General features: G+C 38.6%; 2 protein-coding genes and 1 non-coding gene across 7 annotated transcripts; 1 reads left to right on the top strand and 2 right to left on the bottom strand.

Moving 5' to 3' along the window:
* Positions 1-36531: 36531 nt before the first annotated feature.
* TRNAL-AAG (transfer RNA leucine (anticodon AAG)) lies at positions 36532-36612 on the bottom strand. Its single transcript has one exon. It is a non-coding gene; the product is annotated as a tRNA-Leu (tRNA).
* Positions 36613-39652: 3040 nt separating this feature from the next.
* On the top strand, positions 39653-49488 carry LOC148845406 (cysteine-rich receptor-like protein kinase 7). Of its 2 annotated transcripts, XM_088953144.1 has the most exons (10): positions 39653-40569; positions 44008-44128; positions 44240-44481; positions 46332-46364; positions 47527-47652; positions 47928-48067; positions 48162-48372; positions 48490-48727; positions 48832-48982; positions 49066-49488. In XM_088953144.1, exons 1-10 carry the CDS (start codon positions 39891-39893, stop codon positions 49372-49374), a joined length of 2250 nt encoding a protein of 749 aa, XP_088809270.1. In that variant the 5' UTR covers positions 39653-39890; the 3' UTR covers positions 49375-49488. The 2 variants fall into 2 exon arrangements, with proteins under 2 accessions (XP_088809270.1, XP_088809271.1); XM_088953145.1 differs by lacking the exon at positions 46332-46364.
* Positions 49489-58123: 8635 nt separating this feature from the next.
* LOC148845405 (Transcription elongation factor (TFIIS) family protein) lies at positions 58124-63396 on the bottom strand. 4 transcript variants are annotated; one of them, XM_088955218.1, is made up of 10 exons: positions 63048-63383; positions 61933-62547; positions 61163-61231; positions 60883-60965; positions 60064-60116; positions 59819-59937; positions 59664-59691; positions 59255-59565; positions 59078-59168; positions 58124-58963 (listed from the first exon to the last, which is right to left on the bottom strand). In XM_088955218.1, exons 2-10 carry the CDS (start codon positions 62374-62376, stop codon positions 58839-58841), a joined length of 1323 nt encoding a protein of 440 aa, XP_088811344.1. In that variant the 5' UTR covers positions 62377-62547; positions 63048-63383; the 3' UTR covers positions 58124-58838. The 4 variants fall into 4 exon arrangements, with proteins under 4 accessions (XP_088811344.1, XP_088811346.1, XP_088811343.1 ...); XM_088955220.1 differs by having other exon boundaries at positions 59078-59165; positions 63048-63363; XM_088955217.1 differs by having other exon boundaries at positions 61933-63396.
* Between the last annotated feature and the right edge of the window lie 6569 nt (positions 63397-69965).

Here is a 69965-nt window from a genome sequence, read left to right as displayed (position 1 = left end):
TGGATTGAAAAACGTTGGAGAAACATTCCAACAACTTGTAAATAAAATATTTTCTCCTTTGATTCGAAGTAAAATTGAGGCTTATGGTGAAGACCCAATTTGCAAATTCTTTAATTGATGATTTAAATTATGTTTTTCAAATTCTAAGGAAATTTAACATGAACCTTAACTCGAACATATGTCTTTGGGGTCACATTCGGCAAATTCCTTGGCTTTTTAGTGCACCGATGTGTTATTAAGGCCAAATTGGACAAAATCCAAGCAATCTTAGACATGGGACCACTTAGGTCAATTAAAGAGGTGCAAAAATTAATAGGCCGGATTGTTTCCCTGAATTGATTTATATCTAAGTCGGTTTGGCAGTGTCTCCAATTCTTTAAAGCAATAAAAAGAATGAGGAGTTTGAGTGGACCGAGGAGTGCCAGCTCGCATTTGACGAGCTCACACGGTATTTTAGTTCACCTCCATTATTGACACTAGACCAAAATTCGGAGACCTGATGAAAACTCTACCTCTCTGTAAGTGATGAGGTAGTGAACTTTGTACTAATTTGAGAAGTAGACAAGGTGCAACCACCCACCCACTACATAAGTAAAGTTCTGCATGCAACTGAGACTAGGTACCCTGACATAGAGAAGCTGGCCTTCGCCTTAGTCTTTCCAGCTCAGAAGTTGTGCCCTTACTTCCAAGCTCACATCATCATAGTCCTAACTGATCAACCTCTAGGCATGTTATTCAAAAGTCCAAGGTCTCGGGAAGGTTGACAATGTGGGTAATTGAGCTAAGGGGATATGACATCCAATTTGAGCCGCACCCAACAATCAAGGTGCAGGTCCTAGCAGACTTTGTTGTCGAGTGCACATTCATCATGCAGACCCCTAGGGTGGCTGAGTCAGTTAGCACGTTGGCAGTGTCAATCAGCACGATGCCCGTCCCGGCCTGGGATGAGGAGCCCTGGATCCTCCATGTCGACGACTCGTCTAACCAGCATGGAAGCAGAGTTGAACTAATACTTTATGGGCCTAGCGAAGTGAAGCTGGAATATGCCCTATGGTTTGAATTTGATGTGTCAAACAATAAAGCAAAGTGCAAGGCACTGATAGACGGGCTAATTTTGGCAAAAGAGGTCGGTGCTAAGCACGTTGTGGTATGTTAAGACTCTCATCTAGCCATAAACAAGCTGAATGGGTAGTACGAGGCCTGGGAGCCTGCCATGTTAGCCTATTTGGCCAAGGTGAGAGGGCTCCTACCCGACTTCCACTCTTGGTATTCAACAAATACTGAGGACCGAGAACACATATACCAATGTGCTTTCAAAGCTGGCCAGTGCAACTGATGTCACAAGGAGAACGATTTATGTTGAAGACCTATGATGACTTAGCATAGAGAGGGTGGCAGAAGAGGTCACTCCTGTTCTGGCAGTAGAATCGAGTTAGATGGATCTGCTCGTCGATTATTTGTGCCATAGGACCTTACCGACAGACTACAATGCAGCTCAGAGAGTAGAATGCCAGTCAACTTGCTATGTCATCATTGGGGAGCAGTTGTACATGAGGTCTTTTACAATCCCTGAGGTAAGCCAGGTGCTGCACGAGATCCATGAGGGTATCTGTGGAGGACATCTGGGGGTAGGGTGCTTGTCCAAAAAGTGCTAAGCCAAGGCTACTATTGGCCTATGATGAAGGTAGACACACTCAAGCTCGTTCAGAGGTGTGACAACTACTAAAGGCACACTAACATACCCCACCAGCCCGCCACCGACCTCAAGTACTTGACCAATCTATGGCCGTTTGCTTAGTGGGGAATAGACATCCTTGGTCCTTTCCCACCTATGACCAAGCAGAGAAGGTTCTTGGTCGTGGCAGTTGACTAATTCACGAAGTGGGTAGAAGCCGAACCACTAGTGACAATCACAACCCAAAACGTACAATACTTCTTCTGGAGGAACATAGTGTGTAGACTCGGAATCCCAAAGATATTGATATCAGACAATGGAAAACAGTTCGAGGACATTAAGTTCCAAAATTGGTGTGGCGAGATGGGGATCCAACAAAATTTCACTTCGATCGCTCATCCCCAAACGAATGGGCATGCCGAGGTGATGAACAAGGCAATCCTCCATGGAGCACATTGCCTAAATTACACCTCAAAGGGGTGCCACGTCACTTTAAGCCTAAAGGTCCCCTATGCTGACTTAGCAACCATGTTGGAAATTCGATATGCCTAGTCGCTTCGACATATAGGCAGTTCGTATTAGTCCCATACTATGCCTAGTCGGCACATAGGCAGTTTGGGTTATATCCCTTATTGTGCCTAGTCACTTCAGCATATAGACACCTCAGTTTAATCCCATACTATGCCTAGTTGCTTCGGGAGCTAGGCACCTCAGATTAACCCTATACTTAGTTTATTTTTGTGGAGTTTCAGGTTTAAAAGAGAAAAAACATGAGGTGTGCAAAAGAGAAAGTTCATTCATTGGGGATAAGCATTGACTACATTATTGTCAAGAAAAAAGAAGAGAACATAATTCTATTAAACTGAGCTCGAAGGCTTGACACGTTACATGTTTACATGGGGGTTCAAGAAAAGAGGCAAAGGATTCAGACATCTTGGGGCTCCTCATCCCCATCGCCAACCACTTTAGCAACTTACTCCTCGGCACCATCTCCTACGGCGACATCCTCTCTGGAAATTTCCACTTCGGCTCCCATCTCAGATCCCTCGCCAATCCAATCTTCCTCCTCCTCGGAATCGGGCTCTAGATCGACTTTATCTAACATCTTGTTGGTGCAGGCTAAGGACTTGATGGGCATCAAGTCGAGCTCGGGATATATCGATCTCATAAGCATCCGTGAGAGTTTGAAGCCCTGATGGAAAGCCATGGTCCCAAACTCCTCCCTCTCTTGTAGATATCTTGGCAAGACCTTGAACTCTTCAATGGGATGGGCCTCGGAAGCTTGGACATCATCAAGAAATTGGACCTCACGTTCAACGAGGTGAGCATCCTTCTCGTGAAGCTTCCTCTTGATCTTCTCAACGTGAAACTCCTACTCCCCAATGCGGTTCCACTTGAGACTGATATTCACTCGTCACCACCTCGGCATTGTCAGCCCTTGTCAAGTGCCGCTCAAACTGTTTGATGAGGGAATTGACCATGGTGTTCGTCTACAAAGGAAAGAGTAAGTTAAGTACAAAGACACAACTCGGGAATAAAATAGTGAGGAAGTTAGAAGCTTGCCATCATGAGGAAGCACATGGCCTTGGCGCCGAGCTCGCCAAATCACAACTCAGAGTGGTCAAAAACCTCATTAGGGAGGATGGCCTCCTTGCTTTTGATCAGGGCAGTCCTGAAGTCCATGATGGATCACCTCTCCTCAATAGCTATTGAGGCCCCAGGTTGTAGAGGGCATGCCTCGAACGATTGGGCGACCTCAATCTCATGTGAGGGCCTCTCTACCTAATCTTCCCTGACTAGGTCGACCACTGGGGCTTCCTCGGCAGCAGCTGGCGCAACGGTTTTAGGAGTTGATTTCCGAGGTGGATCCTTTTGAGACACCTTCCTCTTCATCCTCTTCCTCATGTTTTGGAGGAGCCCTGAAGTTGAAACCCCTGACATGTTTCCTGCACAAGAAGCTCGAGAGTTAGTCAAGTCAACATGAAGTAAAGAAAACAAATACACGAACCTGAGATGATGACCTACATGAAGGACTCAGCCCTAGCCTGGATTAGTTTCTCCTCAGCCAAGAAGTCGTTTAGATTCAACTAGCGGTCTACCAGATTCCACATCTTGGCTTACACTTGTTCGCTCAACTCCTACCCGACGTCATTCACTCCCTCTCTTTAGTGCATTGGGAAAGGCCACCCATCGGACAATGTGAGAAAAAAAGTATTTACTCTTCCAAGTTGGGACTTTGGAAGGAAATCCTTGAAGAAGTTTGTACTTGGGCCAGTAGGACATGTAGTAACTGACCTTGCTTGGGGTGCTAGTAGGGTTTTGTTTGATTTGGTAGAGGTCAGCAAAGGTCTTGATGTCAAGGGGAAGGCCGAGGTGAAAGAAAAGGGAAATTGTATTGACTGGGGTACGAATGGAGTTCAGATGCAATTGGTCGATGCAGACATTGTAGTAATACAGGACCTCGGGACCTTTAGAGCCTCCTTGAAGACAGACACCTCATCCTCATTGTGCTCCCAAGGGAAACCACCAATAGGAAGGGAGTAGTCGTAATGGTTTGGGAACCTATATCGAGCTTCCAATCTATAGATCTCCTCGGCGGACAACTTAGTAGGACCAAAGTGGTCCGGTTCCGTGGACCTAAGTGGCCGACAAGAAGGCGAAGCCCCTCTATGGGAATCTCGTCAGCCTTGGACCAAGGCCCCCCCTTGGCCTGACCAGACTACACACTCACCTCACTAGACTCACTACTCAACATAACTAAAATGAACAAGGAAATAAAGGTAAAGGTGTATGACTCATTGAAGGAGAGAAAACAACTGACCTCGCTGACCAAATTGAAGACACCGACGACAATGTGCTTTGCGACCTCCAAACACACCATATCTCAAAAAGGGACAAAGTAAATGAGTACACAAGGGCCCTATTTATAGCAGCCTTAACCGACCATGGATAGATCAGATCGAATAGATCCGATAGCTCCTAGGGGTGCGACTGTTCGTATTCTGAGGCAGAAATCAGTTGAGCATGTTTTTGGCATCCATGGAGCTTAATGCTCGTGTGAACCATTGGTTGAACCATGGCTGAACCAAAGACCAAGCCAAATCCATTTAGCTCATTGAGACTCCTGGCCTAAGTTGACTACGTCGGGCTCAAGAGTGGGGGGCAATTGATGAGGGATAATTTGGCCCGTCCAATGATGAGTTAACACATGGAGTGATTGAGCAATATGGTGATACTTCAGCAATCTCGGACACCTCAGCAGCCCTAGTCAACTCGGGCACCTTAGGTCACTTGGCCAAGATCGAGGCCTGAGTAGCTCACTAAATCCACTGACCTGCCGAGGTGCCATGTAGCCTCCTTTTAGAAGCAAGCCAGTAGGCTCTGATCTCCTTGAGATTATGATGCATGTCAATGGATCTTATCTTCACCTCGCCTAATTCGGATGGACCTGGGTATGCCTTATCAGTTTACTTAGAGTCCATCCTCGGGTGTGAAGTTAACTCTGAGTTAGATGGGCGGGTGATCTCAGAAACGCATCGTGAGGCCCATGGCAACATGCTATATAAAGGCTTTGCCTCTAGCCTTACAAGGTACGTGCAATTTAGCTCTCGCACTCTATCACTTTTAAGCTATTAGCTCTCTCAAATCTCCAACCCTAACTTAAGCATAGGAGTGCCCATCCCATAACACTCTGATCTTTATGCCTTGTAGTCCGACTTGACACGTAACTAGTCTGATGTCCGAGCTGCCTTCTAGTAGGGAGCGACCCGATTGCGCATCATCAAAATCCAACTTAACTTTATATTTATTTGTACAAATATTATATGAATTATTTTGTATGTTTTTATAAGTACAATAAAATTATAATTAAGGAAGATTGACAAAATATGTCACTAGTTTTAGCCTTTTGGGCATCCAAGTGAGCAGCATAGGTCTCCTCCTAGGTCTAAAAATAATATTTATAGAACCCAATTCCTTAACAACAAGTTTAATTAATTTGATCAAAATAATTTTGCAGCCTCCAGTCAAAAAACTCCATATGGCTTTCTAGTGCATCTACTAGCACTTTTGCATCCGTGCAAATTTTGCAATAATATGTATGTATGCATATATGTATATACATCAACAATTTTATGTCTAAAGTCACAAATTTTGCAAAACATGATAACGATGCCCTTTTTATATATGATGACCTCAAGTCTAGGAAATAAGAACACTTCCCAAAATGAGGTCAATCCAAATCCAACATAAGCCCAATCCAATTGGGGTTCAATAGTTCACTTTTGATCTCCTACTCACAAACCGTTCCCACATCCATACCCACAAGTAGAGGTGGATTCGAGCTGAGCCAAGCCAAGCTGAATATTTGGCTATTCGAGTTTGGCTCAATCATAAATTATCAGGCTCGAGCTCGAGCTTGGTCTCCCTCAATTGTCGAGGTGCCAAGCCGAGGTCTCCCTTAGTCGTTGAAGTGTCGAACTAAGGTCTCCCTCAGTAGCAGAGGCATTGAGCCGAGGTGACACCCTATGTACATATACTCAATTAGGCTCGCGAGCCTCACGGGACGAGCTGTATTAAGCTTGAGCTATGTACATATACTTGTTTGCTCGATTAACAAACGAGCCCATATATTAGGATCAAATTTGGCTCAAAGCTCAGTTTAGGCTGAGCCAAGCCGAGCTCAAACAACTCGTGAATAGCTTGGATCGTGGCCACCCCTATCCACCAAAGACACTACTGCCATGTACTGGGAACATCTCTTCATGAATGACAGGGGAGATATTCCCAAGGTGCACCTATAGTGTCCCATGGATATGGATGTTGCCATGTGGGAAAAGTGTGGCAAAAGATCCGAGCTCTCAACAGCTTGGGTGTGGCAAATGGTATCCAATTGTTGGTAAGGCTACAACTTGGGTCGAGTTGGACCGAACCCAACCCGAAGAAAGTCGGGTTGGGTTGTGCTTGGGTTAGGGTTAGTGTTGAAATTTATGGACTCGGCTTTACTTTGGGTGGGTTAGGATTGACCCCTTGGGCAACCTGACCCAACCTGAACCTGACTCTATAGTACATATCATATATAAATATTATATATATGATATATCATACATTGATTTGTTTAGATGTATGGTAGTTGTATAGCCCCCACCACATGCTATCGTTTATTTCTTTTAAGATAATCACTTCACTTAATCCTAATTGGAAATATTAAAACCTTAATAACATATTTTATGTTTTTTTGAATGTCTTATTCTCTATCTCCTCTTTGCCACCCATAGCTTGTTGCCCATAATATTATAAGTTATAACTCATAATAAATTAACTATAGTCATTTCAAACACATTTTTTTTGAATTTTGTACTTAAAGAACCAATAAAAACATCAGCAAACAAATACTAATAAAACATATGATTGATGTATGTAGTGAAAGTTGAGTTAAAATCTAAGATTAAAAAGTTCTACAAGATTATAAGATTGAGAAGAAGGTTGGGTTGGCTCCAACCTGAAGTTGACTTTGAATTGGATTAGGGTTGAAGGAATTTTGTTAGGGTTGTTAGGTTGGATTGGGTTAGGGGGTTTAGAACTTAGGGTTGGCCTCAACCCGGCCTGACTTACAGCCCTGATTGTCGGGATTCTAATACAATATATATATATATGTAAAGTGTATTAATTTTAATGGTGTTTTTACTAAATTTTCTTAGGTTCAAGTTTTTTATAAATGAGTTTCAAATAATTTTATTCGTAAATTATAATATCAAAGTCATTTTTAGTCCATCTTATTGGTACTACTAATATTTTGGTCAAACTTTTAATCTGATTTATTTATAGTGTTCAATATCCGATTGCCATCCAAATTCATTCAATCCAGTTCTATTTTGAAAATAAACAAATCAAAATTGTAATCATTAATATCCCATCCGATTCAATTCAATCCATTTGCGGCCCTGGTAATCATCTCATCTAAAATTTGATCAAAACTTAGTGTCAAATTATAGCGCCTGCCAGTACGTAGGTCAGTGCTAACAGTCTTCAAGCATCAATTCTAGGTTTTCTCGTAGGCCTGTAAACCAAATCACAAAGCAAGCTCCTAACAACTAACTGGATCGTAATATAATAATGGCGTCCAGAGGCGAGTCAACTTAAAATAAACGAGAAGCCAGTCTGGTATGACCCGGTCAATTGGGCAGAACGTGTTCTGAAGCTGAAGCTTGTATCGATGCCGATCAACCAAACATTTCAGTTCGGGAATTCGTTGAATTCAATACTTTACACGGTTAAGATAAATTCTCGACTTTGGAGTCTTTTTTCTTTCTTCTTTTCTTCCTTAGACATCGATACACCAATCGTGATCAATTTTCGAATCCCAAAATAAATTTAGAAATTCGGATACATATAAAGTAGTACAAAATACAAGGTACTTGTTGTCCTAAACTTAGAAATTTCAATACAAAATAATGAAATATATATTATAAATGAAAAGTCTACTTTATTTATTTATTTGCTTCAGACGTTTTTTCTTTATTTATTTGACTTTTTTTTTTGTATAGTTGAAGGACAAGATTGATCTTCTATACACTAATAATTGGAAGCTTATATGCATACCAGCCAATAAAAAAATTTACGTCAACCCCCAGTCTTTGGTTAGGGATGCAGCTTCACAAAATCAACCATTTTATAAAAGTATTTCGCGATTAATTTACCTAAGAATAAGTTTTAAATCCAATAGAATTATTTCATTTTTTTTATAAAATCTAAAAAGAAAATGGATTTGGAATCTTCAGCACAATCCATATATTCGGGCTAGATCCAAAAAGATAAAAATAGAATAGATGTATTATCTAAGGAATAGTCGCTTTATAGCAAATCCTCCTTAGATACATACGTCCTGATATTTTATTTCATTTCATGGTTAAATCAACTTAAAAAAGACCTAAAGTTAGAGATTTATCAATAGGTAATGTTGCTCCAATACTCAACCAAAGGGCTACCGCAATATCGATAAAAAACTAATAATTTATCCTCCACCAAGCCAGTTTCTCAACGAAGCGAGCTCAATCCAATATCCAATTTGAAAAATTCTTTGGTTCAACAACTTTTTAAATCATCATGTGGTCAATCGTTCACTGCATCATTTGATCAAGGAAGCGATATGATCAAAACCCTAACCAATTTGATCGAAAAAACCTTTTTTTGTTTTTTAGGATAGAAAAAACCTGTTTGACCAAGTAGATGACCCATAGGCCCAAATGTTAACCATTTAGCGGAATCGGTCCACAGCTAATTAATTCTCATAGATTGGACTTTTTTTTTCCCATTTTTTCTTCTCCCCGTGTCTCATTCTGATACATTAACATTTAATTCATGGGAAATTTCTGTCAGTGTCACTTTGGTCTCTAAGCTTTAAAATGAGACAATTTAGTAGCCGAGTTTTCAAAACATGACAATTCAGTACCTATCATTAATCAGCAGTTAACTGATCGTTAAGTGACATTTGAAAAGGACACAAATGCCCTTTGAGTATTATTTAATTTTCTTTATTAACCATCTAAATGTTGATAAAAAATTAACAGTTCCAAATTCTGATTTCTTCCATTCAACAAAGTTGGGGTTATGTTTGAGTGGGCATTCTGGTGACCCCAACTCTTTTGAATAGAAGAGGCAAGGGTTTTGAGGCTATTAATTCATTTTGTCAATGTTTGGATAGTTGATAAAGAAAATTAGATGATTCTTAAAAGACATTTGTATCTTTTTAAAATGTCACTTAATGACTAATTTACAACTATTTAACGATAGGTACTGGATTATCATGTTTTAAAAGTTTGGATACTGAATTGTCGTATTTTAAGGTTCGGAGACCAAAGTGACATTAGACCCAAAGGAGAGGGTACTAATAGGGATTTTTCCTTAATTTATCGATACTTTGTTAGTAGTTGTCTAATAGGAGTATATATTGGGTTGGTAGCATCATAGCAATAGTTAATTTCGTTCCAGGATCATGCTTCTTTATTTTTTGATAAAAAAAAAAAAATGAATGTTGGATGAGGCGGTACTTCCATGAAGGAGCCAAGTAAAGCTCTCTTATTACAACAATGACTATGATGAGTGGCATCTATCTTCAAGGGAGGGGTGAGTTAATTTTTTGCACCTAGTGGCCACAAGCTTATCATCAAACAATGATCCTTAATATAATTTAGTTTTGATTAGGGTGAACAAATGGATTGGTTCTACTATCTAGAACCAAATGAAAATGAATTTGAATTGGCCTATCCAATATGTTACAGGGTAGGGTCTAGTTCCAAAATTTTGGAACAAAACGCCACCCAAGCTGGTTCAAGGGTCTAAGAGTTTACTCTACCTGAACTAACATAGAGAACTGACCTTACTTGGCCTTGGTGGAACTTGCCCTAAAATGAATCACAAAATACTGTTATACATGTATAATAAGCAGGATTTGACTATGATGCCTAGAAAGACACGATACCAAAAAACTTATAACCTATCAACTAGCGTAAAAGTGGTAACTAACTAGGTGGGTTTTCATGAAAATTTATGAGGGGAGGGGGGTTGATTGGTTATAGCCTTTCTTCTAGTATCGTGTCTTCTTGTCATCATAGATAAGTAATGTGAAAGGTAATTGATGTAGCGCGATCCGGTCACTCTTAGCTGGCACTCATGTGGCTCCTGAGAGGTACCTGAGACGAGAAGGAAGAAGAAGAACTCCCAGGGGGTTTGCCCAGCGGGAACGCTCCGATGATTAAGTCAGTATTATGTGTGAGAAACAAAGAGAAGACGAAGGCTAAGAGTGTAGATTGCGCAGGTGGTTCGAAGATACCTTGTTCCTTGAGAATCAGCTCCTTATAACAGAATTCTGTTGCATCAGGCCCTCTGGCTTCTGACAGGGCAGGTATGATCGTCATTGTCAGTCTGCCACAACTGTTACAGGCAAGGCTGAGGTGGCACGCGCGGGGCCATTGTTGCAAGGTACGTGCCTGTCAGGTGTAAGACACCTTCTAAAGGTGGTAGGCGCGACGCTGTCTGACGAGGGACATGGCTGTTGTCCCCAGATTTGTCGGGTACGATGGTCGGGCAGGAGGTCTTTTGGCGGTATGCCGAACTACCCTTTCGCGAGTTACCCTGTGTCGGGCTATCCCATAGGTGGCAAGCTATGCCGAGCTACCTGGCCCGAAGTGTTTCCGCCCCGGAGTGTCTAGAGGTGGGTTGGTGAGCTCCCATCTTGGAGTGGCCCGAAGTCCATCGGGAGGAGCTCGGGTATCGAGAAAGGTCAGGGTACCCCGACCTCGGGGCACCCCGAAGTGCCTTAACCCCGGGGAGGAGATGCAGGCAAGACGAGTTCTGGCGAGTAGTTTATCTACCCAATTGCAGAGCTCAACTCGGTGAGACCCTCCCCCCGAGTTGTGGTTATGTCAGTTGCACTATCACGTTGAGTCACTGTTTGAGCATGGTTACGCCCACATGTACCTGTGCTACGAGGTCGGGCCAAATCACCCTCCATCAATTGCCCCCCACTCCCTGTGCTGGCGGTGATGACCTAACGCGGGGAGGTCATGATGCGTCGGGTGGATTTGGTGTCGGTATTCATGCCATTTTGTCACGTGCTCCGTCTAGCTGGACCGGTCTAGTGCCTAGTTTGATAAAAAAAGACTCGAGTCACGTCCGGATTACGCGTGGACCTCACACGATTCGGACTTCGCAGACGTCAAAAACGCGCTAAACCGTTTTTGCCTCAAGCTAAACGTCTCTTAGCTTGGGTCTTCCAGTTCGTTCTGTTCTCCCAGTCCGGTTGTGTTCCTTTGGTGAGTCCTCCCGAGCTTCCTTTTCCCTTTTAATTTGTTTCTTCCCTTCAGTTCACTATGTCGTCTAGCGTAGACAGCCTTATCTTCGAGCCTGAGGTGGGTACCTCGGCTCGGGGTGGCTCTTCTGCCTTCCAGCCATCCAATGTGCAGGTGACTTCGGGTCATCTGGCGTCCACTTCCCATCGAGGTCGGGAGCCAGATCTGTTTGGCCCTTCCACAATGACTTCGGAGAGGCTTCAGGACCTCATACAGAGGTTCAACCTCCCTAGGGAATACTCATATAGCCTTTCCACCGGCAACTTTCCATGGGAGCACGATCCTGACGAGATCGTGATCTTTAGGGAGCAACTGATAGCTGAGCTCCGACTTCCTCTTCACCCTTTGACTGTTGAGGTGTTGGTACACTTTAACATCACCCTGGACCAACTCCACCCAGACTCCATACGGAATGTGATGGGGTCCATTTCTCTTTGCTTTGACCGTTCTCTCTCCATAGATTTAGATATTCTTAGTACAATTTTGGCCATAAAGAAGAGCGCTTCGGGCACTCTCCCCGGGCACAGGCAGTCTTACCACCTGTCCCCTCGCCCGGGTTTTAAACTCATGCACAAGCTCCCGAGTAAAGTCCCAGCCTAGAAGCAGGACTACTTCGTAGTTCGGAGCAGCACGGGGTGGCCCTTCCCCACTGATTGGAGGATGGCCGTTCAAGACCCCGGTGTCATCCTAGACGGGAAGACCAAGAAGGCGCTCCAGTCACTGGCTTAGCTCAGGTTGAATTATAAAGAATTCACATCCGAGGAGAAGCTCATCCAGGCCGGCTTGAGCCCGGGTAGGTTTTCCTTCATTTCGGCTTTCTGTTCATATGTTTACTTTGGATCGCTAATGTTGTGTTTTGTTGCAGGTCCCATGGAGGTGGAGAGAATAGATAACCAAAAACTCTTCTGCCAGATGAAGAGAAAGAAGCGTGTAGCCAAGAAGGCGCGCGTTGAGTCCCCGCAAGGCTCAGCCGAGCCCCAATCCGTAGACTTCAGCCCCGGGGCCCGAGGTGGTAGTGGAGCCTGTCATCGACTTGGAAGGAGGGGCTGTGCCTCAGTGGCCCAGGTGATTGTTGAGCCTACCGTTAGGCCCACCGAACTTGCTGCCAAACCCGCCAGACCTGCTGGTGAGAGAGTTGCCGAGGCTGGTGCTGTCGGGGCTCATCCTACCGAAGCTGCCGCCGAGGCCTCTAAGAGTTCCACTCGCGATGTGGAGATGATGGCATTTAGCTCGGAGGGTCAGGGGAGCCAAACCGTCCTGAACCCCCAGTGTAGCCTGGAGAAAAGCAAGCTGGTTGCATACCCGGGGGAGGTCAGCAAGTGGGCTGAACTCGCTCCTGGTCAGCTCGGTGCCCGAGCTACCACCCATACTATGGTGGCGAGTCTCTCTCTTCTCTTTTTTTTTTAATTGGTTTCCCTCTTGACTGGTTTCCCTTTTGCAGGTGAACTCCGCCATTCACACCTTGACCCTTCAATCAGATCAACACCTGAGGCGTGCTCTGGAGGCTGAGAAGTCATCCCGCACAACCCATACTGAGTTGAGGGCAGCTTGCTGTCAGGTCCACCACTTGGAGAGTGACGCCTCGACTTAGAAGAGCTTCATCGAGGTGTTAATGGCAGAGAAGGGGGAGCTAGCCCGAGACAAAGATAAGCTGAGGGCCAAGGTAAACGGGCTCAAGGTCGGACAAGAGGCCTTAGGGCTCGAGGTGAACAGCCTCAAGGCTGAGCGGGATGCCCTAAAGCTCGAGGTACAAGGCCTCAAGGAGGCAAAGGGGAAGCTGGAGCATGAAGTGGGATACCTCCAGAAAGATATAAGAGAGAAGACCGCGATCTTCAAGGGTGCTCTCAAGGAGGCCAAGGCTCAGGCCATCATCGACTACGTCAACTCTTCAAGGTTTGACGACATGATGACGGAGGCATACTGCAAGGGCTTCAAGCTCAGTCGATGGCTAATCAGGCACCTCTACCCTGACCTAGATACGAGCGCCATCACCACTTTGCAGATCACTGACGACATCGTGCGTCAGTCAAATGATGATCCCAATTCCGAAGATGAAGCAGAGGATGCTGGTCTAGTTACTGCCCCCAAGGAGGTCCCTAACAGAGGCAACGAGCTTCCAAAGTAGTTTGCTCCCTGTATTTGTAAACTAAATCTTCTCCCTTTTTCTTTCTTGTAGTCAAGACATTCTTAATGCAATTTATGTACTGAACCTTCTGCAATGAAAAGATTTTTTCTTTTTTCCAAAAGTTTGTGCAATTTATTTTGTCGAAATGGTTATCCCACCCCAAGCTGTTAACCTATTGAGTTGAATTTCCGAAGTGCGTGTTCCTTAATGGCCATCGTGGCCCCAAACTATTTAGTAGGGGTAGCCTTGTGTATGCCAGGGTGAGGGACATAGTAGGGTGCATGCCCGACCTATCTACACCCGAGGTAGGTTGTCGTCAGTTGTCCTTAACGGGTTCAACTCTTTGCATGCCAGGGCAGGCTATTTGTCGTAAGGTTCGTGCCTGAGCCGCCTGCGCCTCAAGCATTGCAAGTACTTAGTTCATGCTAATGGGGCAACTTAGTTTTGTATGCTGCCGAGGCTTCTTCATTAGCTTGGCATTTCAGCCCTTAGGTTGGAGGAGTGGCTCGTGGCCCACTCTCAGAGTCTACCCATGCCATAGAGGCGACCTGGTCCTATTGTGCCGAGGTCATATTAGCTCGACATTCTAGCCCTTAGGCTTTGGGAGTGGCTCGTGGCCTACTCACTTCTTATAGATAATATTGTCTTAGGTTGACAATATTCCATGCCTGAGGTACTTGTTTCCATTCGAGGGTCTCGAGTTCGTACGTTCCTTCCTAGAGCACTCATTTCACTCGGTAATGACCTTCCCAGTAGGACCCGAGCTTGCCAGCGTCGGGCTCAAGTACCATAACCTTACGAAGGACCAGGTCGCCAATGCGGAGATTTTGCTTCTTGACCCTGGCGTTATAGTACCAAGCTACTCTCTGTTGGTAGGCTGCGGTCTTGATGTACGCGAGGTCCCTTACTTCGTCGAGTAGATCGATGTTGGTACGTAGCTCATCTTCGTTTGTCTGATCACTGTATGCTTCTAATCGTAGCGTAGGTACTTCGATCTCTGCGAGAATCACTACTTCGGTGCCGTAGGTGAGATTGAAGGGTGTTTCTCCCGTGGCGGTCTTCTCCGTGGTCCGGTAGGCCCATAGAACACTAGGTATTTCATCTGCCCACAATCCTTTAGCTCGATCCAGTCATGCCTTTAGTCCGCGGAGGATGACTCTATTCGTGACTTCTGCCTAACCATTTGCTTGAGGGTGTGCAATTGAAGTAAAATTCTGTCAAATTTCCATGTCTTGGCACTAGTCTTGGAATTTGATATCCTCAAACTGCTTGCCGTTGTCAGAAATCAATACCCGATGTAATCTGAAGTGGCACACGATGTTTTTCCAAAAGAAGTTTTGGGCATTTTGGGTTGTGATTGTTACAAGGGTTTCGGTTTCTACCCACTTGGTGAAGTAGTCCACTGCTACTACTAAAAACTTCCTCCCACCTGTTGCTGGCGGGAATGGTCCGAGTAGATCGATGCCCCACTATGCAAAGGGCCACGGGCTGGTGAGAAACTTGAGGTCGGCAGCGGGTTGGTGGTGAATATTGGCATGTCTCTGGCATTTGTCACATTTTCTAACGAGCTTAATAGCATCTACCTTCATCGTTGGCCAATAATACCCCTGTCGAAGTGCTTTCTGGGCAAGGGCCCTGCCCCCCAAGTGCCCATCGCACAACCCCTCATGAGTGTCGCAGAGTACGAGCTCGGCTTCGGTAGGTCGCAAGCAACGTAGATAGGGGAGCATGTAGGATCTCCTGTACAGCCGTTCGTCTATCATGATGTATTTGGCTGCCTGGTGTTGCACCCTTCTGGCTGCATTGCGATCTGCAGGGAGGGTCCCGTGTAGTAGGAAACTCGTGAGTGGGTCAATCCAGCTCGGCTCTGCTTGAACGACAGGAGCGACCTCCTCTGTCCCCCAAGATTGCTAGGCCGAGGCAAGTCCTCTATGTACATGGTTCTCACGGTGATGTTGCTGGCGCTGGCTAGTATGAACAAGGCGTCGGCCTCAGCGTTCTCCGACCTCAGGATTTGCCTGATGAAATGTGACTGGAAGTTGAGCAGGGCCTCCCTGACTTTGGTCAAATAGGCAATCATGGTTGGCTCGCGAGCTTCGTACTCGCCAATGACCTGGTTGACCACGAGCTGGGAGTCGTTGCAGATAACGATGTGCTTGGCCTTTACTTCTCTAGCTAGAGCTAGTCCAGCTATCAACGCCTCGTACTCCATTTCGTTGTTAGATGCCGCGAACTCGAAGCGTAGCGCATACTCCAGTATCATGCCACTTGGGCCGTGCAGGACTATTCCGGCTCCACTGCCCTATTGGTTTGAGGAGCCATCTATGTGAAGGATCTAGGGCTCCTCATCCCAGCTCGTGCTTGGTGGAACTAGGAGAGATGCCACACTGGTTGCTACATCATGGGGCTCGGATTCGATTAACATGGGAGCTTCGGGCTTACCCGAGTTGGGAGCCTCGTGCTCAACCGGCCTGGGGACTTCGAAGTTGAATGTGCACTCGACGATGAAATCTACTAAGGCTTGGGCCTTAATGACAATTCACGGCTTGTACTGGAGGTTGTACTCGCTGAGCTCAATGGCTCACTTCGTCAACCGACTAGAGACCTCGGGCTTAAGTAAGACTTGCCTCAGAGGTTTGTTAGTGAGAACGATAACAGTGTGGGCCTGGAAGTACAGGCGGAGCTTCCGAGCTGCAATTACCAATGCGTACGCTAGCTTTTCTATCTCCGGGTATCTCATCTCAGCTCCCTGCAATACTTTACTAATATAAAAGATGGGTCGTTGAACCCGATCTACTTCTTTTATTAGTACCGAACTGACCACTTCGTCGCTTGCCGAGAGGTATAGTTCTAAAATATCACCCTCTTCGGGTCGGGTTAAGATCGGCACACTAGCGAGGTATTTCTTGAGCTCGTCAAACGCGATCTGACAGTCTTGGGTCCATTCAAACCCTTTGCTCTTGATTGCCTTAAAGAACGACAGATAGCGGTCCGCCGATTTGGACATGAAGCGGCTCAGGGCGGCTATGCGGCTATTCAACCTCTGAACCTCCTTCAACTTCCAGGGTGGTCTTATATCTAAAAAGGCCTTAACTTTGTCCGGGTTGGCCTCAATTCCGCGTCGGTTGACGATGTATCCTAGGAACTTGCCCGATGTCATACCGAAGACACACTTGTTTGGGTTCAGTCTCATATTAAACTTACGCAGAATTTCAAAAACAGAATGCAAATATTGTATTAACTCATGTGAGAATTGGGTTTTGACGATCATGTCGTCTACATAGCATTCTACTTTTCTGCCAATTAATGGCGCAAACAATTTATTTACAAGCCTTTGAAAGGCTGCCCCTGCGTTTTTCAACCCGAAGGGCATAACCTTGTAACAGTACAGACCGAACTCCATGATGAAGGCAGTCTTTTCTTCGTCCGCCGGGTCCATCTTGATTTGGTTATAGCCCGAATAGGCATCCAAGAAACTTAGCAACTCGTGCCCTGAGGTCGCGTCCACCAAGCAGTCAATTCTAGGGAGTGGGAAGTAGTCTTTTGGGCAAGCCCGATTTAGGTCGGTGTAGTCCACGCACATGCGCCACTTGCCGTTGGCCTTCTTTACCAGGATAGGGTTGGCTACCCAGCTCGGGTAATGGACTTCTCTTATGAAGTCAGCTGCGAGGAGCTTCTCGACCTCCTCGTCGATCGCATTCCATTGCTTCGGGGCTAGGTTGTGTTTCTTCTGTCTAACGGGCCTAATAGTTCAGATCGTAGAGGTTTCTGGACGGAAGTGCTGATCTGAAACGTCCGGGCTGGGTCTGCTGCTGAGGTTGGAACTGTGACTGTTCCTTCCGTGGGTGTGGCTTGTTCTTCGCCTTGCTCCGTAGGCCGCTCCACTTCGAGGTCGTCGGCCACCTTAGTCTTTCCCTTCAGGGCGACGACATAGCACTTGCAGGACTCGAGCTGGTCACCCCGCGCTACCCCCACACCGAAGTCTATAGGGAACTTCATCGCCAAATGGTAAGTGGAGATCACCGCCCGTAAGATATGGGTGATCGGATGACCTATTATGGCATTGTATGGGGAGGGAGTCGCGACCACCAAGAAGTCGTGGTTGAATCTGACTACGTAGGGCCATGTGCCAACTTCCACAGGTATTGTTATTTTCCCAAGGGGCCGAACTTCTTCTCTGTTGAAGCCACCAAAGGAGTGTCTGCAGGTTTCAAGTTACTTTTCTGCAACTGAAGCTGGTCGAACGCAGCTTTGAAGAGGATATATGTCGAGCTGCCCGAGTCAACGAGTACAAGCCTGACCATGAAGTCGTTGATCCTCAGCTTCATCACAAGTGCGTTATCATGGGGGTAATGGACCCCTCATGCGTCATCTTCTGTGAAGAAAATTGGCTCTTTTGTCCTCGGCCGCTTCGGAGGATTCCGTTCTTCCTGGGTGGCTTCACGAACTGATGCTCGAGCTGCTGCTGAAGTGCAACCCGCGATGATCGAACCTCCTACTATAACGTGGATGGTGCCCCAGACCGGCCTCTCTTCCGGAGGCTGCCTCTGTGACTGCTCAGCCAGCCTGCTGCTGGACTCGGGAGCGTCCTTACCGTGCTCCCCTTGCCGACTTGCTTTATTATTATTATTGCTATTTTGTACAAAGTTTCTTAAATATCCGCGACGGATGAGTTCTTCAATCTCGTTGTGGAGATTTTTACAATTTTTGGTGCTATGACCGTGATCTTTGTGAAAGCTACAATATAGATTCTTATTTCTTTCATTGGGATTTCCCCTCAAACGGGGTGGCCACTTCACATACGAAGTGTCCTTGATTGCCATCAGGATTTTGGCCTGCTTCGTGTTCAGTGGGGTGTAATCAGTTCGGTCTACTGTAGGAGCTCAGAACGACTGATTTGGCTTTGCCCCCCGAGCTGCATCCTTTTTCTTTCGGTTGTCCCCTTGGGTAGAAGGATCTCCTTCCCTCTTCCTCTTTTCGGGTGTGCTCTCGCCCTTCTGATTGATCTCCTCTTCGGTGGCTATGAACTTGTCTACGAGCTTAAAAAATTTGGTTATGGTCATTGGTTGGTTGACGACTATGTGCCATTTGAACTCTTTGTGCGTCACGCCTTTCTTAGCTGCTGTAAGGCGCATGGTGGGGTCCAGGCACGGTATTTGCATGCAAGCATCATTGAACCGCTTAACGTAGCCCCGAATGGATTCTCCTTCTCTCTACACTATGTTGAGGAGGCTCTCTTCAATTCGCGGGCACCGCTTACTTGTAACAAAGTGAGACGTGAAAGCCTGCGCGAATTGCGCCCAACTTCTTATTGATCCAGGCGTCAGGTTCCGGTATCATGTGTGGGCTACTCCTTTGAAAGTGGTGAAGAAGGCCACGCACATGCACGACTCACTTTCTCTTGCTAGGTGCATTTGCGACTGGAAGGCATCTATGTGATCATTTGGGTTGAACGATCCGTCGTACTTATCAAGAGGGGGGAGTTTGAAATCTTTAGGCATTGGGACTGCCAGAAGCTCGAGAGATAGGGGGATTGAACTGAAAGGATGGGTGCCTTCACCTCACCCGAGCTTACCTCTTCTTTGCCTCCAAACTCGGGTGGGTCGTTGGTGGTAGACCAGCGAGCTCGGCGGCGGCGTCTCTACTTCCTGGCGGGCTCAGCATTCGTGCTGCTCACTTCTATACTGTTAGGAATGGTGTGTGCAGAAACTAGCTCAGGCTGCTGGTGATGGCTACGAACAAAGGGCTCCTGCTTGGAACCCGCAGCTAGGATTTCAAATCGATTTTCCAGGAACGGAGTAACAGGCCTTGAGGGCTGAGGCGACATGCGCCTGGCGAGCTGAGGTCCTCCCGACCTGACTACCCGTGGTGAGGTTGGAGCGGCCGGTCTTTCTTGTCTGCCGCGGGTGGAGGCCTGGCTCCTTGGGGGGTTCTAGGGGGCCTCTCCTTGGTGAGATGGGTGCTCCTCCTGTCGGTGAGACCTAGCTCGGTGCGAGACTAGGTGCCGAGGGGGAAGCTGCGATTGCTGAACATGAGGTTGAGGTAACTGGGGATACTGCTGCTGATACTGATACTAGGAGACTTGGTGCATCGCATGTTGTTGATAGAGCTGAAGTTGTTGGAACTATTGCATTTGAGCCTGCATGGCCCGCATGCACTGCATCAAGTCCTCTAGTTGGTTCGGGCTAGCTGCTGGGTGCACGACCGAAGGTTCGGTGAACGTCGCTCCGACTGCAGCAAGGAGTGGTGCGACCACGGGTGCCACCGCAAGAGGCACATTCAAGCTAGGAATTCCGTCCGCCGAGAGGGGGACGATGAACTGTCCGATAGAGACAGTAGGAAGCTGGGGTTGTTCCCTGGAGTTATCCATTTTCATGTTTCGTCCGATGTTGCTAGAGGAACTCCTAGCTGGCACTCACGTGGCTCCTGAGAGGTACCTGAGACAAGAAGGAAGAAGAAGAACTCCCGGGGGTTTGCTCGACGGGAACGCTCTGACGATTAAGTCAGTATTCTGTGTGAGAAGCAAAGGGAAGGCGAAGGCTAAGAGTGCAGATTGTGCAGGTGGTTCGAAGATACATTGTTCCTTGAGAATCAACTCCTTATAACAGAATTCCATTGCATCAGGCCCTCTGGCTTCTGACAGGGCAGGTATAACCGCCATTGTTAGTCTGCCATAGCCGTTACAGGCAAGGCTGAGGTGGCACGCGTTGGGCTGTCATTGCAGGGTACGTGCCTGTCAGGTGTAAGACACCTTCTAAAGGTGGCAGGCACGACGCTGTCTGACGAGGGACATGGCTGCTGTCCCCAGATTTGTCAGGTATGATGGTCGGGCATGAGGTCTTTTGGCAGTACACCGAACTACCCTTTCGCGAGTTACCCTGTGCCAGGCTATCCCATAGGCGGCAAGCTGCCCGTGGCAAGCTATGTCGAGCTACCTGGCCCGAAGTGTTTTTGCCCTGGGCTGTCTAGAGGTGGGTCGGTGAGCTCCCGTCGGGTAGTGGCCTGAAGTCCATTGGGAGGAGCTCGGGTATCGAGAAAAGTCAAGGTACCCCGACCTCGGCGCACCCCAAAGTGCCTTAACCCCGGGGAGAAGATGTAGGCAAAACGGCTTCTGACGAGTAGTTTATCCGCCCAATTGCCAAGCTCGACTAGGTGAGACCCTCCCCCCAAGTTGTGGTTATGTATGCTTGTCTCTCCCATTTATTCATCATTTAAGAAGTGCACTCAACCCCTTCTCAATATATCAAATGTTTCAAACATGGAAAATTATTGACAGAAGATTTATTACATACCATCAGGATGAGGCTCAGTCATATAATAAGCATCGCTAGTGAAGCTTCCACCAAGAAATTCTGCATAGATATTTTCACCTCTTTTCTGTAGAGAGAAATAGAATTTTCAAATGTTCATAACCAAAATGGACACTTCTCCAAGGAACATAGTCTAATGAAATTATTCATAAAAACAACACTTGGTAAAATGTACCTTAGCATGTTCTAGTTCTTCTAAAAACAGGACACCAGGCACCAGTTTCCTCTCCCTTAACAAATCCATCACGATCCTGTCTATAAATCATTTCTCACATTAAAAATACCAAAAGTATATATTTTTTTCATCGAGTGAAGAGTTGCAGATACTCTGGCTAAAGCATACCAAAAGTACATTTCGGCTTTCTTCACCAGAAGAATACAAATGGACGGATGAAAGTGGATTGTGGCTTATGGGAATATCAACCTTGATAACACTGATTATTCACAAACTGTGGAAAATATTTGATGGAATCCATTCTTCTTGGATATTAATTTATTCTAAAATATTTTATTATGTACCAAAAATTTCTTTCTTTATTTAGTTTTTGGATAGGCCCAGTTATATCACCTTCGTGAGTTTTAAACATAACTTAAAGTTTACTATAAGTTTTCGCTTAAAGCTCTTGCATCAAACTTGATTTCTTATAGCATACAACCAATCAAAAGAGCTCTATCTTCCAAAGTTGACTTATTCATGTCTTCGAAAAGAGTGTCCAAAATTAATTCATGATGTCTTAAAATGAAATGAATAAGGGAATTTAACTATATTACATTGTCCCATGGGCGTAAAGCTTAACTTGGATCACTATGCCTCTGTGAAAGTGCTCTGCAATGCAACAAAGCCCCCCAAGCTTGCAATGACAACCACCATAAATAAAATAATGATTCTATTCTTTACAATGCTTAACCCTTATACACATCAAGAATGAGAAAAGAATAATAGATACCTAATAGGTATGACTACTGCATCATCAGAGCCACCACAAAGCATCATGTCCTGTAGGCTCATAGCAAATAATAAAATTATTCATGTTTTATAAGGTAAACTCTTTTTAGATGCAACAGAAAATAGAATTTTATTAATAAAACAATGCTCAATCTGTACAAGAAGTTGTCATACAGAGCAAACATACAGCATAAAGCTTGTCAGCTTCTTTCTCCCTTTTACACTAATTTCTCTATAGCGATCCCCCCGCTCCTGGTTCACCCCAACAAAAATATTTCCAAGACACACCAGCGCTAGCTAATGAGTCATCCATACTATTTGTTGATCTAGGAACCCAATTGAATGAGTAGTTCTGGTTAGATCCCAAAGATCTAGCATGTCTAATCAGAAAAAATGTAGTGTCCATGGCACATCATCCCCGTTTCTCAACCAGTTAACGACAACTTAACAGTCTCCCTCAACTTGTACTCCTGTATAGACAACTGTCATATTTTAGCCCTTACAGAAGTAGAACTGCTAAAATTTCTCTCTTAAAGAACACAAGAAAATGAAAAAATAAAGAGGCATTTTCAGCATAAGACCTCCAGTGAATAAAGTCTGTGAAATGAAATGGGCCACTTACAGCCTCACCTCTGATAATATGGTTTGCAGCATTAAGTATACAAAAGTTGCTTAATGCACAAGCAGTTGAGATTGAATAATTTGGACACATCCATCCCTGCAATAATGTAATTAAAGCTTAGTTTGGAAAGAGTACAAATGCAGATATGTACAAAATAAATACATACAAAATAATACAAAATATAAGGTTTTGCACTCTCATTTTAGAAATTGCCCACTTATAACTGTTCAGAAGCTATTCATGAATTATAAATAGTTTTGTCTTAGAGATACTGTCACATGCGAATGCACATACATGTTTAGTAGTTTATTATAAAGAATAAATGTATACTTGTATTGATTCCCAATTCCCATGGAAGTACAAATATTGAGAAGCTAATAAGAGTGGTGACCTCTTAGCTATGAAGGATGTGATTCCTTCTCTAGTAGTGTGCTCACAACTGGTGATGGTTTACCTATAAAGGAAATGGTTCTATTTTACTTTGTTTAATTATTATTATTTTTTGGAGAAGATGAACCAACTATGACTATCAAATGCTTTTGAAAGCAGATATTTTCTTTAAAAAGTAAGCAAAAACAAGAATCGCAAACTCCGAAACTTGAAAGATATCACAAGAATCCAGAGCACATACCCATACTCATCAAAATATCCATCATGTCCTTCTGTTCCAAAATCCTCTTTGAAGACAATCTGCCAAAATGAATGTAGATATTGAAATTTCTTAATAATTGTAGTTCACAACATAGTGGTTAGTTATGTTCAAGAAAGAGATTAATTTGCTTTTGACCTGGCACTCAATTATGAATGTCAACATTAAAGAGAAAAAGAAAAACATTGTAATTAAAATTGATATAGGTATGAGGTATTCTCCATAAACTGTTAGAATTGAGCCAAGAGTTGGCTAGGGAATTAACTCGGTGCACTTGAGTCATATAGATGGGCAGATAATTTCCAAATCATATAACCAAGTGATGATACTTAGAGGGCATATATGTCCTTTGTTTACTCTCCCTCTAACATGTTCACTCATGATTGGTTATGTACCCCTTGTCTATCCATATGTAGAGGGCATATATGTCCTTTATTTTCTCTGCCACAAACTATTTCCCTTTGGCTTGAACAGTTTCATCTCCCACAAACTACTCCACTTTCATTTCATCTCCCACAAACTATTCCACTTCTAGGTACCTTTATGAGTGGACACGTTTGTTGGTGGCTAGGTACCCATACACAAAGGTTCAAGTAGTGGATCTTGAGTCTTCATCTTTGGCAGATAATTTTATGCTTTGCTCCATTACAGTGTCAACTATTTTAGACCCAATCAAACTTGCATCACCAATAATTTCCAAATCATATTTTCTTTCTGACAAAAAGATATCCTTTTTAGATATGGTGACTTCAATCCCTAAGGCTTAGTTTGGAAGTAGTACAAATGCAAATATATACAGCGTAAATACATATAAAATAATACATAATATAAGGTTTTGCACTCTACATATTTGAATTTGTACTCCTTCCAAACTCAGCCTAAGAAATACTTTAATTTTCCCAAATCTTTAGTATGAAATCTACTATGAAGGAGCTTCTTCAAGCTATTGATGGTGTTCAAATCATTTACAATGGTGAGGATATCATCCACAAAAACAAGAACTATAGTGATACTAGAGCTAGAAGAGGAAACAAGAAAGGAATAGTTGGAATTTGATTATTTGAAACAAATATGCTTCAAGATAGAAGAGGATTTATCAAAACAATTTCAAGATGCTTGTTTTAGTTCGTAAATGGACTTGTGAAGTTTGCAAACTAAATTATTCTTTACATTTCATGAAAAACCAGGCAACAATGTATGTATACATCCTCATCCAGATCACTATAAAGAAACACATTGTTATTCATTTGAAACATAAAAACCAACCACAAAGACAATCAAAACATGAAAAGCCACAAATTGAGCAATAGGGAAAACAATTTCATTGTAATCAACACTTCCAACTTGAGTATACCCCTTGGCAACAAGATGAACTTTATTTTGCTCAATAGAACTATTAGAATTGTATGCCAATTTATAAACCCATTTACAACTAATGGGTGCTTTTCTAGGAGGAAGATGAATGATGGACCAAATTTGGTTAAGTTCAAGACATGAATTTCAGCTTCCAAAGCTTTATGCCACTTAAGGTTTTCGTAGGCCTCATAAAGATGTTGAGCTTGCGATCACTTAAAATGGCAAAGATAAAATCAAGGTGATGTTAGGAAATAGATGAATAGAAGATAAAATGATAAAAGAAAATAAGAAGTTGAAGATAAAACATAGTCATGAAAATGATTAGGAAGTTGAGTAACGCGAGAAAAGGGATGAAGGTGAGGATGTAAAATGTTAGGAGAAGGAACACTAGGTGTATTATGAAGGATACTGTGAGTAGTAAAAATAGGAGGAATAGAGAGAACAAATGCATAATGGCAATAATGGGTAGGACATGCATACAAGAAAAGGGTGATGAATGCATGGGAGAACCTTGTAAAGAAAAATATCCTTGTGAAATGTGATATCACGACTACTGAAAATATGGAAAGAATGAAGACATAGACTCTCTGCCCCTTCTGGTAGTAAGGATAACCAACAAAACCTTAGGGATGGCATGAGAAAAGAGCTTGGACTAACCAAGAGCAAGATTATTAGCATAACAGAGATAACGAAAATCTTGAAGATTACCATAAGGAGTCATTTAGTTCCAAGAAGAGCTTCATGAAGAGTTTTTTCTCAAATGAGAGAGATTGGTATTCTGTAAATAAGATAAACAATAGTTAAAACACATTTACCTCAAATATGAAGAGGTAAATTAACTAGAAATTGAAGATCCCTTGCCACTTAAGGATATGTCTATGCTTATGTTCAATAACCTCATTTTGTTGAGGGGTAGAAACATAATTTCACTGGTAAATTACAACATTATCGTTAAAAAAGGAAAATTTCTTGATTAGTACCTTTTACTTTGGATTAAGTGACAATTTGGTCCCTGAACTTTAAAATGTGACAATCCAGTACCCAAACTTTTGAGACGTGACAATCCAATACCTTCCGTTAATAGACCAATCAACTAGCGCCATTACATGACACCATATGCGGAAAAATGCCCAAACTATCCTTGTTGATAATTTTCAGACCATTTTACCCTTTCTCTTTAAACAATTAAAAAAAGAAGGAAAAAAAGGCTCTTTCACGTTCAGTCCTGGGTTGGAAGACCAACAAAGGAGGATCTCCCATGTCCATTGCTGAGAGTGTGGTCAACTCTTTCATCTCCGCGCAGACTACTCTTTTAGTCCTAGGTTGGAAAACCGGTGAAGGAGGATCTCCCATCTCCATTGCTGAGAGTGCTGACAACTCTTTCATCTCCGCGCAGACTACTCTTTCAGTCCTAGGTTGGAAGACTGGCAAAGGAGGCTCTTTCATCTCCGATCTCCAATCTCCATTTGCATTTGCTTTGTGATAATGTTAAGGTAGGTTCTTGTTGTCATTCCTTAGGTACTTCCATGAAGGAGCCAAGTAAAGCTCTCTTACAACGATGACTATGAGTGGCAGCTATCTTCCAGGGAGGGGTGAATTCATTTTTTGCACGAAGTGGCCACAAGGTTATCATCAAGCAATGATCCTTAATATAATTTAGTTTTGATTAGGGTGAGCAAATGGATGGGCTCTACTATCGAGAAACAAGTGAAATTTGACCTTGAATTGGCCTATTCAATAAGTTACGGGTAGGGTCCCAGTTCCAAATTTTTGGAACCAAGCTCTACCTAAGTTGGTTCAAGGGTTTGGTGGTTTATTCTACCTAATCAACATAGAAAACCAATCTTAGTTGGTCTTGTTGTAACTTGCATTGGAGCTGAACTTTGCCTTAAAATAAATCTCAAAATACTTTTGCACATGTATGTAATAAGAAGGATTTGACTATGATGCCTAGAAAGCCATGATACCCAAAAACTTGTAATCAATCAACTAGCATAAAAGTGGTAACTAACTAGGTGGGTTTTCATGAAAATTCAGGGGAGGGGGGGTTGATTGGTTAAAGCCTTTCTAGTATCATTTCTTTCTGTCATCATAGATTTTTCCTAATAAATAATGTGAAAGGTATTACTTACAAAATTTAATTAATGGTAAGTTTTGAACTATATATCATCATTATTGAAAATTTCAGGTTTAAAAATTTTATGATTGTGACATTATTATTATTATTATTATTATTATTATTATTATTATTATTATTATAAAGAATAGGTTATATGGATAGACCTTAGAACCAACCTTTGAACCACTAAGGCCAAAACTGACCTTGGAATCAATCTCCAAATTCTAATTCTAAAAAGCTAGAACCTACCTTTACCTAACAAGTTCTAGGTTCTGTTGTAGAACTGAACCAAACTAACCAATAACTAATTATCGCTAGTTTTGTTGGTTTTGTTTTTATAATACCCTCACATTTTTTGCCCTCAAGATCCATTACTTTCATTGTTGTGTATGGGTGGATACATAACCAATCATGAGTTAACAAATTAGTGTTCCACATCAATCATAGTGTACATAAGAATGACATAGACAAATTTTGAATATGATTCACTTGTAGTTTTTTCACAAACAACATGACCATTAATCTCTATGTGTTTGGTTATTTCATGGAAAATTGGATTGCCAACAATGTAAAGAGCAACTTGATTGTCACAATACAAATCCATTGCTTGAGGATAAGATTTCTAAACGTTGGACAAGATGCCCAATTAGAACCACAATACACTCTAACATGAAGCTTAGCACTAGCTATCATTAAAATTCCCTTTCTAGGGAAAAGCTTCAAGTATCTTACCACACCATAAGTGGCTTCAATGTGGGTTTTTTGGGTATTTCCATAAAATGGCTCAAGATTTGGATTGCATAAACAATATCAGTTCTACTAATAATGAGATAGATCAATCTTCTAACCAAGTGATGATACTTAGAGGGATTTCTCATCTTTGGCAGATAATTTTATGTTTTGCTCCATTAGAGTGTCAACTATTTTAGACCCAATCAAACCTACATCACCAATAATTTCCAAATCATATTTTCTTTGAGACAAAAAAGATACTCTTTTCAGATATAGTGACTTTAATTCCCAAGAAATACTTTAATTTTCCCAAATCTTTGGTATGAAATCTACTATGAAGGGCCTTCTTCAAGCTATTGATGGCATTCAAATCATTTACACTGATGAGGATATCTTTTTTTTGGTAAAAAAATATATTCATTATACCGCAAAACCAAATTACAGACAAGGAGATAAGTCTCAACATATGGGAGCAAAGAGCTGGATAGAAACAAAATTACAAGACTTAAAACAAGAAACAAAACCAGACTTAGCTGCCTCATGAGTTGCCAAATTCGTGTTTCTAAAGCACTAGCAGAACCTGTAATTTCTCTTGTCAGCAAGCTTTTACTAGGTTGACATTGTTCGATACAAAAATAACATTTGAAAGATTATTTTGGTCTGCAAAGTAAACAACCTCTCATAGCGCCTTTGCCTCAGCAACAATAAGTGATGAAGCATCTTGAGGACAATAGCCAACACCCCAACATACTCTCCGATGGTGTCGTAAAATGAAGCCGAAAGAAGCTTTAGCTAGGTTCACAAAACCTACGTTACAATTCATCTTCAAGCAACCTTCTTCAGAACGCACCCCCAAAAAATCTGCATCCATCTTTTTAGAATTAGAAGAGCCTTCCATTTTCAACTACCAATGAACAGACCTCTCCATTATTGACCTGCGAATGTTGGATAGAACAATAAAGGATTCATATTTTCTTTTTCAAAACAAAATAAATTCCTATCTTTCCAAATTTCCCACAAATTGCTCATTAAATTAGCCAACCATTCCACTTGATTACCCGCTGGTGAAGATATAATGAATTAAACCAGTCCTTAAAGGAATTAAAGTATCTTGTTGACTCTGGGTTAACCCCAAGACCTGAATCTAGCCAGATACATCTTGCTTTTTCACAAAGTAGAAGGGCATGCAAAATGAATTCAATCTCTCTTCCGCATCTATCATAGATGTCCAAATCACACAAACCTCTTTTATTAATAACTTAACAACTAATCCACCTACATAACACCTCCACAAAAGTGCTTGATTTTGGGTTCGATTAGAATACTCCAAATCACCCTCCACAAGCTCTTGTCAACACTTTGATAATTCCATATTGGGATATTATTTTCTTGGAGATTTTTGGCAATAAAATAAGTTGATCTTACAGAGAATTTATTGTTTTTTATTCCTATCCAAACCAGCTTATTAGGCCAAGTATTAACAAGGATCTTTATCTCCATGATTTTTTGGGCAATAGGCTGAGTAAACAAAGAGTTTATTTTGCTATCATCTCAAGTTCTATTTCTTTAATCAATTAGGTCTATCACTTTTAACTCCAAAGTATTATCTATTTTAGGTCATATTAGCTTACATCCTTCTAAACCAAGAATCCAAGGGTCATCCCATATGTTCACACTTGATCCTTCACCAATTTTCTAGCGTATACCCTTTTTTTATGACATCTCTCCTTGCCATAATGCTTCTCCAACCCCAAGAAGGTCTACTCTTCAATGATGCTTGGAGGAATTGGGAGTCTTGGAAGTATCTTGCCTTTAAGAGTCTAGCCCAAAGACTGGATGCGTCATGGCAGTCTCTAAGCCAACTTGGCTAAAAGGGCTAGACTGAAATCATGAAGGTCTCTAAAGCCCATCCCCCCCCCCCCCCATTAGATTTGTTCTTACTTATTTGGTCCCACCTAACCAACCTTTTTTTTTTCTTGTCTTCACTATCCCCCCACCAGAAGGCTTTTTCATTCTTTGCTATAAAATTACAAATTTCCTTAGGAATCAAGAAACATGACATACAATGGGTTAGAAGAGCAGTGAGAACAAATTTAATAAGTACCTCCTCCCCAACTTGAGAATGTAAAGAACCCCTCCAGCTTTTAGCTCCGCTAGAAACCCTCTCAGTTAAATATTCAAAAGCTTGAGACTTCTTCCTTCCAATGAAGGGGTGGTTTCCTAGGTAAATGGAAGGAGTTTATACTTTTTTAATATGCAAGCACTTTGTTAGCATCCTTTTAAACTTAGGGTGTAAATTCTTGCTAAAAAAACCTTTGGTTTTTGGTAGTTTACTTTTTTACCAGAAGCTCTTGCATAGAGTGAAATGGCCCCAAAATAGAATTTTCCTCTCTGAGATCAGCTTTTGAGAAAATATAGCTATCATCTGCAAAAAAGATATGAAGATAGTTAGAGCCCTTCTGCAAATTTTGATTCATGAAAGCTCCTTTCTAGCAACTTTTTTATTTAAGATGGCAAATGAGACATCAAAGCAAAGTAGTAAAAGGTAGGGTAATAAGGGATCACCTTGCCTCAAACCTCTCTAAGGAAAAATTCTCTTTAGGGGAGCCATTTACCAGAACTTGATATGACATAGTTGACACACAAGTCATAACCCAAGAGACCCTACCAAAACCCATTTTTTCCATAGTGGATTTCAGAAAAATCCATTCCACCCTATCAAAGGCCTTACTCATGTTAACTTGATTGCCATATAGCCACTCCTGACCTTAGTGTTAGACATAAAGTGCAAAATTTCATAGGTTATTAAAATATTATCTAAGATAGCTCTATTAGGGAGAAAGGCAAATTTGGTTTTCTGAAATTAATCCTTCCAAGATCTGCTTCCATTTGCTGGCTAGAATTTTGGCTATTATTTTATACACAATATTACACAAACTAGTTGGCCTAAATTGGGAGGCATCTTCAGGACTCTTTACTATTGAGATTAATGCAATAAAAGTTGAATTTAAAGTCTTATCCATCCTTTCCTCATTGAAGAAAGTGCTCATTTCTCTCACCACATCCTCCCTAATAACCTTCCAGAATTTTTGAAAAAAGAAGTTAGGAAACTCATCTGGTATTGGAGATTTTTTAAGAGCCATTTGAAACAGAACATCTTTAATTTCCTCTTCAATGACCTGTTTTTGAAGGTTTTCATTCATTTTCTCATTGATTTGGCAGTCAACTCCTTCAAGGGCTAATGGAATTTCAGAGGGGTAGGAGGTAGAGAAAATGACTAAAATATTATTTATTTTCTCCAGACCCTCCTTCCACTCACCATTCACATCTTTTAGTTTTAGGATTTTGTTTTTTTTTTTTTTCCTTCTTCTAATAATTGAGTTGTGGAAGAATTTTGTGTTTCTATCCGGTTGTCCCCATGATTTAGCCAATTAATCCTAGACTTCAGGACCCACAAAATTTTGTTTCTTTTTAGCCATCTATCAAGATCAATTTCAATTTCATTTATTCTTTCCTAATTGTAATCTAACCCCTCCTTCCTCTGCTCTGATTCTAGCTCTTGCTTTAGCTACTCTATCCACTCTTGAACCTTACCAAAGTCTTCCCGATTCCATTTTTTTAAGTTTTCCTTAATCTTTCACACTTATTTGTAGTGGGAATATGAATGAGATGAATTTGCTTTTTCCATGTGTTTTCAATTAAATGCTCACATTTATCATGGGAGAGCCACATTTTTTCAAACCTAAAGGGTTTCCTAATTTTGAAACTTATGGGGTTAGTATACAAACATAAGGAAGATGATCTAATCTGTGGGTTGAGACAACTGTGACATTAGCATCAAGATCACCATAAAGAAACACATTGTTATTCATTTTAAACAAAAATCATCCACAAAAACAATCAAAACATGAAAAGCCACATTGTAATCAACATCTTCAACTTGAGTGTACCCCTTGATAGTAAGACGAGCTTTATATTGCTCAACAAAACTCTTAGAATTGCATATCACTTTATAAACCCATTTTTTAGGAGGAAGAGGAATGATGAACCAAATATGGTTAAGTCCAAGGCACGGATTTCAACTTTCAAAGCTTTATGCCACTTAGGGTTTTCATAGAACTCATAAAAATGTTGAGTTTTCAATCATTGAAAATGGCAAAGATAAAATCTAGGCAACTGGTGTTGCTTGATCTGAGGTGGTCTGAACTAAGGATGTAGTTAGATAGTCCTGCCAACTAGGCGAGGCTGAGGTGGAAGGACGGGGATGTGCACTGGTAATAATATGAAAACATAGGAAGAGTCAGAGACCTGAGGAGTTGTTCCTTGGATAAGCACTCCGATGCTCAAGTCAATAAAGGCAAATAGGTTGGTTAGGACGAGTTGAGGAGAACGAGCTTAATCCGAACCGAGGTGAACAGAACGGGTGTGTAGATCAATAGAAGGGCCAAAAGTCCTTTACCTTGTGGGGGAGCTGCCTATTTATGCCCGAGTGTTCGTATCATACTTAGACTAGGCATGTGGGGTTGTCAGGATGAGGTTGTCCACCAAGGTGTTTGGGAAGCTCCCCACTCTTCGATGGGATATATCTCCTTGTCTACGTGTGAGACTCTTCTTCTTAACGTGCTCTTCCATCATGCGGTCGCAATTGGCAGTGCTAACATGGTCTGAGGAGGGTAGCCATGAAACTTGACATGCGGCATCTGTAGGCACCACTGGAACAATGATGTTGGGAAATAGATGAATAGAAGATAAAATGGTAGACAATAAGAAGTTGAAGATAAAATATTGTCATGAAAATGATTAGGGGGTTGAGGAACGTGAGAATTGTGATGAAGGTGAGCAAGTACAATGTTAGGAGAAGGAACTCTATGTGTATTATGAGGGATGCTATGAGTAGTAAAAATACGAGAAATAGAGAGAACAAATGAGTCAATAGCAAGAATGGGTAGGACATGCATATAGGAAGAGGGTGATGAAGACAGGGGAGAGCCCTTGTAAAGGAAAATATCCTAGTGAAATGCGACATTACGATTAGTGAAAATATGGCGAGAATGAAGAACATAGATTTATATAGATATTTGTTTTAATGTGTCCAATGCAACTACTACAGTTACAAAAAGGCTGATTTGAAGGAAGTCTGGTCAACAAATTCATTTGGATTTGGATTCATTGCATGTTAAGGGTTCTGGGTTTATGGTCTACAAGTTTCGTCATGTGAGGTACGGTTAGAAGTTTCTGAAATTATTGTTCATTTTGGAGGTTTCCTTTGTTTGCATTTTTGCTCCAGAGGTTTTGTTTCACAAAGATTAATATGGTTGGCTGTTCTCCATTTTTGCAAACCAAACTAGCCTACTTTGCATATTTCAACTTCTTGGCGATCAAGTCACAGACTGTTCATCGGATTTAGTTTATGTTTGTTCACTTTATGCAAGAGAATTAAGGGTCCATTTGGCCAGTAGTTGGAATCTGAATTGGAATTGGAGTGGTTTATTCCTATAGTCTGTTTGGTTCAGACAAGAATGAGAATGAAAATTAAAATAAACAGGAATGCTAGGAACAAAATTGATATATATCGGCTCGTATACGTATAGTATCGGGAGCACTCCGATATGCCCCTACAGAGGGTGTATCGGAGTTTTGACCGATTCAGGAGTAAATAAACCGGCCCCCTGAACCAGATTTGTAAAAATATTAAACAAAGTAAGAAAGGTACCGGTACTGCCTGATACACCCCTACCGACGTATTGGGTGTATCGATATTTAGAACCTTGGCCAGGAAGGAAGGGAAAGAATTGCTATTCCCTCAACTGAGAGAATGCCATTTTACAATGAATAGGAATGTAATTTTGGTTTTGCCCAACAAAACAGTATTCCTATTCCGATTCCAGACCCCTATTCCCATGAACCACACGGCACCTATGTGGCTATGCATTGTAATTTTCAATTTCAGTTGCCATCATCTAGGGGTGTTTTCATGCATTGTTAGTGGTGGTGACATGTAAACAAAAACAATACATTTTTGTTGATGTGGCACTTATTTTACTCTAGAAAACAAAATCATTGACATTGATGAACATCCCTGTGGTCAACTGAAAGGTCAGGTCATACTTTAAGCTAGTTTGGTAAAGGATGTACATATATAGCACCCAGGAGGACTAATGTGATTTGTTTGATCAATGCCTAGGGTCAAAATAAACTAAGCAATATTAGGGAAAACTATGGCTGTTGGGGGCCATCCTGCGATCTGGGTTTTTGGGAACGTTTTTGGCATGGCACATCACGATGGATGTTGGGTAAAAGAGTGATTACCCAAACTTTGGTCCCCAGGGATGCAATTCGGATCAGCCTGAGTTAATTGTTTACACTGCTTCAGGCTTGGTCTTCGGGGCAGGCCCATTCAAATTTTGGCAAAAGCTCAACCCTGAACCCGCCCAAATTGCATTTTCTAACTAGCCTTCGACCTGTTTATGGGTTGGGTTCGGATTGCATTTTGTCAAAATTTGAGTCCAAAACCCAGATCCGAATCTAGGAAAATGTTCATGGACCGGGCTTCCCATGAGTTGGCTACCACTTGGCCCTCAACAGTCAAAGTTTTATTTGAGCTACAAACGGATAAATCTGGAGGAAACCTTTTAATTTGCTGATCCTACTTCCAATGGATATTATCAGTTTTTATAGATTTCATTATTTGAGGTGGATTAATTTCCTAGCATATGATATAATACAGTATGTATATAGATTCTTTCTTTGCATAATCAAGCTATTGACTGGTTATTCAATGAAACTCTTTCGTGTAGGATAGGTTTTTACAATCTCAACATTTAGAATCTGTTTTGATCGTTGGCTTTTATTTGTGTTAGCGATTTTTTGGGGATATGCTACCCCCATCATGTGTAGTCCCTCCTATTTTATTTTATTAAAAAAAAACCCCATACTCCCCACTATACGGGCTTCAAAACATTGGCATGGACAGACATAACAAAGGCTCAGTTTGAGAAGAGTGCAAATACAAATACGTGGTAGACCTACTTGTATTCGCACTCTTCCGAAACTGAGCGTCACACAAAACTCCAATACATGTTGGGTTTCAGGCCAAGCCCATCCAACTTTTAGTAAATTCTCAGACTCCAGCCCACCCAAGTTGCACCCCTAACCAAGAAGGGGACTACTAAGAAAAAAAATAAAAAATAAAAAATAAAATTCTGTTATGGTATAAAACTTTTAAGGGGCTATTCCTTAATTTAATGAGATCGGATTAGCTGAACTTAATAGCAGTTTTAGGAGCTATGGGACCAACCATGTTGCTCCACGACAATCATAAATGCAAGTGAGAAATTGGGTGGTTCTGAGCATAATGCATTCTAGATTGAGAAAAATGATTGATCCCACGGCCTGTAACACAGCTATCAAGTTCAGCTAATGGGCAGTTGCTTTTGTTTAGAAAACAAAATCATTTACATTAGCAAACAGCCCTAAATAATCTATTTAATTATGTAAACAATTTTTTATACAAAAAATGCCTTAATTTTACTATTTTTTTACAAGAAAAAAGGAGGAAAATTATAATTTATTAAGCTATACTAGGCCTAACATTTGGAGCACGTTTTAGCCAAACTCAATCCATTGGTCCTCTAGGGGGCCAAGCTAAAGTCATTGCAAGAATGCCAAGAAATACTCATTAATATTTTTATTTTTAACCCGAACCTTGGGCTAAGCCGAAGCCCAGCCCATGAACAAATTTACACGAAACTGACATTGAAAGAATAGGACCTACCATTTGATGGGCCTGAAAATATATCTGGGCCTAAATCAACATTTGTTTAGTTCGGGGTGCTAACCCAGTTTGTATATAAAAATCCGAATCATATCTTTGATGCCAAGTTATTGGTTAAGGTGTCGTCAATCTTAGGTGGGACCTAGGTCCCATCTTTATTAACCAGTATTGCGCATATTTATGAAAAATGGGATGAAGGAATTCTGAAATTGAGCCCAGAAGGATTTAAAGAGATTGGATTCTTTAATTCTTTTATTCCTTTGAGAGAATATGAGCCCCACCCAGTCCCCAGATTAGATTCTTTCATTCCTTTGAGAGAAGAAGACCACCCCGAATTTATTCTTGAGACAGGAGGGATGTTGGAGAATTTAGCTGCGGACGAACCTCTGAAAAGCACGACTCCAAGAATCTATCTAGTTTGAATTCTAAAGGCGATCTCGATTTGACTGAAGAATTTTGAATCCAACTTTTTCTTATTCCATTTCTTTTTTTGCCTGCAAAACATGGATTTCAAAGAACTTGTCATCATCAAGTTTGATTTTATAAGAACCAACTTGAAGCAAGAAACCCAGAAAAGAGAAGCTGAAGAGGCCATGTTGATGTGGCAAGTTTCAGGCCAACAGCGTGGCCAAAAGACAGCCTCTATTTCTGTATGCGCAAAAGTCTGGAATTTCAGCAGTTTGGCGTTTCTGGGGAATGCCGCATGATGCATAATAATCGGAAGGGTTGAGGTCGACACGGGAACTAAGAATGTTGTACACATCCCATCACAAGAATCTTTTACCAAGTAGAAAGCTTCCTCAGAAGACTAGAATTGATAGGTAAGAGTAGAAGATAAACCAGCTTGAACAGAGAGGATTCTATTTCATCAAAGTAGGTCCGGATCAGTTATAACATAAACCAGCTTGAACAAGAAAGAAAAGGCTTTGAATTCTTTCAATGAAGCTATTTGCTAATTATGTAATTAGGCGTTGTCTCATCAAACAGCATTCCATCCAACATCTGATGAAAGTGTTAGGCATGAATAAGTTTAAAGAAGTTGGCATCCATCGTCAATTCCAGCTTTGGAATCAAACGGGGTGTGATACACAAGATTCAATATCAGAATTTCAAAGATAATTTGGTCATTCTAATTTGAATTTCAGTTCATGTCTAAATTTCCCAGCTTTTAATGATAAAAACAAAGAATATTATTTCATATGAAGCACAACAATTGTATTTTCGTTTGAATCGCTTAATTCAATTGGACCATACCCTTTTCCTATAAAAGCATTTTTTTTTAATTCTTTGGTAATAATAAATGCATATTAATTGAGGTATTAAATTTAGAAAAGCAGCTTGTAGAGAGAGAAGCAAAACCATAAAAATACAGTTTTGTTGAGAGTGGGATTTGAACCCACGCCCTTTCGGACCAGAACCTTAATCTGGCGCCTTAGACCAACTCGGCCATCTCAACTTTGGCGGAAGAAAATTTCAAAGCTCCTATTTGTTTATTATTCACGAGTCACAATGTGATTCTGTCGGTTGATATTGACTTTCCGGCTGGCAGCCCAAATGGGGTACTGATAAATAATCATAATTTCCCAATCTTCTATTCGGTCCTCACCGGCTCACCCTGCACCCCCACCCTCCCCCCAGGTAAGAGTCAGAGTCAGAGTCAGAGGTTAGATCACTGCCAAAAGGCCCAAGATCCAAACCCATCTCTTCCTCCTTATATTTTATTACTCTTTTAGTCCAGATTTTTTTCTTTTGAGAATAATTGGTCATCCACCACAAACAAATCCAAGCAAATTAACATCCCAACATGGCCTAGTTCACGTGCACTTCAGAAGTGGTCCTCTTTTGAGACAAATTCACACTCCATAATTGCATGCTCTTTTGCACAAGGATAATAATGCTTCATTGCCTTGGTGCATTGACCTCATTGGGACGAGTAAAGCAAAGCCACAAAAGACAGAGTGAGAGACTCCTTATGGGACCCCTCTACCCTTCAGAGTCCAGAAATTAGTTGGGAAGAAGAGCATTCAGTATTGGAAATTTGGAAGGGCAGATGTCTTGCGTTTTAGTGGTGGACGATAAACACCCAACAAAAGGATTCAATGAAACTTGTGAGGTCCATCCCAATTCCCAATTATAGTGTACGTTGTGATGTTCCCAAGTCGATCTGGACCAGAAAAAGACATGTTTCATCAACATCAGCCATGGTCCCTAGTAGAAGGAAATTCTGCTTTGGTACTTTTCTAGGGCTGGTAGCTGGATAAGTGGTGGGCGTGGAAACAATCAAAGCCACTAAGCATGGAAGTGGGGGGACTACCATTTCTGATGATTGCTTTTGCCTGCAATAAATGTCTAATGTCTTCGTGAATGAATGATGAATGATGGTGTGTTGCAGAACTTCATCACCATGTGGTCATGTGATGAATGTGTCCTCATAAGTGATAACATGTTTTCCAATTTGTGGGCCCTTCTGAAATGTAGACAACACAACTTTTCTATATGATGAATATGGGCCTCAACCCCATGACTCGTGTAGTAAAGGATTGTCATACTTTTCAAAGAAGGGACACGTGTTTCACCAAATTCTCTTCACATATCCCATTTGGACTGCCTTAATTTAAAGTTTCTATAGGAAAGTAAGTTTTCTTCTGTGAAGCTTGGAATGTGTTTGGACCATTTCTCCTGAAGAGATTTTAGTTTTTGAAAGTTTTCAACTGTTAGGTGGATACTAATTAAGAAGTTGTGGAAATCTAGAGTCTAGAGGCAGTAGTATTTTCTTATTGACTGCAAAGTTCTCATATCTAAGCCGTTTTTTGGAATTTGGATCATCATATAGTCAGGGCGAAATCATGACACCCAAAGTCTGACATCTAAAAGTACATAATTATATTAATAGGTATATTTATATTGGAGAACTTTTCTTTTTTCTAAACTCTGAATCTATAGAATGTTGTTTTGAATTCTAAATTCTGAATTTTGAAAATTATCAAATATCTATTTTAACCCTATATATGAGAATTTTTGTTTGTCATTTCTGAGGTATCATTGAAAAACAAAAGGTTGTATTATTGCATTTTAAGAGATAAAAGATAAGAGGAAATGAGCAATAAATTTTTTCTTAAAGTTAAAAGATTTCTCTTAAAATACAAGAGTTAAGAGGAAACAAACAGGCCATGCTCTAATCTTGAACATCTTGACTGTCACTCCGGGTTTTACTTTATTTTACTTAAATTTTATTTTATTTTATTTACACTACAAAATTTGAAACAAAAGTATATCAGACCCGATTTGAATCAGAATTTGATCCGATAAGAGTTGATTCATATACCTCCCTTGATCTTAATAAATCGGATTGAACTGAAAATTCAATTCATTTAATTAATAGATGGAATTTAAATATACCTTGATCCAATCCTTTAAGATATTTAAACTTGAACCATAATTTTAGAAATTTGATGGATACTTATTGACTTCACATCAATCAGATTTCTTACCAAATCAGATCTAATATATCCTTTACTGAATGCGATCTGATCTGTTTTCTGCCTTAAACAAAGGTGGATCAGAAATTCAGAATTTGCATATTACACATTTGCACTACAGGCATTTTGCATCAGTGCAAATGAAATTGCAATGCAAACAAATTGCTTTTCAAGTACTACACAATGAAAGGAAGAATCCTAAGTCAAGTTTGCATGCTCTCTGCAAAGTTCAAAATCATTTTAGACTCTATTATTTATTTAAGCTATGTTTGGTTCGAAGGAAAATGTAGGAAAAAAAAAGGTTACACAGGAAAATCTTTACAACCCTTGTATTAGTTTCCTGTCTTTTCCTTTTTTTTCCTACCTTTTCCTTCAAATCAAGCACAGCCTTAATCAATTATTTAATTCATATTATATATTTATGGAGTGTTTTGATTTCTTGAGATGGATCATATTGTCCTTTGGACACCCTTTATTTGTAGTGTATATGAGTGCAATGAGCCAAATGTAAAATTCTGGTTCGTTTTTGTTTCGGGTATTACTTTTGTTTGACTGGGATGAGTAAAGTTTGAAACGAAATTAAATAATGTCGTCCCAAATCACTTTTCTTACAGGAGAAAACGAAAATTGGAGGAAGGTTGTTTTTTTAGGGTGTAAAGCAGGAATTGAAATTGTGTGATCCCCCATTTTTGAGAGAGAGATGTAGATGGTGCTAATTTTGCATAAGTTTTTTGATGTAATATTTACATTTCTAATGAATATAAATGAGACAAAAAAAAAAACCCTAAATTTTACATCAGGTAGGATTGTAAATCTTAATTACAAACAAATAATACACATCTGAATCAGGGTTTGCCAATTCCCTAGGGTTATAAATCTTACTTGGGTGATTGGAAAGGAGTTTTGTTTTCGTTGCTTCTTTTATTAGCCCAGGTTTTATTTCATACTTTCATTGTTCAAGAATAAAAAAGAAAAAAAAAAAAAGGAAAAATCGATGATGCCGAAAAGATATAGTATGGGAAGAGTTTATTAATCAAAATTCACTCATAAATTTTGATAAATAACACGTAATTAATACGGTCAATAGTCAAAATCATTTAAATTTTTTAAACAGCCAGTCAAATGCAGCTGCCATAAGTCCATTTTGGGCTAATTGCTTGTAGATGACGACGAAGTCGAGTTTAGAGTTCATCAAAAGGGGTTTCTACTTTCTTCCACCATGCGCTGATGTGCAGGTGAGGCCAGAGAGAGAGAGATGAATAGTTGTGATTCAATACTGCTACTCCTCTTCTATGTCACCATTGTATCAAGTGTTCAGATCTTCAACTGCAATCCTGCTGAAACGTGTGATACTCCGGCCGGCTTCAACTGCAGTTCTAATTCAACGTGTCAAGCTCTGGTAGGCTACGCTCCTCCGGTAGAAACTACACTCTCCAGCATCCAAAGCCTCTTTGGAGTATCTCAGTTTGAGTCGTTATTGGGAGCAAACTCGCTCCCACTCTCCACCCCTTTTAACCAACGCGTTACTGCAAAGCAGACAATCAAAATCCCCTTTCCCTGTGCTTGCAGCAACGGCTCTGGTATCTCCAACAGGGTCCCCATCTATCCCATAAAATTTGCGGATACCTTCTTTCTCCTCGGCACGAAAATCTATGGTGGGTTAGTGACGTACCGGCAGATCATGGCCTTCAACAGAGGTATCATACCGACCAATATCTCATTAGGGACCACTGTGTGGATTCCACTTCCCTGCAGCTGCGATGACGTGGATGGGATGCAAGTCGTTCATTATGGAAACGTGGTAACTTCGAATAGTTCGATATGGCAGATAGCCCAGGAGTTTGGAACCACCCCAGCTACTTTGACGAGACTCAATGGGATCTCCGATCCCGATCATATTTTGGCGGGCCAAGTTCTTGACGTTCCTCTTAGAGGTTGGTTTTGTTTCCTTACCCGTCTCGTCACTCGCGGTTGCTTTTGCTTTGTTTCTTTATCTTTACCCGTCCAATCGCGCGGTTCAGGATTCCAGAACTTTTGATTCAATAATCACAATACCCTCCTGTTCACACCGTCTTCACACTCACCGTGTAAAATACAGTCTTGTGAGATGGCTCCCCACCTAGCGCATCCCACTGTCCATCCCCTTTGGTGAATAAGGGACATCTTCCCACTACGGAAATGGGAGATATTCCGAATGCATGGGAGAGATGGGAGACCATCGCATCTGATCTCATCTCCGCATGACAGGAATTAATGTTACCAATACATGGGTTGGGGAAATGTAGCCGTGAGTCAACTCAATATATTTTGTTTTTGACCAAAAGGATAACAACACAGGGGGACCGGATGGGTTAACTTGTCATGCCCAAAAATACTACCCTAGCTATTTGGCATGATATCATTGACCGGATGGGTGGCTGATGAGCCAATAGTCAAGATGCATGGTCACTTGCTACCCCCTCTAATAATTTTGGAATGACAGGATCAAAATAACCCACGAAGCTGCAAGCTGTCCATGATATGGCCAATGGGCCTAATGTACACCCTAGCTATTCTTCCCCACCCCCGATCACCCTTTAAGTGTACAGTGTACTACTATTACTATGTAATTCGAAGCATTGTCAAAAAAGTATCAATCCATCCTCAAAAGGAGTGAAATATTGTGTATAGAGAAGAGTGTTGGATAGTAACTAGGGTGGCCACGAGTCGAGTTTAGCATGATTTATTCAAGTTTGGACCGTAAAAAGTTTAGTTTCAATTGGTCTAAGTCGAGCTTGATCCTAATATATAGACTGTTTTGTTAATCGAGCTGAGTTCAAGTTTATTAAAATTCGGCTCTTGAGATTTGTGAGTCTAATATAATAAATAAATAATTTTTAATTATATACACACACGCACTTACATATATACATACATATAAATATATATAAAATAAATAATTTTTATTATATATATAATAATGGTGAGTGAAAGAATATCTTTATATTATTTACATTGAAATTATGTATAGCTGTATATGGCTACAACGGTAATTTAAATTTGAAACTTATAAGGAGATAAGATAAGAAAGGGTTGAGAGTCCAAGATAGAGTGGACTTGAGAGAAGATAAGTCTAACAGTACCCAGTGTATGAGATGTCTAACATATATGACTAAGTCTCTGACAAATTATATGTATTGAAATGGAGATTGTATATAGTTAACATGAGAGAAAGTACCTCCCTAAGAGACCACCAAGATGAGTTCAGTAAAGTTTTTTTTTTTTTTTAAGAATATAGATGTATAGATTGATGATGAGGATCAAGCTCTTATTTTTCTGTACTCCTTACCCCAAACCATTTGAACACTTCATTGATACAATATTATATGGAAGAAATGAAACAACACATCCTTAGAGAATGTAAGGGCTGATTTAAATTCCAAGAAACTAAAGAAAAAAGTGTAAGCGAATGACGGTGGTGATCAGGTAAATGGTCTAGTTGTGACTTGTGAGAGGAATGACAAAAGAAAAGGGTTTTGGTAGCAAAGGCAAGTCAAGATCCAAATCCAAATCCCTAGGAAGAGTGAAATGCTATGAGTATGGCGAGACCATGCACATCAGAAAGCATTATCCAAAGCACAAAAAATAAGGGAAAGAATAAACCAAAGAAGTCTGAGAAGAATAGCAAGGCTATAAATGTTGCCAGCAAGGATGAAACCTCTAACGGTTCCAATAGTGTTTTGGCAATTTTGACAAAGAGCCCTAGTGAATAGTAGATTATTGACTCTTGTACTTTCACATGCCCTAAATCTTCTCAGTGCATCATAACCATGGGAGAGAAGATTAAGTCTCTCTATAAAAGCCATACTTGGAAGATTGGCAAACCACCTAAAGGACAAAGGATTCTCCATTGTAAGTGGGTATCTAAAAGGAGAGAAGGAATGTTTGACCGGGGCATGCAAGGTTCAAGGCACAGTTAATAGCTAAGGCTTCACACAAAGGGAAAGTGTGGACTTCAATGAATCGTTTTCTCCAATCGTCAAGCATAGTTCTATTCATGTGTTGCTTGCAGAATGATCATGCTTTGACTTGGAGTTTGAACATTAGGATGTCAAGACAACATTTCTATATAAAAAAAAATCTATATGCATTAAGGAAAGGGGTTTACAACAAAATCCTACTGTTGTGTATTATGATAGTCATAGTACGATATATTTGACTAAGAATGAAATGTCCCATGAGAGGATCAAGCACATTGATGTAAGATACCTTTATGTTAAAGAGGTTGTCACAAGGAGTTGTAATAGTGGAGAAAATTGTTACAGTTGAAAACCATGCAAAATTTGTTGTGTAGGTGCCTTGAATTCTAAGGATAGGCTAACCTCATGACTTAATAGATCTCATTGGAGCAATCAGTTAGTTAGAACTTACGGGGACCACTCCAATTAGGGTTTCTTCCCTATAAATAGCCTTGTATTCTTGCATGAAAAGTCATCTTGTGTCTTGGAGTCCAAGAAAGAAAATAAGTGAGAAACAAGGGAGCTTGGTGGCAGGTGTACTATTACAAGTTTGGCTCCGTTTGTTTACGGTATAAATGCCAAACCGGGGTATTTATGCACCCCGGTTTGTGTTTGCATGCATTTGTTTGATATATAAAAAGGTAATGATTATCAGAGTAAAAATTATTTTCTAACACTTTTGCACTTTGAGAAGAGAGCATTACTCTACCTATTTTTTTGTGTTTCTTTGATAATTAACTTTTTGACCAAAGTTAAGGCATTGGAGCATAAGATAGTTGGAGCATTTAATGATGGGCCCACACCTTTGCACCGATTTCAAACAAACAAGATGAATGCAACAAGGATTTAAAATGTAAACTGTATTTGCATTCATGAACCGCAAAAATGGGTAAATATGTAATGTATATATTTACATTTGCATTGCAACCAAATGCAGCCTTTGGGATTGTGGTGAAATATACTCTCCATTACCGGTAGGGGCTTAATCTCCTCTAACGCCCATGGACATAGGCTATAAGAAAACCATATAAATCTCCTTGTGCTCTGTTGTACGGTTTTCCTTTTGTTTCTCTACTTGCCAATCTTCTTGTTCCTAGTTTCATTAACATATCTCTGCAACATACACACTAACAATAATCGAACAAGAAAGCAGATCTGAATTTAAAGCAATGGAAACCATGTCTATGTTTTATTGTCAGTTGCAAGAAAATGGTGCCACACACAGACACAATATTGTGACTGTAGATGTGATCAGCTCTACAAAGAACTTTGTGTGATCGTTTTCTTGTTGTTTCCTTAGAAGACTATGTATCTCTGTTCAACCGTTCATTTTTTCTTTTCACTAATCAAATGATCTGGGATGTTTGTCCACAGTTTGTAGGAGCAATGTAAGAAACGATTCGTCAGACTATCCTTTAGTCGTTGCAAATGGCACCTACACCTTCACAGCCAACAATTGTGTTCGGTGCAGATGTGATTCTTCATACAATTTTACGTCAGTCTTCATATCCTACACTTAAAATTGAAATGCATGCATGCTTTCAGAATAACGAATAAAAATCTAATTTTGGTTCCTTCATCTTCGATTTGTATATATGACTACCAGATTGCAATGTGAGCCTTCTGACGTAGTAGTGCAAGGCTCGTATCGATGCCCTCCTTTGCAATGTAAGGATGCAAATGCAAGCAACTTGTACCTTGGGAATTTCACAACTACTTACCACAACAAAGGGAACGTCACTACTCATACCAATTCCATTTGTGAACGCACACTGTGTGCCTACGCTGGATACGACAATAACAGTAACACAATCTTCACAACTCTCGTTAAGGATGACTTCTGTAATGGTAAGTAGACATTAGCAAGCTAGGTTTCTTAATTGGGTCAGCACAAACTAATTTAAGATATAAGTTGCTCTAAACCTATTCATCTGTTAAATTAGAGCTGTAAATTTGGTCGTGCCATTTTTTAATTAAGCCATATTGAATTTAAATTTTTAAGCCCATGGGCCAGCATGGCACACTACTATAATGCGGGCTGTGCTGGCATGGGACCCATGGCATGGCCCATAATAATAATTATATAATAATATATAATATGTAATATATTAATATAAAAAAAATATTTTCAATTTTATTACACTATTTTATTCTAATTGTATTGAAAATTTTTTAATTTCATTTTATTATTCCATATATAAATATTTGTGTACATCAAAATTTATATAAAATAAATTTTTGAGATTTTTTTTATATTTTGCATTTTTCATTATATTTTCAATTTAAAAAAAAATGTCTCTCGTGGCCTGGCCCACCCAAGCCCACAATACGGCACGGCCCAGATCATCCCCACCTAGGCTCGTGCCATGGGCCGTGCCAGGCTTGACCTCTAAAGTATCCCAAAAGTAGGAACCACGTCCCAATTTACACGTCTATGATCAATCCCTTTACCATGTTATGCCTACTACCAATCCATTGCATAGCTTTTGGTTAAAAAGCCTGATTAGAAAAGGCCAAAAAGTTTCCCTTGTTGCTTTTAACTTTTTACAACGCCAAATGGCCTTTTCAAAAAAAAAAAAAACGAAAAAAGAAACCCATTCATCTAAATAAGCATCTATTGAAAAATGTTTCTTAAAAAGCCCATTTAAAAACAAAAAGCACTCTCAAATACGAACCTTTGTTTACAGCAGTAAGTGGCTGAACTGAAAAACTTATTGCTCTATCTTTTAGTCAATAAGTTGTTAAGGAGGTTGTGGCTCTTTATCGGATTAAGCTTTTAAGTTGGGTAGATTAGCATATCCTCGAATTCATTATTATTTAATTATTTTATCTATTAAATGATAAATCATTAAGTTCAGCTTTTGCCATTATCAAAGAGCCCCTTAATGTAGGGATTAATTATAAAACCAAAAATAAATAAGACCAAAATAATAAAATATACAATTTTTATATGGTTTAACAGGATCCCTACATCTAAAGGCCATAATAGTATACACCAATAAATCAAAAAGAGTTTCCAACTGATGTTTGCTTGGTAAATTGCCTTAGCTAGTTGTAGTAAAGACCACCAAGGTGCACGGTTGGGGGATTATGATTATTGGTTTGGGTTCACAGTATAGACAACAAGCCAGGGCAATCAAAGAGAAACTCTCTAAGAATATTTCAAAACAATGCTATTCTCAACACTAACATTCTTTTTACCACCAGCTAGTACCGAAAGATGATTTTTTACAGCCAAATTCTTAGTACTCGAAATGCAAAGTCTGTATACTTGTGTAGAACCCCCACTCCAAAACCAAAACCAGAGAATACCATGTGGAGAACCCAAAGTCTATTACATCATAGAAAGCCCTAAAGAACTAACATTTCTTGTTAAAAACAATTACAGATACAAGTGTAAGGACCAATTCCTAATATTACAAGAGAATCCCAAGAATTTCTTTTTCTGCTGGGAAGAGAGAATTAAATGGTTTCCATCAAGAATCCTTTAAAAGACTATCCATGTATCTAACAGGATCCAAATCACAATCCCATAAGAACATAATATGGCCCTCCTTCCATTATGAAGCTTTTTGGGTTGTTCAAAATTCTTAGCTAACTTGCTTCCTCATAATTATATACATTTAATTAATTACAAATGCATAATGTTAACTTTTTATATTTTCATTGAATGCTTGGTTCGAACTGTTGGTAAGCAGTAGAGGCACCTGCATCACGACCTAATATGCCAGGTAATTATTCTCTAAACATCTCTCTGCAGTGTCATGTTTTATAATATTTATGGGGGTGGACTGAACAGTAAAAAACCCTTAATTTTATTTATTTATTTATTGGTAAATTTGCTGGGTCAAGTTGAAGCTCTTGTAAGTTTCTTCAGATCTATAATAATATCAATTTAAGGGTGTTCATTAGTCCACTAATAGATTTTACCAAATGAATCTGTTTAGTGTTGCCTAGTTCCAAGGAAGAATTATCACAAGCTGCCTGGAGCCAAAATCTTTTTCTTAGGCTCTATTTGTACTAGTATAAGTGCAGGAGAGTGCAAATGGGCTGAGGTAAATTGGGATTTACTTTTGCCTCAGAATTGATGCTGCCTTGTTTCTAAGAAGTAAAACATGAATTAAAATAATGGGGTCCCTAGTTTATGAAAAAGGAAAGGAGGCATCATTGGGGAGGAATAAGGTTAGAAGCAAAATAATATGGTCCCCACTTCATATGTCAGAGAATCAAGATAAGAGGCACTTCAAAAAAAGAGAATCAAGATAAGAGAAAGGAGGTGCAAATTTCACATCAGTTTTTCAGATGCAAAACTTGGACTGCTAATGAGTGCAAATGAGACAAAAAAAAATTGCAAATTTTGCATCAGGTCGAAGTACAAACCATAGTAACAAACAAAACTGAACCAGGTGCAAAAATTGTCTGGTTCAGATTTGTTCAGAAAATAAATAGAGCCTTATGAATTGCTCTCATGTTGTGAAACGACAGCAAGCTGCCTTATTTGTTGCCTATCAATTAAAAAAAAGTTACTTCTACTACCTAAATGATGACACAGGATTTATGATCTAGGGCAATATATTGAAATAATAGATCACTACTATTGTTGGGTTAGAGTTTTGATGATTTAATTTCCATGGCCAAGGATTTTCTTTACATTAGACTATCAAATTGTAATCTTCACCATCTATTTTAATGGTCCAAAGAATTTGACATCTATTTGAGAGGGTCGAATTATTAAATGGGATAGTTAGATAATCTGGAGCAAGGAGAGAGATAATTGGGAAATGGAATCCTAATTAGTGTGGTTTTCTTCATTGATTGATAGAAACTGGATGCATTTTCTTTTCTGTTGTGCGTCTAATCTAACTGTTCCTTTTTTATCCCCAAATTGGAAAGATGAGAACCACAGCAAGAAGAAACGAGTCATTCTCATAAGCATTGGTGTGCTGCTGCCAATACTGATACTTCTATCGGGCATGACATTTTATAAACGGAAGACAAAGAAGCAGTCAGGAAAACATGGTACTCCACCTTTCATCCCATTGTAAATCCTCCATTCTGATGTTATAAGTAATGAAATGTATGTTTGGTCCACCTATATATCAACAAAAGCATAATAGGAACTCCTAAGTTTTCCATTGTAAATTCTCCATTCTATGACTTAAACAAGGTTTGGCCTTGTCTCAAAATGCATTCTGGGGTATCAGTATGTATGTATGTATGTATAGCTTGACAAATATTGTCTTTGATCAACCTTTCATAGTTTGATCATATCAAATCAATTTTCTTCTCAACAGGTAATACTAAAAATAATGTTGAAAGCTCAAATGAAGAGGTAGAATTACCCTCGTTTGATTTGACTATTATAGCAGATGCCACAAATAACTTCTCTTCTGCCAATAAGATTGGAGAGGGTGGCTTTGGTCCTGTTTACAAGGTAACATAATCTTGCACTACAGATAAGAAGCAAGTTCTCTTTATATGCTATATATCTTAATTACTAATACAGTTTTATGGACAACAATTTATAGGGTGAATTAGTAGAAGGGCAAGAAATAGCAGTGAAGAGGCTTTCAAAGAACTCTGGACAAGGACTGATCGAATTCAAAAATGAGGTCATATTGATTGCCAAACTCCAGCATCGGAATCTTGTGAGGCTTCTTGGTTGTTGCATTCAAGGCGAAGAAAAGATGTTGATCTATGAGTTCATGCCCAATAAAAGCTTGGACTATTTTATTTTTGGTTTGTCTCTCTTTTATGAAAAAAAAAAAAAAAAAACTTCTCTTATTAATTATGTGCAATCCTAAAACTAAAAACAAGTTAGCACTTATGAGTGACTTGATGAAAAAAATTGACCAGATGACAAAAGAAACAAATCACTAAATTGGGAAATGCGATTCAATATTATTGGTGGAATTGCAAGGGGGATTCTTTATCTTCATCAAGATTCTAGGTTAAGAATAGTCCACAGAGATATCAAAGCCAGCAATGTTTTGCTAGATAATGAGATGAACCCAAAAATATCAGACTTTGGCATGGCAAGAACATTCAGAGGAAATCAGACCCAAGATAACACAAATAGAGTGGTTGGGACATAGTAAGTACATCATTAAATTGCTTTGGAGGAGAATATTTTAAAATCATTCTTTTTTTTTTTTTTGTTTAATATGAATACATGCTTTTCTAACTGATATGATGCAGTGGCTATATGCCTCCAGAATATGTAATTGATGGACTCTTCTCAATGAAGTCTGATGTCTTCAGTTATGGTGTATTGGTACTGGAGATAGTGAGTGGCATGAAAAATAGAGGGTTTTATCATCCAGAGCACCACCTTAATTTTATTGGTCATGTAAGTATATGAATACATTTGATCATCAGTCCTTGTTTTCTTGTGCTAATCTTGTCATGACCTTATTTCGTAAACAATTTCAGGCATGGAGGCTTTGGAACGAAGGGGACCCCTTAGAATTGATCGATGCATCACTGAGGGATTCATGTACTTTGTCTGAAGTGCTACGGTGCATCCATGTGGGTCTCTTGTGTGTGCAACAAAACCCAGAAGATAGGCCAACCATGTCTTCTGTGATATTGATGTTGGGCAGCGAAACTGCAATCTTACCACAACCCAAACAACCAGGTTTCTTTACAGAAAGAAATCCGGTTAAGGATGAGTGTTTATCGAGTAAACAAGAATGCTCCACAACCAATGAAATTACTGTAACGTTGTTGGATGGTCGATAGGCCACGCAATATTAACGCTAAAATGTGTATAAGATTCTATCATTCTCCTTTGGATTTGTATATTTGAAGTTAGAATTCTCTGAAAGTAAAAATTAATGTGTTTTGTTGAGATCATTTTGACCCATCTGTTAGGCAGCTGTCGTAGAAGCCTCATATTTGCCAACACTTTTTCCATATATTATTTCCTCATCAAAAGTAAAGAAAGATTGGCGTATATACTTGTATTTAGATATGCACCTCAGGGTTTGTGCTTCCAAAAGAGATCAGATTGGCTCCCTACTTGCATATCTCACCATGCGTTGCGAATATCTCCCGTATTTGTCATGGGAAGATGTTCCTAATACACGATTGAAATGTGCTATGAGCACGCATGGGGTGCGCTGTAAAGCGCCAATGTAAATTCTTTCCAAAACCCAAACTGAGGCTTAAAAGCATTTGGGCTTTATGCTTTTAAAAGGCACTGTTATGAAAGGCCCAAAATATTTTTTGACTCGTTTTTTCTTCCACAGCTCAAAAGCTCAGAGCTCAGAAGCAAAAGCTTATTTAAATAGAGCCTAAATTATTAATATACTGTTGCACTCTGTTGTGTGCATGCATATACATATTTAAGATGTTGTGTTGGATTCCCATTGTTGTTTCTTACCCTGGTAAATGGGTAAGTGTATTTTACATATGTTATTTTATTTCTCAAGTAAATAAGGTAATGACCATTTTAGCTATAATAATTCATTATTAAAAATGGTATTTTTGTCCCATTCAAGTGTTAGTGATTTTCCCTTTAGGTGGGAAAGTTATATACCCATCTATGAGACAGGTATCCCTTATTCAGGCAGATAGTACAGGAAAATAAACTTTCCCTGATCCCCACATAAATCTGAAAAAAGAGTGTAGATTTCTTGATCAATAGGAATCAAAATCCCATTAACCAACTTTTCCTCTCTCAAAATCTAAAAAAAAAAAAAAACGTTCCCTTAATAAAAAAAAGCATGGACACTTCTTATTGGGTTACAACCTTTGGCTACTTAATTCCTCTTCGATCTAGACTCTAAAACTCAAGTTGGAGTCTGCCTAACATTAGTCCACTACCAAAAAGAAAATAAAAGGTGGTTGTTATCATCTAAAATTGTTAATCCAAGTAACAAAACTCATTACTCTGTTGAATTGTGAAGCTTGAAGCTGAACAATCTTTTCTCTTCTGTAATACTAATTTATCATTCGATGGCTATTTATTAATTAGCTGGTCAACTACAAAAAAAGGTTGGTTGCAAATCGAAATCCCAACAATCATGATCCAGGTGTGTAGCATGTTCTGCCCTTACTTCTTGTATCAGTATAATCGGTGTTTATGACCCCTTCCTCCTTCCAACCTTTTTTTTTATTATTCACCTTTGTCTAGTTATTCCATCAAACAAGTGGATTGGAAAGTGACTTTTCTTTTCTAATACATTAGAGAGAGAGAGAGGAACTCAATTGTGATAAACATTAGGCTAAGGATTAGGTTTTCCTCCTGGGACCCATCATACAGTTTGTAGCCCATTAACTACCTTCCATTCTAATTTCCACATTAGGCTGATGGAAACCCATATCTTAATTACGTCTTTTTGTTTTAAATATTTACATGGTGAAGAAACTCTTTGAAAACTCTTAAAAGAGCTCTTATATCAGATGGTTCACTCTCATCTGATTATGTTGTAATTGAAATATATTGGATAAGCCCCAGTGTTAGATAACTTACACGTAGTAAATTCATCTAATCTTCACTGATTTATTTGGGACTTTCCTTGGTTACATTTGAATGCGGTGAAAAAATCCATATTTAAAAGTTAATGGATGAAAAAGTCTATTGGTTTAAAACCGACTGAATCATTGGAAATTTTCAAATGAGAATGAATGTAAAAATTAGCTAAAAAACAGAATTACATCAATTTTCAATGTTACTTTTACATGAAAAACAAATGACTGCAAAAATGGATTAGGTGTAGAATTTTACACCGGTCTATTTTTACACCAAAAATAAACGGGCCTTACAGTTGAATTTTATATCGATTTACATTTACACTTCAATCAAATACAACCTTTCTTGTTTATATTGGCCCCATGAATCCAATCAACTGGGTATTTAAGGGTCAAAACTCCTCCTTTTAAAGCCAAATTCATTCATTAAACACACCAAAACCCAATAATAGTCTTCAAGATAAGAGAGTTCAAAGCATCTATGTTCTTGTAGCTGACCAAAGTTCTTGGTCATCAGCCCATGTGTTTTTAATTGTCTAATGCCCAAAATTTTGATATTAAATATTTTTTTTTTCAATTTCTTTCGGTATTACGTTGCACCACAGATCTTTGGCAAAGTATATTCCTATTACCTAACCACATATGCGTAGACGAGAAGACGAGAAAATTGATCACGGTATTAGCTATACATGTTTTTTCTTTTCTGGATTGCGATCTCTTTGTTAATTACTTCTCTTTCTCCCATGAGAGAAAGAAAGAATTGGTATGATGTTACATCGGATTTAGGATATTTGTTAGTTGAATTATATTGAAGAGAACCCATGTGCTATTGCCAAGGGAAAATTAGTTTTGTTAGTGATGTTTTTATTTGCTTCTGTATCTTTTTGACATTTTGGCTTTCTCTCAATCCATTTGGAGTTGGGACAGACCCCAGCAAACCAACAGAATGCTCACCTTTCTAACCAAGCAATTATTGAAGGAAATGGAAAGCGGGGTGGCACAGTCGGCGGCCTAAAGAAGCCCCAATAAGTGCTATTCACTGGCCATTTTTCTATTCACATTGCAGAGTTGAATTCAATAAGATTATCCAGCATTTAGGGCAGTCAGTTGGACATAGAATCGGATTATTTTAGATTTGGATGTTAGAACGTGTATCTGATTGATAATTAGATCAGATGCGGATTTAATCCTATTTGATCTTAATTACATAAATAACTAAAAATTTTCCATGGCTAAGATTACTTGAAACATGTTACATGTGACTGACCTGGACGGTCCCCTATTTGATAAATTTGGATTAACTAAACGCTTTAGCGGTTTAATAAGCTGTAGAACCCATGATGAGGTCCCATGTCAATATTAAATTCATGAACCCCACTGTAAAAGATACAGGCCCCATATATTTAATACTGGGGTAGAACATTTATTATTAATTCCACAGCCCGCTGAACAACTAAAGCATTCAGCTAAATCTTACTCCTATTTAATAGGGATTACCACATCATCTCTCTATATCGAGTGGCTTTAGCGAGATAACAAGGTGATTGACCCATTTAGAGGTCTTTTTTTCACAAACATACACGCAAAGTACCTTAGAATATTTTGGTAAGAACCCTTTCCGTGTGGTGAGAACTGAGAGGTGAGGGTCTCCACAAGCTTTCAATATGTATGGCAGTGTTTTGTATTGTGGTGCTTATTTTTGTTGCATTGAAACACAACCATGAGGCATGTCTATTGTCTGCTTCTTTAATATTATTTTTTCCTTTAAATGTGTTTGATGAAAATATTGCGTTATGGCAACTTTTGTGACACCGAAAAGTATGATGCTTGAAAACTTTTAACTAAATATCAATTGATCATACCCGTTGATTGTTTATTAATTTTTTAGGTATTATACCTCCTAAGAGGCTGTTTGATACAATAGTGTTGTGTTGTTATTGCCTTTTGGATTGGTCAATACAAATTTGTAAAATTTTATCAAAAAAATACACAATTTTGTGTGAGTTTTTTCTTCACGAAACGTTTTAAAAAGGTATTGAGTAGTTGGTCAAAGAAAATTGTTATTTCTTTCTAAAATGTCAAATGTAATGTTTCTGACACATGCACTTTTTTCTAGTTGAAATGGCATTCATATATGATGTAACAATACATACTTTTCACAAATTTGTATTGGTCAACCCAAAATGCAAAGCAATGCAAGGCCACCATACCAAACACCCCCTAAACTTAGAAATATCAGACAGTTAACTATAAATTGAATCCTCCCTAATTGAATTTGAGAGAAATCCCCGCCAATGACAACTAGAAATGTACCCCTTGACAGTGTTATTTACCAGTTTAAATGTGTCCAATCTCTAAATAGTCCTAGTTAGTTTTTTTGATAAATGAAATAACCCTAATTAGTTAATGAGAGAGAATGGGATAATTAATATACCTTAAATATATGGAATTAAATGAGTTATAAGATAGTAGTTTAAATTATATTTTCAATCCTTACAATTAACCGAGAGATAGCTCAATTGGTATACTGGATGATTTGTCCAAGACGAGATGGGGCTTTGAGTCCCATTATCATTGTATTTGAAAGAAAATGAGTTATGTGTAAATACTGGTTAATGATGTGATGTTATACAGTTCATGAAAAAAGTAGCGACCCCAATGGGGGATTCAGGCCTTGATTAATACCAAAAAAAGAAATCCCTCACAATTAGAGTTGATGTAATTAAATTAGAAAATAAGAATCATTTTGGCCAAGAAGAAAAATTGCATACCCTCATTCACACTAGTAGTAGTAGTAGTATAATATTTGCAATCGAATTTAGGGGTGTTCACAGTTCGGTTAACCGAATCGATATTATTGATTTTTTGGAAAATCGGTAACTAAAATTGAACCAAATCCGATTGGTTAATCGGTTGACCGGTTTAGTTTGTCAGTTTTTTTATATTTACAGTATATATTATAAAATATATATATATATATAATATTATATTTTAAATAATAAATACTATATTATATTATATATATATATTTATTTATATTTATATATAATGCATATTTATTAATTTATAATATATAAAATATATATGATATACGTAAATATATATATATATATATATATTGGTCGGTTCGGTTAATCACCGACTTTTCATATTGGTTAATCGAAACCGAACAAGTATCTTTGGTTTTTTAAAAATACCAAACCAACCAATTCGATGAACTGGATTTTCAGTTCAGTTTTCTTGCTCACCCCTAATCGATTTGCTCCCTCAATTTTTGTTTTTCTTTATACATGTTCATAACATAATAAAAGAAGATGATCGTAACTATGCTGATTGACAACGATGGTGATGAATTAATGGGTAGGTTAGGTGCTCTTTAGATCACAGTATATATAATTGCATAATTCTCCTAACCGTTTTCTTAATTGTTGGGTTTGAACAGCCAAAATGAGTATGGATCACAATCAAAGAAAGGTCTGGTTAAGAGAATCAGAGTGGTTAAAATGATCCATGACCAGACAGCTGACAATGAAATGCTCATAAGCAATTGTGTTCCTGAAGGGCCCACATACAAAATCTTTCTTTTCTAGGTCGGCAGCCTGATTATCATCAAAAGAAAACATTACAACAACAACGGCAACAGCAACCCCAACCATAAAGCCACTTTAAAGAAGAAAAGGTGAAGAAAATGGAGGAGAAGATTTATCTAAAGAAGTAAAGGGGTCCGACCCAAGGTCAGGCTTGATGTAGCAAAAGAGAAGCTCTAGTGGAATCAGTGTAGGATGCTCAATGGAGGAAGAGAAAAAGTGGATTTGTTCTATTTTGTATCATTGCAAAGTCAAGAGACAGGAATTGGCCTCAGAATGCATCTATAAGGCAATGGGTCCAGAGGCTGGAATAAATCATGTTGATAAAGATAGTAACAAACACTGACATCAAAACTATCCGGCCGTGTTGGAAATGGATCGGATAGAGCATACTATTCGAAACGTTTTGGGTTAATCAATACAATAGGCCTCAGAATGTATCTTTATGTATAGAAAGATGCCAAATTGACGTTTCCATTAGAAACAGGAATGATGTGACCATTTAAATAACATCATGTGAAATGCGATAATATATATCTCTCACCAATTTGTATTAATCAATCCAAAAGTTTGAGGTAGAAATAAAATGACACCAAACACAACCCATGTGAAGATTGTAAAAGATGGTTAAGGTCCGGTTGGTTTGCCCATTTATAAGCATTTTTTACCAATGGAGGGCTGCCTCGTTGGTGATTTGGTGTGTTAGCTAGTTTGTTCCAATGTTGAGATCTGTATAGGAAATAGACTCTGCTGCATGTGTTTGAACCCACGGGCATTTATTGAATAGACGTTGTCACATAGGCGTCACTTCAGCATTTTTCCCATTATGTGAATCCATACACATAAGGACTTACAAAAGTAGAATTGTGTGCCTATCGTTGGGGGAAGTTTCATTTTAGCGTTTTCCCTAATGAATAGGCATTTATTCATTGTTTTGCTGATGTGGCACCTAAGTGTCAATAAACGGGTTCGTCATTGTTTTTCTCGGTTTTTCAAACAAATCAAGTACAAAACATTTAGTCAATAAACATTAACGGTTAAAAACACGATTGATCTTGGCCGTTAACCTAAAACATTTAAAGTTCAGAAGCTGACGGTGTTTAAAGGGGAGAAGAGAAACTGAACTGGTCTGAGCAGATTTCAAAATCCTTAACTTAGGGAGGGTAACCATTTGGGAACATTCTCTTGTATGGAATCAGAAATCCTTAGGGATATAAAATATATTTTTGAATTTCTCTATTGAACAGAGTTCAGAAATGTAGGAATCTCCGCTTAACATCCCAAATCTACTGTAATTTAGTATTATTTCTAATAATTTTATAGTCAAGGTAGGTTGGTATGTCTCGTCAAGAATTGTAACCTCTATTTAAAAGCTCATTTATTTATTTGGCAACTGGAATTTCTATCAGAATAGGAATTTTAGGGTCCAAAGTCAATGTTCCATGAACTTATGCAGTTGGGTTAACAGTCAATGCTATTTATTTCTGCTTGTATTTATTCCGTATAGGTATACCTAAGCCAACTAATTTGGTTTTGCAACAATTCTTCTCAGAAAAATAAAAGAAAAAAAGGCCAATAATCCCCTACATTAATCTTTTTTAAGATTTTGAGAGAAAACTAAAATTTTAAATTTTTACGAAATTTTTTATTTATTATTATTTTTTCTGCAAAAATGGTATGTAGAGGAAGGAAGGTTAGCCATGCTTGCCTTCCAAGTTCCGACCTTTCTCATTCCAAACTTGCCTTCTAACACCTCCTCTTACCAACCCTTTTCTTATTCCTCCTCTCTCTCTCTTTTTCTCTCCTTTTACCTAATAAATCTCTCAAAAAGAAAAGAAGTCAAGAATGATGGATTTAATAACAGTAAATAAACACTACAAGAAAGGTTTGAATTACGGTTGGGGGACAGTCAAAAGAGGCTGGCCGCTTGGAATAAGACGAGGAAAGGAAGAAGAACAATCGGGGGCACGTGTGTCCTTCTCAGTCCATGCCGCACACTACAGCAGTACAGCATTATAAAGGCCTGGTCAGGTCAAAACATTGCGTTTGGAGGAAGCTGCCTCCATCCATCCCCATTTCCTTGATCCTCCATCTACCCATTCACCACCCCTGATGATGATGATGGGGCCCACATTTATTTAGGTGGCAAAGCTCAAGCATAAATCTTTGCCACTTGGCAAAAGAAAACCCAATATCTGAAAATTTAAACTGCTATTGGATGTTGTGGAAAATATAGATGAGGTGGCACTTGGGCAATCCAAAGGTTTGTCTTTCCTATTTAAACGATATCTCATATTGAACATATTGTCCTCCACATGGCAGAAATAGGATAAGTTATCTAGCAAAGAGATCAAAGATGAGGGACGGGGATAGGTTCCGTGGCAACGTTGCAAGTCTAGGTGTTGATATGAGATTGGTATACCGTATACATGACCCAGTTCCACTTCCACCAGCCCATTCTCTTCAGACTTCACCTACCAAGCTTCAGCTCTAGAGATCTCCATGCCAAACAAACATACAACAAATCCCCTCTTGTCCCTTTCCTACCTAGAAAGTCTAAAATAAATAGATGAAAGCAAAAACAAAGAAAAAATTAACGGCTCAGGCTCAGTTAGGGGTAAGGACAAAACTGGTAACATGACAAAGATGCTTGTTGAAATGGACGGACTAGATTGGCTATAACAACCTTTCCATCTGTCTACAAAAGAGTTCATTCAGAGAAGAATGAATCTTCAGATTTTCGATATGTATTTTGGGTTACTAGTACTAGTAGTAGAATAATAAGGAGAAGAGTTGTAAACAATACTATAATGCCTTACTTTTAAACACAAGGGTTTGTTTATTCCAATCAGATGGTGGAAGATTAAGGGCATATATGGACAGTCATGCTAAGTCCATCGTACTGCCACTTGAGCTTCCTCTATCCAGGTCTAGATAATTTCTGCACCTCACATTTGGTAGCTGAGGCCATCACCTAAAAGGGGCTGCGCGTGTATATGCCACTTCACTCTTTGTTGAGGCATACAGGCCAGCAAGTAAGAAGAGGAATTCTAATCATTCTCTGGCTGTGGTCAGTAGCAAAAACAAACAGGAAAAATCAATTCAACAGCACATGGGTGAGATAGCTAGACTGAAACTACCAAGAGACCCATATAGTCTGTTTCTGATGCAAGTGGCTCAGACAATCAGACTGGTTTTCAATCCAGCATTGACCTGCTAATAGTTGCTCTATCACGGCCTGGACTATTAGGTCATATTGGTAGAGCGTTAGGGCCCCAACCATTGCGACCAGTTGGTGTGAATGTGCATATAACAATGGACAATTCTTAAGTTCTTCAGGTCCCCACATCCCTTTCAATGTTATCATCTGTTGTTTCTGTTCAAGTCAATAGAAGAAGTAACCTGGACATTGAGCATTGTAAACCAAATTGATATGTGATCCTTGCCATGAAACTATATTTCATTCTCTTCAAGACATTATATGATTACAAGAAGTAACTCCAAGGATTTCTATGATGATCAGTCACCTTAGATTCTCAGCCATCTCAAACATAATGAGATGCCAACGCTGAGTGCTGAGTTTATACAAATTCCGTCTGGTAATACCCGGGTAAGTATTGGATACATCGGAACCTGAAATACATGAAACCTACAAACAACCTAGGAAGAATTCCCAACTGATTGTTCAAGCTAGGATTAAGAGAATGATTACATATGGGTAACTCTATAAAAATGCACTTCATCAGTGCGACTATATTTATATTATCCAGTAATGCATGTAAAGCGTTCCAACTCAAGGGAAGAAAAAACAAGGACTGTTCAAAGGTAATTGTCAAATGGGCAGATGCACATTAAGGTTCTATGTCAACTGCAATCCACTTAACTATCACTATACCTCTGACATTCTTGGAACCATATGCTATCTCCAGGTTCTAATAGGAGTCTCAGAGATCTGCTTTCTTGGATAAGTTCTGTGATCATCTTTTCTGTCTGTAGCAAATTGTTCAGTAGGTATTGGTAGTTCAATGTACACACTACTGAGGTTCACAGTTTCCAGAGGGGGTCTGCTGCTCTTCCATTACTGGTTTTTGAAAATGGAGGAAACAACATGGTAATGAAATCCGGTTCATGAAATAGGAGCAATTAACGCCGTCCATTTGCCCAATGCCGGTTATGGTTCCCAGGTCTCATATGGGGATTCCTTTGAGCCATACCCTGCTTAGGGAGATCATGCAACTCCATGACCTGTATTGTCCGTTGCCTCTTTGCTGCATAAGAAACAAAAGTGCCCAATCACATTTGATTCTAGACTCATTACCCAAAACTTAAACATAACAGAGAAACCAATATAAGGCCAGGTGAACATTGTACAAACTACAAACCATTTTCAGCTTGCTGGTACCCCTCCTGAAGCTTCCTCTTGGTGGCTTCCAATTTTATCCGGACTGAAAATTCATCCGAGCATTTTGACTTCTGTTGGACAAAATCCCAATATTAGATCTAGACCAAAGATTTAAATTTAAACAAGGCTATTGTCAATTATCACTTCTAATACTTACATCTTGCTGACTAGCTATAGGCCGCCTTTGAATTCCCATGCTCTCTGGTTTTTGCTGTGATTTTGTTTCATTATTGGCTCTATGCTCTAAGCTTAATTTTGGAGGTCTCCCTGGCCCTGTATCAGTGGCGAAGGGCTTTGTTTGTTTGATGACAGGTTCCAGTTTATGTACTTGTTGGCCTTTATTCTCCTTGGTAAGCATGTTTGCTCCATGGGGAGGTTGTTGCTTCCTCCTGGGGATGTTGTGGTTGTCCAGTGACATTTTCCTTCCATTCTCACGATTATTGTCCAGTTCCCCACTGTTCCGAGGGTCTGCATAAACATTGCAAGACCAGGAATAATGAGTTCCTGGAGATGGGAATTCAACAAAAGAAAAGGAAGAAATTTCAAAAATTCCAAATTTGACTCACTTCCATCATCATCCATCCCATCAAAAAACTTCACATTGGTCCAGATAAAAAGCATGAAAAACAGATTTCAGTCAGTTCAAAGTTAATAATTCTTCAAAAATAAATTTTGACCACAGAAGAAAAATGATTTGTAATTTAGAAAACACAATATGTACCTGAGAAAGCTCTATTCCAGTAGTCTGAGTAGCCAAAAAAAAACCTTCATCTAGTGGAGGAGAAGGGAGCCCTTCCTCTTCATCAAGAGTAGAAGGGTTAACAGAGTCAGGTGAACCTTCTGCACCCACAGAATTCATGAGTAAAATTAATGTTATAAGTATCAGTACACATTTTAAAGAAAGCAATTCGTTAACAATTTTAAATGCATCTCTAACAATTCACAACACGAGGAACAAAACCTTACCTGTAATAGCATTTGCAGACCTTACCCATTCATCTACCATAACTTTCCACCCACTGCAATTGACAACAGACAGTTAAATTATAAGTAGAATTCTAATCATGAAATAAAACCTAGGAAAGCCATGACATCCATAATTTGAGGAACATGCAAAAAGATATAAAATTAGGGCTGTCACCGAATTAGTATATGAAGTTATGAACAAATGATTGAAGGAGGAAGCCTTCAACTCCAAGGTATTAAATTTTGGTTTCAAAAAGGTTATGACTTTCAACCTGCTCTGGAATAGAAACTGTTACAGAATTTCACTCAAGCTCCATGAAAAATAAGTCACATTAAGCTCATGTTCCTAGTTTTTCTCTTGTTTTTCTCTTTCAACCTGCTCTGGAATATATTACCACTATTTCATTTAAGTGACCCTCAAAACCGAAATGGCATTTCAAGGATTTCACTTATCTTAAAATCTCATTCACCATCACCAGTAATGGTAGTTAAAGATTTAATCCCTGTAAGTTTGTTAGCTAAGATAATAAAGGCCTCTTAAATTGGACTGGATTATATAATGAGCATATGGAAATTGAATAATTGGGTGTTTTAGCCTATTGACTGCAAATTAGCAAAAATTGCTGGAAGAAACCAAAGCAAGCTAGGCTAGCTAGCAGTGTTCTAAGTTTATAAAGAGCAGCAAATTAGTTAACAAATGCAGGACAGAAACATAGGAAATTATCAGCCTCACTAAATAGATAAGCTGAAATGTATAGTATTAAAATCATCAGACATCACTATTTTTTTTATAGGTAGACAACACCACTAATTTCGTACCTGATGAGAGTCCTTGCAAGGTGACGGATCTCCTTTGACCCATGCTTCCGGACATTATTTACAGCCCTTCCAATCTCCGTTGCCTGAGAAAATGGAACTTGATGAGAGAGAAGGATTATGAAAAGGCATTCCAACTTCTTCAAAAAATCAAGAATAACAAAAGGCCATTTTTGTCCTCTCAAAACAAAAATAGGTAGTTAGATTAATAAAAACTAAATTAGTTTAATATTCAAAGTTCTCTAAGCATAAATAGAAGGATAATGCTAGATTCTATTTGAACCTTCAGGGTGTCCACGGACAGTGCCATAAGCTGAAGCCTCCTTAATGACTCAAATATTACCCCTTCAGACTGCAAACAGTGATCAAATCAATCAGAACCAAAAACCAGAAAATTTAAAAACAACTTAATTAGATATTCCAATTGTACTTGGGATGCCAAATTTCAACCACACAATCCACTCAATAAAAAGCAATTAAGGCAACCCAATCGGAGCCAAAAAAATCACAGAATAGCTAATGTTAATTAGATCTTCTAACTGCACTACAGCATCCAAGTAGTAATCCAAACCATCAACACAATGAACAACAACCAACTAAAGCAACCCAAACACTGTGAAATAAAGAGCTAGGAATAAATTATTTATATTTTCCAACTGCATCAGAGCATCCAAGCTGTAACTAAACAATCTTCACAACAAACAGTAATCAGATAAATCTGATCAGAACCAGGTATCACAACCAAAAATTAAGTCAATTAGATCATTCTTCTGGACCAGAACTACAAAATTTTACCCAAATGATTTAGCAACAGAAAGCTGCTATAATGGGAAAAAATCTTCAAACCTAAGTTAAGTTTCGATAAGAAAATTCTGGTCAACAACAATGAGGACTAGAACAATATCCAAACAGATATTCTCTAATCTCTATGCACCCTCTGTAACCAAAACCAAGTTGCAGTAACAAATACTAGCACTGAACAGATTAACAAAGTAACAACAGCAATAATGATGATGGTGGTGGTGGTGGTGGTGGTAGTGGTAAGAAACAGACCTCTTCTTCACTATTGGCAAGAACATCTTTGATCCTCAGAACCTCCTTAACAATTTGACTCTCCTCTTCAATCTCCTCTGTTAGTGCCTCCGCTTCATCATAGCTGTAATTGCTAACCCGGATCATGTTCATTTCATTGTTATCATTGGAACTGCTATTGACCTTACTCTCTTTACCACCACGACCCTCAAAATCACCACCATTCTTGCAATCTCCATCACCCTCCTCCGCCGGTACTTGCAACTCCACACGATCACATCCGAAACACCTGGTCATTCGACAACAAAAAAGCATCTCTGCAATTCGATCCCTTCTCATCTTGAACTCTTCCGGACAATCAGAAGAAGCGACCATGATAGCATGCTCGATAACTTCAAAGATATCCAAATTAGCACTCCGGAAGTACTTCCTCCAGTAATCAAGGTTGCCCGATTTTGCATCCATGACGAAAATCGGCGCCGGAGGTCAGATTCCAACGATGCCGATGAAGCAAGAAATGTCCTCTTACGACCGGCAGGAAAAGACCCAGAAACAGGCGGTCGATCTTCGCATGTTTTGATCAAAAGAACTAGATACGAGTTACGTTTGTGAGCCGTAATCAAACGCGGTTTCAGTCTGAAAAATGAAAACCGCAACAAAAATCAACTGTCCAATGGATTTCAGCGTAAAAAGCTACTCAACCAAAGACGCATAAACTAAAAAGAATCGCAAGCTTTCGCAGTTTCAATCAAATTTTCATCAATCGGAAAACGCAAATGGGTACTCCTTTCCAACCAAGCCAATCCTAATCTCAATCAAGAAACCACCTTTCAGACCGTCTCTCAGATCAGATTACAGCGTGAAAAAAAAAAGTCTCGTAATCGGACCCAGAACGGGGACAATCAAGCTCCTCAGCACTCCAATCCAGACAAACTCCAAATGGGTACCGGTAACACCGCTCGAACCAAACTTCGGTTACTAGATTTCGATCGGAAAAACCAAAAGGAAAAAGCCACTAAGAAATTTGGGCTTCTTCTGAAGAAGAAAATATTGTAATCTGAGGGAAAAAGGGGGGAAGAGAAAATGGAGGAAAAACTCTTTATTCCACTCTAATTCAAGAAAAGTTAATGGAATACCGGGGACTTGAAAACGACGCGAATTTCTGCAGAATCAAAGAGATAATAAAACCGAGCTCGTGAGGAGATGTCAAGCGATTTTTTCGCTTTATTACTGAAATGGGTTTCTTCTCCAATTATTATTTTTTTTTTTTTCTCTCGATCTTTCTTTCTTTCTTTCTTCTTCACGTCTGTTTGACTTGTCCCCCCAGTTCAAGGGTTTCGTTCACGCACAGGCACACTCCGATAAAAAAAGGCTAAAACAAGGATAAAAGAATGAGAGAGCCTTTCTTTGGCTTTTGGTTTTCGATTTCGATGATCTGAGGAAGCAAGAAACAAGAAACAAGAAACAAGAACCGATTTTGTTTCCTTCTGAATCGTAAAAATATTTATTTTCATTTATTACTGGTTTTGTTTGTAATTATCATCCAGATTTGTTTTATTAATTAATAAATTAAGAAATATTCTCTTCTGAGAGAATGGTCTTTAGTGGATAAGTGGTTTTGCGGAAGCGTGGGTTCCTGGAAAGTGGTTTTCTTGCTAGCTAATCTCACGTTCCCAAACCACTCGCCGCGAGTATTTCGCCGTGTCGGAACGTAGCCAAGCAAAAACTCGGCTGCCTCGCTTTACTCCTCGTCTGAAGTTCTGAGCACCATAGTCTGCAGTTAACACCCATTTTCTTCTTTTTAAAAAAAAAAAAAATACAGGCAATAATGCCGTTTGGGCAATTTCTTGGAATGGGAGTGGAATTTGGAAATGAGGTGGTCAATTCTACTCTACATATTTTGTGGATTCCACTGTATGGGTTAAATTTTTTAGTGAAGTGAAATTTGATAGTGGATTTTAAGCCTTCAATTACGAATTTTGATGGAAACCCTAAAATGGGTAGACAATTTTTCTCATAATTATGGTAATTAGAATATATAAAAGGGTAGATTTTTTGAATTTTGTGAAATTTGAATATATTCTTATTCCTTCGATCCGAAATATTACAACTTATTTCTGAAACTAACAAGTAACAAGTGCTTCCCCCTTAATAAGACAATTTATTTTGAATAATGATTGGGTAAGTGATTGAAACATTTTTCATAAAAGTTTAAGACAATGGAATTTCAATTCCACTTCTACTACTCTAGTTCAAATACAGCTTAAGGTGGGATTTGGAAGTCTGAAATTTTGCCATTTTTATTGTCTCGAACTATTAAGTGTTTGTCTCCCTTTGGTGCATTTGGTTACACTTTTGATAAGTCTACTTCTTACTTAAATATTGCTCAAATTAATAAGTAATTGATGAACACAGTGCTTTAAGTAATTCATCCCCTAGCAATGTTGGTCAAATTTATGCTTTAAATTACTCTCCTAGCCATTTGATAACGGCTGGAGCTGGAGTTGCTGAACTGAATGATTTTTTGTTTTATTTCTAGTGAATAAAATAAATAAATATTGAAATATTTAAGAGCTTAGGTTACTATAAACAACCTACAACCTACAACTTCTTTAAAAACTTATTCACTAAAACACAAAGAAATAAGACTTTTAGTTCAGCCACTTCAGCTGTTATGATTTATAAACGGCCCCTTGTACTGTTAAAGGTGCTAAACCGACATTGGCTTCGGCCTGTGTTATTCGGGTAAAATCCTCTTAGGCAGTGATTTAGTTTAAGTTCTAGGTAGGCATAGTCCCTACAGTTGGTCTTGTTTTGAAATTGTGGATAATTTATGTCAATTTTTTATGATAATTCATTTTAGTTAAAATTGTCAACAGATCAGGTCTAGTTTGGGATAGTTTGTACCAGTTCCATCTAGATTATTAATCAGGACAAAACCATAGACCCAGAATTATTCTCATTAATAATGAGATAATTGAGTCTGACCTGATTATAATTATACTAACAGTTATAATTATTTAAATAAATAATAACCTAAATTTGTGTTTTTGATAATATGATGTTAATAAAATAATAAATTATTTAATCAAATGTTTTTAATTGAAATTATCTTATATTATATATCAAATTTGCCCTTCCACATATAAAAAATAATACAAATTGAAGAAGAGCTAGGAAATCTTTATATATTATTAACTAAGCAATTGATTTGAGTCTGAATGAATTTGGAACAAGCAAGAACCAGAACAGACCTAATTATTAATCGATATAAAATTATAAAACCAAAACCAATATAATCAGTTCAGATCTATCTAATAGAACCAACCCATTAACAGCCCTACATTTAGTGCCCAAAAAGCTAAACAGTTATATTTTGAGATGGTTAGAGATAGAGTCCTACCTAGGCACATTAATGGGTTGGGTTTGGCATGGGGTTGATTCAACCCAAACTTGGCCCTATGCAGCTAAACTAAAATAAACAAGAATCGCTAATACAAATTTATACTTTTACACTCTAAGAAACAGAAGAATCTACACAAGACGGAAGGGTAACTCGACCCCATGAATCGCTAATACAGATAAACATTAAATCTTTAGGGAAAGAGAAAAAAAAAAAAAAAAAATTGAGGGGTTGGGGAAACACAAAGAAAGCTTGATGCGCTGTCTAATACGTACACCTATATTCAGCCACGCTTATATATGTGAATGGATTGAATTCAGCACAGGGTTAATCTCAAACCGAAATCGATCCAAAACCCCAATTAAGGTTGACCCAACACCGACCCAATAAGATCGGATCGGTGCGTTGTTTATGAAGACTGTTTTTTATGGTGTGTTTCAATGAATTGGTTATTGCCCAAGCCAAATAAAATGAAAAAAAAAAAAGGAAAAAATAAAGTTCCCACATGGGAGCTGGGAGACTTCTACGTCATCCAAGTTATCCAACTACCTTTCTTATAATTTTACAAGAAAAAGGCACGCGCTGCACGTGGTATTAATAGATGACAAAAAGCATAAGAGGCCTTGCATATTTCACCGTAAAAATTGGGTATCGGCTTTACATAGTAATTGATATACACCGTATAAATGTAAGTCTTTAATACCAACCTACTTTAATTATCATATGGGAGATTTTTGTATTATTTCCCTTTTCATTTTAATTTTAAACATGCATATTTCATCGTTTTCACACTTTTAGCTTTATTCATATCGAAGAATGTGGTGTGGAATTTTCTAATAAATTCATGTCATATACACCATGGGGACTAGTTGGGTTGGTTTCTATGTTCAGACTATAAAAGTTAAAAGGGTCATTTATTAAAACAAGTTTTTTTAAATTTATTAAAACCTACCGTATAGTTTGTGTTTTTATTAAAATACCTCTAATTTATTTATTCCACCTTTCATTAAATGAAAGTGGAAATGACAGTTTTAATGGTAACATCCATTAAGATAAATTTAATAAAAAAAAACAAAAGTACCATTTTTATTTTTACTTAAACAGGCACATCCATTATTTTTTTATTTGGTTAAATTTGTTTTCTACACAAGAAAGTGCTACGGGTACTTTTGGAATAAACAATCATGGTTCCATACCTTTGAACATTTTGCACTCAGTTTAGGGGTACTTTTGGAATAAATAATCATAGGTCCATGCCCTTAAACATTTTCCACTTAGTATAGATGATCGTGTTACTATTTCCATATGGCAAAATAAATAGTTCTTAATGAAAGAGTCTATTAAGTAACTAGATTACAAACCATAAGCAGTGTTTTAGTAAATGACCCAAAATTAAATCAGAATATTTTAGTAGTATCAAATAGTGTAAATGGGGCTAGGATGTGCTACAAACAAAAGCATGTACAATAGGTTGTACAATCAATCAAGAGTGAACATGCTACTGATTGGGGTCCACACCTTATGTGTATGGATTATAGGTTGTTCTAGACTTCTAGGGTGCAAGTTGGGAAGGTTGGACTGGGTAGCTTGGGTTTAAGATCAACCCGGGTCCAACCCTAAAAATTGGGTAAGGCCCAAGCTTCACCTGAGTCCAAGGTCAAGTTTGAACTGTCCAACCCAAGCCTAGCATGGACTGAAATTTGATGCACTCAAACTGGACTCGGGCCTGGGTAGTGATTGGGTTCATCTACGGGTGAGAATTATTCGGTTAAAACTGAAATACCGAACCAAAATTTTGGTTTCAGTTTTTTCAATTTGTTTGTTTTAGTTTTTGGGTAATTCAGTTCGGTCAGTTCGGTTTTTAGGAATTTTGGGTTTCAAAGTTAGAAATTTTGTTAACCAAAAAAACCGAATTAATTGAAATTCATTATATAATATGCAATATATAACGTATAATATATGATATGTTATATATTTATATATTAATATATTATAATGAAATTCAATTTCATAATATATATTATAATATATAATATATTTTATAGGTTATAATATATAATATTATATACATATATATTAATTAAATTCAATTTTTAACCGAAAATTTTGGTTTTCTTGTAATTTGTTTTCAGTTTCGGTTTTCATTTTTTATTTCGGTTTTTAACCGAATAAACCGAATTCCTACCCCTAGGTTCGTCAATCAACCCATATTAATACTTAATATAAATGTATGTATGTATGTATGTATGTATGTATGTATGGTTTATAAAAAAATACATATATATGTACATAGGCAGGCTGGGGCTCAAGTTAGGATAAGTTAGAGTTAGACTAGAGCCAGGTTAAGACTAGGGGTGGCAACAAGCCGAGCTTTTCACGAGCTACTCGAGCTCGGCTCGTGAAAAGTTTGGCTCGGCTTAGTTTCAACTGAGCTCAAGCTCGAGCTCGAGCCCAATTCACTGGCTCGATTACTAAACGAGCCGAGTTCGAGCCTACTAGAGCTATAATAAAAATATTATAATTCTTAATTATTATAATTCTTAATTTGTTAATATCAAATAAAAATTATTTTTATATATAATTTTTTATTCCTATAAAATATTTTTTCTCAAAATTGAGCTTGAGCCGAGTCGAGCTCAAACTTACGAATTTTTTACTCGAGCCAAGCTCGAGCTCAAGGTTCTGGCTCGAACAGGGCTCAAGCTTGAGCCTTATAGAACAGTCTCGATTTGAGCTCGAACCTCATACTATTCGACTCGGCTCAATTCGAATCCACACCTAATTAAGACTATCTAAGAGTCAGGCTTAAATCTGACATAAAAAATAAAAGAACCCAAACTTTTGGGATGCCCTAAAATCCAAGTTCAACCCATGTAAAATTGCGGGCTAGGTCATCTCAAGCTCAGGTGGGCTGCCCAAATTGCACCCCTAGACCCTAGCTTGTTCGATCTTAATTGGTTATATAGCCAGTTGAACACAAGTACAGAACTTTGTTTGTAGCAGCTCCTGGGTAATATTAATGATTATAATGGGCCCTATATCCTATGTCTAGATATTTTAATCTTTAATATAGATCTAGACATCAAATTAAGACAATAAGAAAGTACAGTAAAAAATGTGATAATAGAATTCTGCTTTTGAGCTTTGGATTTACGCTAACCAAAACTGTGACAAAAGTGTTTCAAGCATTTAGTAAGTTTTTTCAAACATAATGTAACGTTAAATATATATATATATATATATATATATATATATATATATATATATATATATATATATATATATATATATATATATATACTTTTAAGCCCAAAACACAGCCTAAATTTTGGGATTTCTGCTTTCGACTTCAAAAGCATAAATCCTGAAGCTTAGCGAAACATATTGTAAAATGCCTTTTCATTTTTTTTACCCTTATATATTTACTCGTGGTTTTAAAACCAGCAAACTACATGGTCAAACTGTTCGACTCGATAACTGTCACCGATCCAATTCCATTTATCACTCGGCCTGGATTTTTCCAAAAAAATAAATAAATTATTCAATTGATCAATTAATAAACCACTGGCACAAACGGTTGAACCACTAATCCATTCAACCTAAACACGGTTTATAATTTAATTTTTTAAACTAAAATAGGGCCGGGGAGGGGGAGAAACCTGAGAGAAATAGATCAGACGGTTGAACTACAATGAGAATGCAATATACAACATAAATGGAATTCAAACATTTTGACTCCTCTAACTCAAACGGTTGAACTGCTGATCCATGAATAGGAGGAAAAGATAGTTTTGTTTCTGGGTTGGTTTTTTAAATCTCGCCTTTTAACATACACTAATAATTATAAAGGCAAATAACTATACTGCAAATAATATAAATAATATAAGTAGGTTGAGGTTAAACAATCAAAAAATTATTAATCTAAAAATCATTAAACTTTCACTAAAAATAAATATTAACAAAACTTAGTAAATATTGAAAATGTGTTCAATTCCACTTAAAAATCCAACTTAATAAATGCTAATAAAAATAATAAATTTAAATATAAAAATATTAGTTGATAGTTTTAACAATATTATTAGATAACTTATGAGTTGAAACCTTAATAAACGCTAATAAAAATATTAATTGATAGTTTTAAAATACCAACAATTAATTAAAAATCCAAAAAATTCTAAAAAACCTACATAATTAAAATACTAAAAATAATTAAAAAATATATTGAAAATTAACAATATTTTATATTAAAAATGGTATTTACTAATAATAATTAAAATACTAAAATACAATTAATAGTATTTTATTATTAAAAAGACCAACAATTATTAAAAAACACCCAAGACAGAAATTATTGAAAATTAGCTGTACTTTTTAATAACTATGGTATTTATTTAGTTATTAAATTTATTTTTACTGAAATCAAATATAAATTAATTTTGTAGTGACTAATATGCAAAAATAAATGATGAAAATACTGAAAATTATTGAAAAATACTCATATGAAAAAATTACTGAATAATAATGAAAAACATAAAAAATTAATTAAATATCCAAAAATTCTGAAAAACCTAAAGCTTAATTAAAATACTAAAAATATTTAAAAAATTAAATTAATTGTATTTTATTGCAAAAAATACTGAATAATAAAAAA

This window comes from Nelumbo lutea, chromosome 7 (genome assembly GCF_056320005.1).
Source record: "Nelumbo lutea isolate HS-2025 chromosome 7, American lotus-T2T, whole genome shotgun sequence".
NCBI classification, from domain to species: Eukaryota; Viridiplantae; Streptophyta; class Magnoliopsida; order Proteales; family Nelumbonaceae; genus Nelumbo; species Nelumbo lutea.
Note: the sequence above shows the minus strand (reverse complement) of the source record. Positions and strands in the feature narration are given on the sequence as shown.

Excerpts from the sequence above, each read along its gene's own strand:
- LOC148845406 (XM_088953144.1), top strand. The coding sequence starts at position 39,891 with ATGAATAGTTGTGATTCAATACTGCTACTCCTCTTCTATGTCACCATT. Across the intron at positions 44,482-46,331 it reads TAAGGATGACTTCTGTAATG|TAGAGGCACCTGCATCACGA; the intron begins GTAAGTAGACAT and ends GTTGGTAAGCAG. Across the intron at positions 48,068-48,161 it reads GCTTTGGTCCTGTTTACAAG|GGTGAATTAGTAGAAGGGCA; the intron begins GTAACATAATCT and ends AACAATTTATAG.
- LOC148845405 (XM_088955217.1), bottom strand. The coding sequence starts at position 62,376 with ATGGATGCAAAATCGGGCAACCTTGATTACTGGAGGAAGTACTTCCGG. Across the intron at positions 60,117-60,882 it reads CTTGCAAGGACTCTCATCAG|TGGGTGGAAAGTTATGGTAG; the intron begins GTACGAAATTAG and ends TGTCAATTGCAG. Across the intron at positions 59,169-59,254 it reads CTATAGCTAGTCAGCAAGAT|AAGTCAAAATGCTCGGATGA; the intron begins GTAAGTATTAGA and ends TTTGTCCAACAG.